The sequence below is a fragment of the Silene latifolia genome, chromosome Y (assembly GCF_048544455.1).
Source record: "Silene latifolia isolate original U9 population chromosome Y, ASM4854445v1, whole genome shotgun sequence".
Taxonomy (NCBI): Eukaryota; Viridiplantae; Streptophyta; class Magnoliopsida; order Caryophyllales; family Caryophyllaceae; genus Silene; species Silene latifolia.
This window is the reverse complement of record NC_133538.1, coordinates 457,823,670-457,895,758: the sequence shown is the minus strand read 5'-3', so window position 1 is coordinate 457,895,758 and position 72,089 is coordinate 457,823,670. Positions and strand designations below refer to the sequence as shown.

Sequence of the window (72,089 nt, the reverse complement as noted above, 5' to 3'; positions counted from 1 at the left end):
GATACGAAGTCACAAAGACAAACGAGTGACAACCTTACCTCCGAGGAAGTCGATAAATTACGTAGCCTTATAATGATGACTTCTGATGGTAGCGATAAATCATCATATATGAATAATAATAATAATAATAATAATAATAATAATAATAATAATAATAATAATAATAATAATAATAATAATAATAATAATAATAATAATAATAATAATAATAATAATAATAATAATAATAATAATAATAATAATAATAATAATAATAATAATAATAATAATAATAATAATGATAATAATAATAATAATAATAATAATAATAATAATAATACAATTGAATGGATCCCTGATAGTGGAACATCGCCTCGCATCACATGACTGGAAAACGGGAACCGTTAAAGAATATATGAAACGAGTCACCTTCCATAGCCGGGTTGCCTAACGGACGAAGACAAGTAATGGCCAATGAACATGGAGTACTAAAATTGGCAGACGATGTTGTACCAAAAGATGTTTTATACGAACGTTTCCACATTAACTTGCGATTTAATTTTCATTCAACAATTACAACAACAACAACATCAAAGCCTTAATCCCAAAATGATTTGGGGTCGACTGACATTAATCATCCTTCAGAACCGTCCTTGGGTGAACGCACATCTCAAAATGCGAAAGGAAAAATGAAAAACAAAAGAGAGAGTGAAAATGTAATACAAAGTCAAGGTAAACTTACAGGTTTTAAAATCGAATTCCGTATTTTCGATTTTAAAACCTGTAAGTGACATTTTATTCTAATTATTGTAGTGACATTTTCATTCAACAATTAATCAAGAAAATAACATTATAGTGACATTTTATTCTAATTATTGTGTAATACAAGACCAATCTACGAGGACAACGATTGGGCGGGGTGAGCAAAGAGATATAATTTATTTTTTCATACCGAATTATAATCACATAGCGGGAAGAATGAAAGTGACATAGGAATCACGACTTTGGCACAAGAGACTCAGCCACCCTTCAAATAGTGTGTTATCTAAGTTTTCTGGTTTAGTTGGAAACAATTTATTTTGGTATTCAAAGCATGTTTGGGATTCCCGCTGTCATGCCAAACAAACACGATCAAATTTTTCTCTCAATAATAAAAGAAGTAATATTTTTCTTCAACTGATTCATTGCAATATATGGGGTCCTTATCGAACCCACAGTTTGTTGGGTGCACACTATTTCCCGACAATACTTGATGACTGTAGTAGGGCTGTTTGGACTTATTTAATGAAAGATCGAGGGGAAGTTAACTGAAAAATTTATTTAAAATGATCAACACCCACTACGCAAAATCTGACCATTAATAACGAGCATATCACAACGTTTTAATGCATTTAATAACGACACTTAAATTACCGTTTTCAAAATATTGGCGGAAACCTAGATCGCACTAATAAGAATAACGATTTCCGTCGAAAACCATTATTATAATGTGTCAACGTTTGTTTAACAAACCGTTATAAAAAACGTTTAATGGTTTCCAAAAACTCGTTATAGAATCACCCTTATCAACGGTTGTCAGACAACCGTTACCAGTTTAAGAAAACGACGTTTCTAAAACCATTACTTAATTAACACCAGCAACGGTTTTTGATACCCGTTGTTATGTTATAGCTACGGGTTTCTTCTAACCGTTATCATTTTCTATTATGAAAGAACGGTTCCTCTGTACCCGTTGTTATTTATCATTTACAGGTTAAAAATAACCGTTATATACTTTTTTCAATGTTTAATATTCAACCAATGCATCTATGATAAATAATGAACCGTTGCATACATTGTTTTGTTTGACCATTATTACTATCCGTCCATTATTATATTTACACATGCATACATATTTCCTTATAAATATCACTTATATAATGTGATCAATTAACCATATTCACCAATTCAAAGTTCAATTAATCATAACCTATAATTTAATTAAAAATATTACACTTCGATCACGATGTCGTCGTCGTCTTCTACACCCGCCGAATCACAATCAAATACCCGCTATGTCCATCCTATTACCTTTATTATACACAAACTTCCAATAAAATAAGATAACAATGGTAAGGCTTTTTCGAGAAGTTTTACTTGGATGAGAGATATGCTTCGTCAAGGTGGTTATACGAACGTTAAAAAGGTCCACCCTGCTTGGACTAAAGTTTCTGATTTTCTTGGTTACGCAATGATCGAGTTTGAAGGTTTTGGGAACAAGCTGGAATCTTTTCGTCAAGCGAGAAAACTCCAGGCAAGATACGAGGATCATGATGCTGGGAAGAAAAATTATTATACGGATGATGTGTTACAAGCACAATATTTATGGATTGCAACCGATTGTGACATTAATTTATTAAGAACATATCGACACTATATTGACACTGTGCCTCATTCATGGGAGGTGGAACAAGTGCCTCCTAATAATCCACATATTGAATTCCCAATATTTATCTAAACCGCAGAGGAATTACAAGATGATTATGTTGATTAGTTATTATTATTATTCTAATTAATGTTGTTAAAACGCGCGTCTTTTAATTTCTGTTACATAGGTTTTAAATATTTGTTAATAAGTCAACTTTTACATTAAATTAATTAGGTAATTAATGTTTAAGAATTAATTACCAACGGTTTTGAAAAAAATTATAAATGTGACTATAAATGTTAAAGCATCCTTTACTAACATCCATTAATCAAATCACAATATTTCATCCCCATTACACAAATTTGAAACAACATGGCAATGAACCTTAATTTTATCAACAACGAAGAATGGCTTACACAAACAATTGCAGATGATGGAAAGGTTCTCGCCGAGCTTTCCGCCGATCAACACACATTAATCAAAGCATCCCTTGAACATCAACGGAATTATTGGATTAAGAGGCGTGAAGCAGTCCGGCCTGTCAACCAAGCCTCATCATCATCTTCATACCCTCGTCGGCCTATTACTTGCAGCTTGGCTGCAGCGAGAGATATGTTGAGTTGTACTCTTTCAACCTTATCTCCAGATGCAAGTCGTGCCCTTGCATATATTCAATATGTTATTGCAAAATATGAAGCCAGTGACCCGGAAGTTAGCGGTATACCAGAGTGGCTTAATTGGTGGCAGGTTGAGAAGCGCTTTTTGCTCTTAATCGGGGTTGTTCCAGCTTATTATACATCTTTTGATTTCTGATAAATGTTGTAATGTATTTGGCTTAAAGTTAAATGAAATGATCATTTTGAAAGTGTTAAGTTATGCTTGTTTGATTTGCTTCCATTTTTTGAACTCCATAGATCAGTCAGTTATCAAGATCAAGATTACTGCTACATAATACTTATCAATAACGGTTCACCTACAACCGTTGTCAATTGGTTCATCAATAATGGTTCACCTACAACCGTTGTAAATTTGTTCATTAGCAACGGCTCACCTACAACTGTTGTCAATCCTGACGTTCTAACTTCAACGTGGACCGTTTATTAATTGTTTGACCGTACGACTCAATATATTAAAAAAATAAATACATGTAAGATATGACCATACGACTCAATATATTAAAAAAAAAAATTAATTGTTTGATCATACGGGATTTTTTAAGCCGTGGCTAATATTTCTCATTATTCTTGATTTGACCAATGCACGGACTGTTCAAGTTATTTTTTATTGAATCAACGTTGCATTATTGGTGGGTTTGAATCAACGTTGCATTATTGGTGGGTGATTCTATAATTCTAATTTTGTTCCAAAATTATGGTCGTTAACCAAGGTACAAATATTGCGAGTCCATGGGTGCAGAGGGATCGTAAGTTGTCAGAAGAAGCAGAAAATTAAAAAGTAATGGAATTGCGTCATCAACCGAGCTATATTGAAAGCGAGAAGAAAATGGATGCGTTACGAGAAAGGTTAAAGGAACAATGTACTTTCCATTTCATTAAGTTTCTCCCTAAACATATAATTCTTGAAGATACAGATGAGAATTCATCGGCTTTCGAAGTTGGTTCTTCTGAGGATTTGATGGTGGGGTATATATTAACCAGATGCGATTGGTATGTGTTTTAACAGGAATTCTCACAGAGACAATATCCTGCCAGGGGAAGATTTGCAGGGTAATCTAACTCAAAATAAGTAGCGTGACTAGTACGACAAAATGAACAAAGAATAAATAAGAAAGTAAGACACAAGAATTTATACATGGAAAAACCCTGGGAATAAGGGAAAAACCCACGGGTACCAAGCCATGAGGGATTTTCACTATGATTTTAGGTATCCTGACAGGGAATTTGTGTGTCAGGCGAAAAATAGAATGTAACTGCTCAATAATAATGCTAAGTAGTGTTTTGATTACAAGTATTAGAGTAAAAGCACGAGTGAATGAGTGAGTAAGCAAGTGAGTCTCTTCTTTTCTTCTCCTATGCTATTTATAGTAGCCTTGCAATGATCTTCTGAGATTGGATTAGGTTTTCTGGTAAGTAGGCCTCGTGCTCTATTTACCCGGGAGTGGTTTTGTTGACTTGAGAAGTGGCTGCCTCTTTTCTTGCTGGTTTGACCGTGTCAATAATTGGTATGGAGATTGTTGAATAAGTCTTCCATACAAATAGGAACTACTTCGAAGATCTTTTGAGGTTGGCTGACGCCATCAGGTTGTGCTTTATCATATAGCTTGGTGAGATGTCCCTTCAGGTATGGCTTAACGGATGCCTGACCTGTCTTTCCCTCATGGTTGGTGCCTGCTGAGGTAAGGCATCTACCGTAAGCCTACCAGATGGGTCACGAATAGTGACAGTGGAACATGGCAGAGTAATTTTAAATGACAATTTTACCTTGAAGGACGTACTTTACGTTCCGTCGTTAACTTGTGATTTGATTTCTATACAACAATTAATTATGAAAAACAATTGCGTTGTGACTTTTTATAATGATCATTGTGTGATACAGGACCAATCTACGTGGATGAAGATTGGGAGGGGTGAGCACAGTGACGGGGTCTATTATTTCAAAGGAGAGAAAGGACATACGGCACCTCGAGCAAATGTGAGCACAGATTCTCAGTTGTGGCACAAACGTCTTGGACATCCCTCTACCAGTACTTTGCCTCTCTTCTCAGATTTGGTTGGTTTTAATTTGTCTTGGAATTTGAATAATATTTGTGACCCGTGTTGTCGGGCCAAACAAACTCGGTCAATTTTTAAGCCTAATAATAAGAGAAGTGTTGAATTGTTTGCCTTAATACATTGTGATATTTGGGGACCCTATCACACAAAAAGCTTATCGGGGGCACATTATTTTCTTACTATTGTCGATGACCGGAGTAGATATGTTTGGGTACGATTGATGCGTGATAGGCAAGAAGTAAGCCAACTTATGATCAATTTTTGTAAAATGGCCAAGACACAATTTGGGAAGGGGGTTAAGGTAGTACAAAGCGACAATGGAACGGAATTTTTGTCCAATACTTTGAAAGATTTTTACAATGAGCATGGCATGATTTTTCAAACTAGTCAAGTCGATACCCCACAACAAAACGGTAGAGTAGAACGAAAGCACATATACATCTTGGAAAGAGCGAGAGCTCTTCGTTTTCAAGGAGAATTACCTATCGAATTTTGGGGAGAATGTGTCCTAACCGCTGCGTACTTGATAAATAGGACGCCTACCCGATTACTTGACGGCTTGACACCTTATGAAATCTTGTATGGAACACGACCTATTTTTGATAATGTTCGAGTTTTTGGTTGTGTGTGCTATGCTCATAATAAAGATCGACCCAAAGACAAATTTAATGAAAGGGGTAAAAGGTGTATTTTTGTTGGATATCCTAGTAACAAAAAAGGATGGAAGGTCTACGATTTAAAAAGAAAGTGCATATTTGAGTCAAGAGACGTTATCTTTTATGAAAACGTTTTCCATTTCGTTAATAATCACTCCATGCCTCAACAAGATATTAACCAAAATAATACACCTGCTACACCTTTATTTGTTGATGACTTGCATGACCCACGTGAACGAGCGGGTGCATTGGACAGTAAGGAATCACAAATTGAAAGCAATGAGAATAGTAGAAATGAGAGTAAGACGGGGAAAACTGAGCCGAGTGCATTCATTGATGAATAAATAGTAGACATACCCATCCCAGAGAGCGATCAGAAGAACGATGAGGAGCCTCTTCATGGGCAGCCTGTTAGTAATGATGAACCTGCCGTAGGAACAGGAGCTCGGCAAAGGTTCGACCTTTATTGGAAGAAGGACTACATTTGCAAGTCGACTCGGATCATCAACCCCACTGATAATGCTCACTCCTCACAATCGTCTTCCAAAGTAAAAGGTACTTGTGGACAACGCCCGCGGGAATTGTGTCCGCGGGATCCACACTAGGCATAATCGACTCGAGGTTCCTTCGAATCGAATTAAGACAAATTAGAGTCGCCACCAAGTTTTATGGGAACTTGGAACCGTTCAAGTCAACTTTACACTTTTCATCGAAAAGCATAAAGCCAAACGACTACGAGTGATTAAAGATAAAGACTTGTACCCTATATCACTCGATTTGAATGACTCTCGTAATCCAATGGTATTTAGACGGATCCACAAACCATAAATTTTGAGTAAGGGGTGAGGGTACGTGTTAGGAAGCCCATAAGGACACCTAACCCCGCCCGTCAATAACGGCCTCTACTAAGTCAAGTATCGGATTTCAAATAAGGTCGTAGCTACTGCGATATATGATATGCAAACATCGTTTTAAAACCCTAACATGTGAAGTTTCTATGTCGATTTAGATGCAACTAAACTAACTTTGTCAAAGTTGTAATTTAGCATGTGGGTTGATTGATCTAACAACATACAAAGCAAACAAGGCTTAAGGGGAATGGGGGAGCCGTTGGGATCTACCCTATTACAACCCAGGCATTTCATGCCGACACAACGAGAATTTAGAGATACAACTCGATCTAAATACAATTGCTACATATGACACCATACACGACACATGGCCATTCGGCCTAGGGAAACGTGCACAAGGGGGGTGGCCCACGGCTTACATGCCTCACGGCCTTAGGTCACTCCCCGTAATACGTGCTTTCACTTAATCTTATCGAATTAGACATAGGGCCATACACCAAAGCATGCATTAGCATAAATCGGGCCATGTCGCTTTAAACAACATGCGATTTACTACGCTCTTACATGAATTGGAGCACAACCATCTAACCAAACAAGACTAAGGTTTTTTTAGAAATCATTTGACTCGATGACGGAAAACTAATTACAAACAAATTACAAAACACGATTCGGTAAACAAAAATAATTACAAGATACGAAATAACGAGATAAAGATAAAAAAGAGCGAGAAAAGGACTACAGAAACACGGCCTAACACGACCTACATATCCTAGCCTACCCTAATCCTTAGGTTAGATTCATTAGGTTATATAGATTTGCAAAGCGATGCGGGATGTACATTGGAAAATGATGATAAAAGAGGTCAGAAAGCTTCGCCTAAAACCGAGTGCTCTACACGGCCTAAAGGGTCTAGTTAGGTCAAGTTCTCTAATTAAATTAACTCGTCGAGTGTTAATAAGAAGGTGCTAATCACGCACTCTTATACTAGCGAGAAATCGGGTGAAAAGAGAGATGCATTCAATTAGATTAGAGAATTGTTAACCGATTTTAATGCTTGTGTCGAAGCCACCTAACGTGTCTAATTAGGTTATTAAATTGATCTAATGTCGTCTAAATGAGTAATATGTTAACAATCAGAGGTCGAACTAACATGCAACGGGTCCTAGGGTATGTCGAATTGGTCGAAACAAACGAGGGATCAAAAGCGAGTAACGAAGTTAGAAATCGTTTTATTAATACCCTACCTTGAACACGAGGATATGTAAATGAGACGGGGTGTACGACCGACCAATGTGGCGGATTTCTTTCCCATCTCAAGTCAACGCGGGTGTTCGTGGTGGTACTTTAACTCATACTCGGACTAAACTAGTTTCATAGTTAACGATAACAAACGATAAACAAAATAAAACGAAACAATAAAAAACAAACATAAAAAAACGAAATAAAAGGGAGAAGAGGAGGATTTGATGCACCCTCAACCTACATGTATCGTTGACACCGTCTTGGGTCGTAATCGATCGTAGATTTTATCTCGAGAGGCCGTCGTCGACGAAGGAACAAAGCAATAACACGTTTTTTGCAAATCTGGACAGCAACTTTCAAACTGCAATTTCTCACTCGTTTCACGTTGAAAATTAGATTTAAAAGATGTTTTGAAAACTAGAAAGAGAGGAAAACAAAGATCTTAAAACAATCCCTGCTCGTTTTGAATTATTGGGCACGAAAATTGAGCACAAACAGAACTGGACAGACAGGAAAAGCCGCGAAAACAGAGTGTATGACACTCTGTTTTTCGAGGGGATTCGTGTACTCTCAAGGGCAATTTGGCTCGTAAATCTTTCTCTAAGATGTAGATGGATGTTGTGTGGTTAATTAGGAACAAGAAACTCGAATTTTGATGGAGGTTTGAGGGTTGAACGAAGGGTTCCAAAGAGGACACACAAACTGATTCTCAGTTTTGTATGTCGGTTTTGTCGAGGGTTTTTGAGAGGAAATTAGAGTTTGTTTCTGGAGTTTAAAGCTTGTGAATGACGGTAGTATGTATGAAGAACTTAGAGGAATGAATTTATGGTGAAGGGGGGGTATTTATAAGGAGTTTCGAAGGGTAGAAGTAGGGCAACAAGCAGTCGGGCCTGTTTCGCATAGCTGCTGTCCATCTGCTATTCGTGAGGTTTTTAGGGTTTGTGTGGGGGGTTTGGGTGATGGGTTGTTGTGGGTAATGAGGGGCAGGAATTGGGTTGGTTGTGGCGGGTTTGGGTCAAGCTTTGAAGCACACAAAACGGGTTGGAGGAAGGGTCGAGCTAACGCGGGTAAGGGGAAAGAGTTGGGCTGTTGTGGTCGTGATTGGGGCGAGATTTGGGACGTGGGTATGGGGGTTCGAACTGGGGTTGGATGGGTAGAAGCCTTGGTTGGTTAGTGTACTCGAGATTCGTGCCAACTCGTAAAGAAAACGGGCTCAAAAACCAAGCTATAATCGAGCTCCAAAACGTGTGATTAAAACGAGTTTTCGATTTTCAAATTCGATTTTTCAAATCGATTAACACATTAAAATAAATGATTTTTCAAATCAAATACACTCATAAAATGATTTTTCAAATCAATTATTTATTTTATTTTCAATAAAATAAACTTGAGAAAATAAATTCAAAATAAAGTAAAATGAATTTACCTTAAAAAAGCTTTAATTTAAATATCATTTAAATTAATAAAATACTCCGTCGACAACGCTCATTCTACATCGTAAAACGAACCCAAATAATGACAATGACAACTAATAAATAGATGTGTTCTATCATCATCGGGTGTTTGTCGGGTTCTCTATAAATTCCAATATCGACGGATACGGGTATCTACAGAGCCCCCACTTTGACTGAGGCTTGGACAAGGCGAAAGTCAAAGTATACCCCAGGTCCCTTTCGACCTGAGGATTCTGCGGGTCGTTTATAGTCCATTAGACTTGCGTATATAAGCTTGCCAGCCATAAGAAGAGATCATACCTGAAACTTCACTGGGGATTGACTATTGCTTCTGTTGTGTCAAATTATTGTTGTTGGTCGTCGACCCATAAGGTTGCATATATGATGGATTGAGGCTTATCCTTAGGCGCCTACGTATCTGTTTCTGACGGAATCAAACCCGCGTCGTAGTTCGGCAACTGCTGACACATGCCCAAAGTTTATCATCTGCGGGCGTATGTCCAAAATTCATCATCTGCTGACATTTGCCCAAAGCTTATCATCTGCTGGCAGGTGCCTAAATGGGACGGGACTTTTCAAGGAGGTTGCCACCGCTTTCATCATTTGCTTTCAGCTACGGAATTCTTCCATTTCATACTATTGTATTGAATTGAATTCTTGGTGGATGTCATCCTTTACATCTTTATAATGGTCTATGAAGCCTACGGCTTTAGAGCCCCCAGTTTGCAATGGCTCCAAAGTCGAAGACTTTAGAGCCCCCAGTTGAAGCATATCCTGCTATATTTGAAACACAAAAACGTACTAGCAATAATCATCACATAAGCACATTTGGATCATCGATCTTAAAATTGGATTATTTGAAAGATTGGGTCATCGACCCGAAAATTGAATTTGAAAATTTTGAATAATTGGGCCATCGACCCGAAGTTTGAAGTTGAAGTGTTGGAATGCTGGGTCGTCGACCTAAAATTAAATTTTGAATGACTAAGTCGAGTCATCGACCCGAAATTTGAACAAGTTGAAAATTTTGAATAATTGGGCCATCGACCCAAATTTTGAATTTGAAATGAATCCCTTGGATGTTGGGCCATCGACCGGAAATTTGAATTTGAAACGAATCATTTTGATTTTGAACTTTGAGATTTGAACCTTGACTTGAAATGTACCACTACTTGGATCATCTATCCATAATTCGCAAAAAGTTTTTGAAATTTCGGAATTCTGAAATATTTGTCATTTTGAAATCGAACCTTGACGGATGAGCAGGAAATACGACTCAGACACTCTGTATGACCCGTAAATAACGTGGGCGTAGCCCGCTACCGTAAAACAAAAAAGAAAATAAAATCGTAAGTGTGCACGAGTTTTAATTCAATTATTGACTCGCTGGGGGTAGAAATGTAAATTGGCCATTCTGGCGCCAAAAGATGGCAAATAGGAATCACAAGGCCATCGGACTTGAGACGGAGATACCGTATGGCATGGGCGTGCTCCCAAGGGCACATGGGAATCAAGATCACTTGGCATTGACAAGGTGGATTAAACTCACGGAGCAACGACGTTAGCTTCGCCTAGACACTAAACACGGACTGATTTTATGAGAACAGTTTGACATCACACATCACTCTTGTTGGGAACATTCTGCCACTCTTCTCCTCGCCTCCTTTCTTTTCAGCGAGTATTCATCATTTCTTGCCACCGCCTTCTTTCTTTTCAGCGGGCTTTTACTATTTTCCTTCCACGCCTTCTTTCTTTTCAGCGGGGTTTTCATATTTTCTGTTCCCAAGAGAAACCTACATCTATATGACTCGGCATCTTTGCCTAAACCGTTCGATAAAGCTCATTCTGAGACTTGATACTATTCATCTGAACCTATATCCTTATCCTAGCTTACATCGAGTACTAAGACCAACTCAAACAAAGGTGGCTTCATTTGGACTTGGTTAAGACCCGTAAGAAACCGACAAGATGACAACTTGGATGATGGGTGGATTGAATCCCTTATTCTGAAGGACTGCCTACGTATTCGCGTGGAGCGAAATCAAATCCGACGTAGTTCGATCAAGGTGCATAAACTTGGCATTTTAATTGTGTGTACACACTCGAAGGTTTCACCTAAGGTATCATGTCGTATCTCATTCTAGCCTGTAAGGTACTGTTAAATCCCGTGTCTAGGGTTGGTACAAAAGGGTGTGGTTCTTTGGGATGTGGAGCTTGGTAAAAATAGGTTCGCAAGGTAAACCATCATTCTGAAGGTTCATTTTGTGGTGCTAAGGCCAAGGGCTATGGCTTATAACGTGGTTGGAAATGGTGTCTCGGGTTTGTTGAAACCCGAGTGCAAATGGGTTGGAAAACAATGCGGGTTCAAATCTCCATATCTGGACCCTAAAGGCTGGGTGTAACAACACAAGCGGAATGATTCTCAAAATTCCCGACTATCCCCTTGTAACTGTCTCAGGAAGGACTTAGAGGGTAAAGAGGTCACTACTTACGCTTTTGAGCTTCGCCCATTGAACCTCAACTATGGGTACTTGACTTGAATTCAGGCTTCCATAACTTCGACATTCAACCAAAAAGCATTCCGCAATGACTTCAACATCTTTTTTCTTTTTTCTTTTTCTTTCATCTTTTTTCATTTTTCATTTTTCATTTTTTTTCATTTTTCCAATTTTTCTCTTTTTCTCATTTTTTAAATTCTTTTTCATCTTTTTTTTTCCTCTCTTTGAAAATGATCTTCTATTCATTCTCTTAGTCATAAATGGATACACCTTGAAAACTGGGCTTCGCCAACTAATTTGGGTCAGAACTAACAATTCCTTGTTAGAACGGGTTGGTTTCTTCTCTCTTCGAGAGGGGATGATTCCGTGGGAAAAAGGCTTGCCTTCCGTCATCGATAGGGGAAACAAGGAGCTAGTCCGGATTAATCATAAAATCATCTAAAAGCTTGTCATAAGCACTGGTTCAGATGGAGGTTTTCTACCACCAGATATGGAATAGGTAAAGGAATCAAACACGGGATCCTAATGTACCTTAAATTTTGAAATGGGACATATCTCTACCCCAGGGATGCCTTTGAGTGTGTTGTGCATTTTATCGTGTTTCGGAATGATTGAGGATTGGAAACAAGATATATTTGGAAACAAAACTGCAACTTTTTATTGGGAAGGCAAATGCTTAACAGACTCGAAGGAACGATTCCTAGGACACACCCTAGGTCATCGTGGAACAAACGACTCAACTTCAAGAAAAGAAAGTCCTAGACTCGACTCGACTAAGAAAAGAAAACAGATCCCGACTCATAACTTTTCAAATCTAGTTTTGAGCTTTCCCTTGTTCAGTTGTCAACTTAGATGCTCGGCTCTTGTCCTTGATTCCTGTGATGGTTTGCCTCCATCCCGAGGCAGTCCTCTGAGGATCTACGCTAGTGATGGAGGTTGGTGAATCGAATTGTCTTTTATTAACGTCGTTAATGAGAGGAGTACATTCTAGGGCAAGACTCCCGAATCGAATTAAGACAAATTAGAGTCGCCACCAAGTTTTATGGGAACTTGGAACCGTTCAAGTCAACTTTACACCTTTCATCGAAAAGCATAAAGCCAAACGACTACGAGTGATTAAAGATAAAGACTTGTACCCTATATCACTCAATTTGAATGACTCTCGTAATCCAATGGTATTTAGACGGATCCAGAAACCATAGATTTTGGGTAAGGGGTGAGGGTACGTGTTAGGAAGACCATAAGGACACCTAACCCCGCCCGTCAATAACGGCCTCTACTAAGTCAAGTATCGGATTTCAAACAAGGTCGTAGCTACTGCGATATATGATATGCAAACATCGTTTTAAAACCATAACATGTGAAGTTTCTATGTCGATTTAGATGCAACTAAACTAACTTTGTCAAAGTTGTAATTTAGCATGTGGGTTGATTCTGTTAGAATATATTGACCAAATCAATTATCAATATATTATGTATATTTGATGCTTTGTATCTTAGCTAATTATAGTTACATATCCTTGTAATTAGGCACATATCTCTGACACTAGTTTGTATTTATAGGTTTCTCATTCTTATGAATAAACCAAGCATTATCTTCCCATCTTCTAATATGGTATCAGCTTCCTAGGGCAACGATCCACAAAATCGCTTCCGCATAAACCCTAGTTTTCTTCGTGCTTCTTCACGAAAATCTTCTTCTCCTTCCCTGACCTCTCGTCAAAATCAACCATGCCGGATACGAAATCACAATTCCATCTGGCTCTCGCTGTTTCAAACATCAAGAATCATGTTACCGTCACACTCGGGATGGATAATGATAAATATCCCTTGTGGGTATCTCTCTTCACAAATCATGCGAAATCAAATCGCGTCCTTCATCATATCGTGTCACCAAAAACAGGCGGCCCTAAATCACCTGTCACGGCTGAGGACAAAGAATTGTGGGAGACACTTGATGCTACTGTTCTCCAATGGATTTACGCCACGGTCTCCACCGATCTGCTTGAAACAATCGTTGAGGAGGAGACCACTGCCAAGGAGTGCTGGGATCGCATTCGCGACATTTTCCAGGACAATCAACACTCACGGGCTGTTACTCTCGAGCAAGAGTTTTCCCATACGGCAATGGTGGATTTCCCGAATGCTTCAGCCTATTGCCAAAGGTTGAAGAGCCTTTCCGACCAACTCAAGAATGTTGGTGCTCCAGTTTCCAATAATCGCCTTGTCCTTCAGATGCTGTCGGGTCTTACTGATGCTTATCAAAATGTTGGCTCCATTATCCGTCAACGAAACCCGCTTCCAAAATTCTATCAAGCACGCTCTATGCTCACACTAGAGGAGGCTGGTCTCGCTAAAATTGCTGCCACAGGTTCGAATTCTTCGGCTTTGTATGTTAAAAATAATGACGCAAATGACTCATCTTCCATACTCGGTCGTCCTCCTCAAACTTCTCATAAAGGGGGCAAGAATCAGGGTAACAAAAAGAAAGGTGGTGGAGGCTATAAGGGATACAAAGGACAGGGGCAATCGAATCAGCAAGGTTCGAATTCCGGGGGTGCATCTGCGACGGTCCAAGCTGCTCCCATGGCTGCTGGTCCGTGGTCAAATCAGGGATTTGGAGGTTGGCCTTGGAGTCCATGGGGATATCCCCCGTGTCCATACCCGACTTCGCCTTGGACACGGTCTCCTCGACCTCAATACACAGTGCGTCCTCCTGCTCAGGCGCAAGCCTACTCGGCTGAAAATCCGCCTTCTCAAACGGATATCGAAGCCGCCATGTATACTCTTGGGCTTCACCCACCGGACCCAAACTGGTTTATGGATACATGAGCTACATCTCACATGACGGCTAATGCATGTACTCTCTCCTCTTATTTTAATTCGAGCATTAAAAACGGTATCATTGTTGGTAATGGCAAAACGATTCCAATTAGTGGTTATGGGCAGTCCAAAATCAATCACCCAAAACATCCCTTCATTCTTAAAAATGTTATCCATGCTCCTGACATTGTCAAAAACTTAGTATCTGTTCGAAAGTTTACTACTGATAACTCGGTTTCCGTCGAATTTGATCCCTTTGGTTTTTGTGTGAAGGACTATCGGACGGGGATGCGTCTCATGAGGTGTAACAGTAAGGGCGAACTATATCCCATCACAACCACACATTCGGTTTCCTCTCCAGCAGCTTTCACCGTACTTGCTCCGTCATTATGGCACAATAGACTCGGTCATCCCGGCCTTCCTGTTTTTAATTCTCTTCGACATCAAATATACATAATATATTGATAATTGATTTGGTCAATATATTCTAACATTATCGGGTGGGTTCGAACCGGGAAGGAGATGTTCTAGGACATATGGTGATAAGGTATCATCAAGAAAATTATATGTAGTATTGTCAGATTTTGTGTTTTCGGAAAAAGGAAAACGGGATTCATCAAATATGACGTGACGACAGATGATAATTTTCTTGGTTTTGATATCGTAACACTTGAACCCACGGTGGTGATCGGGGTAGCCTAAGAACACACAAGGGGTAGACCGGGCCTGAAGTTTATTAATTCTAGTCGACGGAAACAAAGGGTAGCAAAGACAACCGAAAACTCGTAAGGTAGTAAAAGACGGGTTACGGAAGTAAAGCCTAGAAATAGGTGTTTGGTAGTTCATATTTTTGTTGGGAAGGATGTTAAGAAAATACGTGGTCATATTCAAAGCATGATGCCAAAAAGATGCGGGAAGCGACGCGTGAAGTAATAAAGTGCGCATAATATTATTAATGGATCGAATTTTCCGTTCTGCCTTACCATTTTGGGGAGATGTGTACGGACAAGAGAGTCGGAATGTTGACCCGTGTTGTGTGCACATTTCCCAAATTGGAGCATTGTCGAATTCTCTACCATTATCACATTGAAACGACTTTATTTCACGGTCAAATTGAGTCTTTATATATTTGCGAAAATTTATGAAATGTCAGGGACTTGAGATTTCTTGGCTAGAGGAAAAGTCCATAAAAAATTCGTAAAGTCATCTAATAAAACAAGATAATATAAATGACCCGACGAGCTCGGGACCGGTGAGGTCCAAAGGTCGCAGTGAAGAATATCGAAAGGCAAACAAGTATGAGATGTAGACGACATAAAAGGTTGCTTAATAATTTTCCCAATAGAACATGAGGAACAAACATGAGTCTTATTAATGGAATTACAAGAAATTAAATTTTGATTAGCTAAGATACAAAGCATCAAATATACATAATATATTGATAATTGATTTGGTCAATATATTCTAACAGATTCATCTAACAACATACAAAGCAAACAAGGCTTAAGGGGAATGGGGGAGCCGTTGGGATCTACCCTATTACAACCCAGGCATTTCATGCCGACACAACGAGAATTTAGAGATACAACTCGATCTAAATACAATTGCTACATATGACACCATACACGACACATGGCCATTCGGCCTAGGGAAACGTGCACAAGGGGGTACCCCACGGCTTACATGCCTCACGGCCTTAGGTCACTCCCCGTAATGCGTGCTTTCACTAAATCTTATCGAATTAGACATAGGGCCATACACCAAAGCATGCATTAGCATAAATCGGGCCATGTCGCTTTAAACAACATGCGATTTACTACGCTCTTACATAAATTGGAGCACAACCATCTAACCAAACAAGACTAAGGTTTTTTTATAAATAATTTGACTCGATGACGGAAAACTAATTACAAACAAATTACAAAACACGATTCGGTAAACAAAAATAATTACAAGATACGAAATAACGAGATAAAGATAAAAAAGAGCGAGAAAAGGACTACAGAAACACGGCCTAACACGACCTACATATCCTAGCCTACCCTAATCCTTAGGTTAGATTCATTAGGTTAGATAGATTTGCAAAGCGATGCGGGATGTACATTGGAAAACGATGATAAAAGAGGTCAGAAAGCTTCGCCTAAAACCGAGTGCTCTACACGGCCTAAAGGGTCTAATTAGGTCAAGTTCGCTAATTAAATTAACTCGTCGAGTTTTAATAAGAAGGTGCTAATCACACACTCTTATACTAACGAGAAATCGGGTGAAAAGAGAGATGCATTCAATTAGATTAGAGAATTGTTAACCGATTTTAATGCTTGTGTCGAAGCCACCTAACGTGTCTATTTAGGTTATTAAATTGATCTAATGTCGTCTAAATGAGTCATATGTTAACAATCATAGGTCGAACTAACATGCAACGGGTCCTAGGGTATGTCGAATTGGTCGAAACAAACGAGGGATCAAAAGCGAGTAACGAAGTTAGAAATCGTTTTATTAATGCCCTACCTTGAACACGAGGATATGTAAATGAGACGGGGTGTACGACCGACCGATGTGGCGGATTTCTTTCCCTTCTTAAGTCAACGCGGGTGTTCGTGGTGGTACTTTAACTCATACTCGGACTAAACTAGTTTCATAGTTAACGATAACAAACGATAAACAAAATAAAACGAAACAATAAAAAACAAACATAAAAAAAACGAAATAAAAGGGAGAAGAGGAGGATTTGATGCACCATCAACCTACATGTATCTTTGACACCGTCTTGGGTCGTAATCGATCGTATATTTTATCTCGACAGGCCGTCGTCGACGAAGGAACAAAGCAATAACACGTTTTTTGCAAATCTGGACAGCAACTTTCAAACTGCAATTTCTCACTCGTTTCATGGTGAAAATTAGATTTAAAAGATGTTTTGAAAACTAGAAAGAGAGGAGAACAAAGATCTTAAAACAATCCTTGCTCGTTTTGAATTATTGGGCACGAAAAACGAGCACAAACAGAACTGGACATACAGGAAAAGCGCAAAAAAAGAGTGTATGACACTGCTTTTTCGAGGGGATTCGTGTACTCTCAAGGGCAATTTGGCTCGTAAATCTTTGTCTAAGATGTAGATGGATGTTGTGTGGTTAATTAGGAACAAGAAACTCGAATTTTGATGGAGGTTTGAGGGTTGAACGAAGGGTTCCAAAGAGGACACACAAACTGATTCTCAGTTTTGTATGTCGGTTTTGTCGAGGGTTTTTGAGAGGCAATTAGGGTTTGTTTCTGGAGTTTAAAGCTTGTGAATGACGGTAGTATGTATGGAGAACTTAGAAGAATGAATGTATGGTGAAGGGGGAGGGGGGGGGGTATTTATAAGGAGTTTCGAAGGGTAGAAGTAGGGCAACAAGCAGTCGGGCCTGTTTCGCATAGCTGCTGTCCATCAACTATTCGTGAGGTTTTTAGGGTTTGTGTGGGGGGTTTGGGTGATGGGTTGTTGTGGGTAATGAGGGGCGGGAATTGGGTTGGTTGTGGTGGGTTTGGGTCAAGCTTTGAAGCACACAAAACGGGTTGGAGGAAGGGTCGAGCTAACGCGGGTAAGGGGAAAGAGTTGGGCTGTTGTGGTCGTGATTGGGGCGAGATTTGGGATGTGGGTATGGGGGTTCGAACTGGGGTTGGATGGGTAGAAGCCTCGGTTGGTTAGTGTACTCGAGATTCGTGCCAACTCGTAAAGAAAACGGGCTCAAAAACCGAGCTATAATCGAGCTCCAAAACGTGTGATTAAAACGAGTTTTCGATTTTCAAATTCGATTTTTCAAATCGATTAACACATTAAAATAAATGATTTTTCAAATCAAATACACTCATAAAATAATTTTTCAAATCAATTATTTATTTTATTTTCAATAAAATAAACTTGAGAAAATAAATTCAAAATAAAGTAAAATGAATTTACCTTAAAAAAGCTTTAATTTAAATATCATTTAAATTAATAAAATACTCCGTCGACAACGCTCATTCTACATCGTAAAACGAACCCAAATAATTACAATGACAACTAATAAATACATGTGTCCTATCATCATCGGGTGTTTGCCGGGTTCTCTATAAATTCCAATATCGACGGATACGGGTATCTACAGTACTCGTTATCCCTTGATTAATTATGTCACAACAAATTGTTTTTCGGATAATCACAGGACTTTTTTAGCGAAAGTTAACGAAATTCGTGAGCCACGAAATTATCACGAAGCATCAAAGGTAAAAGAGTGGCAGGAGGCGATGGAAAAAGAATTTGATGCACTTGAGATGAATGGAACTTGGAAGGTTGTTGATCTTCCAAAGGATAAAAAACCCATAGGTTGCAGGTGGGTATACAAAGTCAAGTACAAAGCCGATGGCACTATCGAAAGATACAAAGCAAGGTTAGTTGCATAAGGGTACACTCAAGTAGAGGGCGTAGATTATCACGAGACTTTTGCGCCCGTTGCCAAGATGACGAGTGTTCGTTGCTTGCTTGCTGTGGCGGTTTCAAAGGGTTGGTCCATTACTCAATTGGACGTTAATAATGCATTTCTCCATGGAGATTTAGATGAGGAAGTGTACATGCGAATGCCGCCTGGTTTCGAAAGAGGAGGTTCAACCAAAGTTTGCAAATTAATGAAGTCATTGTATGGACTTAAGCAAGCTTATCGGAATTGGTTTGCGAAATTGACAGACTCATTAACGAGGTATGGGTTCACTCAATCAATGGCTGATTACTCGCTATTCACTTATAATAAAGACGACATTTTCATTGGAATTTTGGTTTATGTCGATGACATGATAATTGTAAGTGATAGCAAATAAGCAAGTGACCGTCTCAAAAGCTTTCTTGATCGTAGTTTTGGCATAAAGGATCTCGGGAAGCTAAAATATTTTTTGGGAATTGAGGTAGCAACCGGGTCCAAGGGACTCTTTCTTAGCCAAAGAAAATATGCCTTAGAAATTATTAAAGAGGCAGGGTTGGAAGGAGCAAAACCAGTTGATATACCTATCCAACCCAATCATCAATTAGCTTTGGCAAGCGGAGAATTGTTACACGACCCTATGAAGTATAGGCGGTTGGTGGGACGACTCATTTATTTGACTATTACGAGACCCGACCTAGTGTATACAGTCCATATTTTGTCCCAATTTGTACATGCTCCAAGAAAAGAGCATTGGGATGCCGCATTACGAGCTATACGATACATTAAAGGAAGTCCGGAAAAGGGGATTGTGATAGAGCGTAATAATGATTTATTGTTGCGTGGATACTCGGACTCGAATCATGCGAGGTGTCCATTGACAAGGAGGTCAATTACCGGTTATTTTGTGACCTTAAGACACTCACTCATATCATGGAAGGCTAAGAAACAAGCTACCGTTGCTAAATCAAGTGCACAGGCGGAATATCGAGCTTTGGGTGCCGTGACAAGTGAAGTAATATGGTTGAAGTCCTTTCTTAAATCACTTGGCATAGATCACAGCACACCCATTGAAGTGTTTTGTGATAATACGGCCGCTTTACACATTGCCAAAAATCCCGTTTTTCATGATCGCACTAAGCACATCGAGGTAGATTGTCATTTCATACGTCATCATATTGTGAACAAAACAATCTCAACCTCTTATTTGCGAAGTAAAGACCAAATAGCAGACATTTTCACGAAGGCGTTGGGAGGAGAAGCGTTTCGTTATCTTCGATCCAAGTTGGGCATTAGCTTGCCAAGTGCTCCAACTTGAGGGGGAGTATTGAACAATATTGTAGGATCTTATCCATGATAATGCAATATTGTTATTATTGTTATGTAAATATTAGGTGCATAATATCTTAGCTATATTAGTTAACCAAATTATTGGTTACCATATTTATTGGCATGATATTAGGAAGTAAATATTATGTAAGTTATATATATGCCGTGGAGTTGTACTGCTTCATCATTCATTCAATATACACGTTCAATCTTTGCATTCTCCTATGTTTTTCCTCTCTTTCAGTTACTAACCATATTTGCTTTCAAGTTGATGCAGAAAAGGGAAAACATGAGCAAAATAGTCATTAGTAAAAGGAATCGACTTTTCTCTATCTTCATGTCTTATTTTGGAATTTACTTTGAGGTCACCATACAATAGTTTGTAGGAATTCCCTACGAGTCCTTGTTGCCGTAGTAGGTTCTCTATTTTTCTTGGTTTAAACCACACCCAATTTATTGTTTCCCATATACATCGATGGATGAAAATACATGAAACGGTAAGAACAATGTAGCCCATCATCATCATCATCATCATCATCATCATCATCTTAATTTCTCACTAAAAAAGCTTATGTGAGGTTATAATATTGCAGAATAAATAAATTGTGCAATTATATAAAAGAAATGTAGGTTGCATCTCTATAAATCACAATTTATCTCGTGAATATTTAACCATGTTTGACGATATACATTAGTGGTAAGGATCGATTATGAAAGTTGTGGACAAGGCCCTCGGGAACTGCGTCCGCGGGATCCACACTAGGCATAATCGACTCGAGGTTCTTTCGAATCGGATTAAGACAAATTAGAGTCGCCACCAAGTTTTTTGGGAACTTGGAACCGTTCAAGTCAACTTTACACCTTTCATCGAAAAGCATAAAGCCAATTGACTACGAGTGATTAAAGATAAAGACTTGTACCCTATATCACTCGATTTGAATGACTCTCGTAATCCAATGGTATTTAGACGGATCCACAAACCATAGATCTTGAGTAAGGGGTGAGGGTACGTGTTAGGAAGCCCATGAGAACACCTAACCCCACCCGTCGATAACGGCCTCCACTAAGTCAAGTATCGGATTTCAAACAAGGTCATAGCTACTACGATATATGATATGCAAACATCGTTTTAAAACCCTAACATGTGACAACAATTTCTATGTCGTTTTAGATGCAACTAAACTAACTTTGTCAAAGTTGTAATTTAGCATGTGGGTTGATTGATCTAACAACATACAAAACAAAGCAAACAAGGCTTAGGGGGAATGGGGGAGCCGTTGGGATCTACCTATTACAATCCAGGCATTTCATGCCGACGCAACGAGAAATTAAAGATACAACTCGATCTAAATACAATTGCTATATACAAAACCACACATGACGCATCACACGGCCATTCGGCCTAGAAAAACGTGCACAAAGGGGTGGCCCACGGCTTACATGACTCACGGCCTTGGGTCACTTCTCGTAATGTGTGCTTTCGCTTAATCTTATCGAATTAGACATTGAGTCACGCACCAAAGCATGCATTAGCATTAATCGGGCCATGTTGCTTTAAACAACGTGCGATTTACTACGCTCTTACATACATTGAGGCACAACCATCTAAGCAAACAAGACTAAGTTTTTTGAAAGAGGTTTTGACTCGATAAAAGAAAACTAACTTGAAAATTACAACTCGATGAACAAACGATAAATTACAAGCGGTAAAGCAAATAAAGAACAAACGATGTAAAAACAAACGAAACAAGAAAGACCAAAGGACACGGCCAAGCCTCACGGCCTAAAGCCACGTCGAACCCTAGGTCCTAGGTCAGGTTCATTAGGTTAGATAGATGATTGCGAAACGGGATAGGAAACAAGTTAGAAAATGAGTTAGAAACAACGTTGATCGATTGGACGGGTGTCGCGCAAAGGTGTATTCTACACGGCCTAAGGGGTCAAATTAGGTCCAGTTCGCTAATTAAATTAACTCATCGAGTGTTAATAAGAAGGTGCTAATCACACACTCTTATACTAGCGAGAAATTAGGTTAAAGAGAGAGATGCATTCAATTTAAGTTACAGAATTGTTAGTTGATTTTCAAAGCTACGTCGATGTACCCTAATGTGTCTAATTAGGTTATTAAATTGATCTAATGTCATCTAAACGAGTTATATGTTAATAATCAGAGGTCATATTAACATGTAAATGGTCCAGGGGTAGGTCGAATCACACGAGAAAAGAGAGGGGTCAAAAGCGAAGAGCGAAGTCAGAATTTGTTTTATTAATGCCCTACCTTGAACACGAGGATATGTAAATGAGACGGGGGTGTACGACCGACTGATGTAGCGGTTTCTTTCCCATCTCAAGTCAACGCGGGTGTTCATGGTGGTACTTTAACTCATACTCGAACTAAACTAGTTTCATAGTTAATTAGAACAATCGATAAACAAAAAAACGATAAACAAACAAAAACAAACTATAAAAAACAAACATAAAAAACGAAATAAAAGGGAGAAAGAAGAGGATTTGATGCACCCTCAACCTACATGTATTGTTGACACCGTCTTGGGTCGTAATCGATGGTAGATTTTATCTCGAGAGGCCGTCGTCGACGAAGAAACAAAGCAAACAACACGTTTTTATCGAATCTGGACAGCAACTTTCAAACAGCGATTTCTCTCTCGTTTCACGATGAAAATTCGATTTAAAAGATGTTTTGAAAACTAGAAAGAGAGGAGAACATATATCTTAAAACAATCCCTGCTTGTTTTGAGTTATTGGGCACGAAAAACGAGCACAAACAGAACTGGACAGACAGGAAAAGCCGCGAAAACAGAGTGTATAACACTCTGTTTTTCGAGGGAATTCGTATACTCTCAAGGGCAATTTGGCTCGTAAATGTTTGTCTAATGTGTAGAGGGATGTTGTATGGTTAATTTGGAACAAGAAACTCGAATTTTGATGGAGGTTTGAAGGGAGAACGAAGGGTTTCAAAGAGGACACACAAACTGATTCTCAGTTTGTATGTCAGTTTTGTGGAGGGTTTTTGAGAGGCAATTAGGGTTTGTTTCTGGGGTTTAAAGCTTGTGAGTGACGGAAGAATATGTGGAGAACTTAGAGGCATGAATTTATGATGAAGGGTGGGTATTTATAGGGAGTTAAAGTAGGGTAAAAGGGAGGAGAGGCAGACGGGCTCCCCTGAGCATAGCTGCTGTCCAGCAGCTTTTGTGGGGTTTTCTAGGGTTTGTATGGGGGGTTTTCTTGGTGGTTAAGCTAAGGTAATATGGGTAGGATACTAGGGTATGGGTTAGGGTTAATGGGCACGGGTTTTGGTGGTATTTGGAGCGGGTTTTGGGCTCGGGATTTGGCACGCAAAACAGGGGCTGCTCGTGCTTTTGTGCGGGCTGTTGGGGAGATGTTTAGGACGGGATTTGGGCCATGGTTATGGGGTTCGAACTGGGGTTGGATGGGTAGAGTCTTAGGTTGGTTAGTGTACTCGATATTCGTGCCAACTCGTAAAGAAAACGGGCTCAAAAACCGAGCTATAATCGAGCTTCAAAACACATGTTTAAAACGAGTTTTCTTCGCTTTTAAAATCGATTTTTCAAATCGATTAACATATTAAAATAAATGATTTTTCAAATCAAATATACTCATAAAATGATTTTTCAAATCAAATATTTATTTTATTTTCAATAAAATAAACTCAAGAAAATAAATTCAAAATAAAATAAAATAATTTGAAATCACCTTAAAAAAGACTTTAATTTAAATATCATTTAAATTAAAATACTCCGTCGACAACGCTCATTCTACATCGTAAAACGAACCCAAATAATGACAATGACAACTAAATAAATACATGTGTCCTATCATCATCGGGTGTTTGTCGGGTTCTCTATAAATTCCAATATCGACGGATACGGGTATCTACAAAAGTATCAACTTAATTTCTTTTAATGGTAATAAATACTGAATTCTTATTTGATTCCATATGCAGAAGGGTGTGCTTAAAATTATTAAGACTCGGTTCTTGTCTGCTAATACAAAGTTGACTCGTACTTAACTGAGTAGAATAAATCTTAATTGAACTAAATTAAACTTAGCAGAACTATTATAGATTAACTTCAAGTTGTTTGATTATTTACCAGATTTTTCTGCTATGTCTTTTATTTTGTTATTTTTTTTTTTAGTGTTGGCCAGGAGTATCCCCTACCGACAGCTGGGGCAATCTTTTTCGGAGTACTGAAGGCAATTTAATGGGTTGACCCTCCCAAGTTTGGCTTTTTCATTCGCAAGAGTCAGGAATCGAACCCCTGACCACTTCTTTAAGAGATGAGAGCCCTTATCACTCACACCAGCCAACTTTGGTGGTCCTTTATTATTGGTAAAATTGCCCCTAATACTCCCTCTTTGATGTGCGTATATTTTTTTTATCACAACTTTGTCATATTCTCATATTAACCCCAATTGTACCGATTGTCCTAGTTTTGTAGCTTATTTACCAACAAAAGCAAGGAAAACAACAATTATTGGATAACTGATAAACCAAACAATCATTTTTAAGGCATGAAAATAAAGCCGATCAAGAATAACGTAATTGATGATGAGGATGTTATAAAGTAAATTTAAAAACATAAATCAACTTGAGATAAATATGGAAAAATTATATTGCAAGAACGGATTAACCATGAGGTCAGGGGTTCGATCCCTGTCTATGGGAATGGAGCAAACTCTTTGGCCAGCCGTTTACCCCTTCGTGAAAGCACGCGCGGTGAGGGTATTATACACTGTTGTCGACGGTGGACACCCCGGTTTACACAAAAAAAAAAAAACTTGATGAATGTTTGTTTAGCGAATTGGACGAGAATCAACTTACTATCCTCCAACGTAAATGAGTTGTATAGTAACAAAAATGTTCTTGATCAATGTCCGTGTAGCAAATTGGACTATAAATCAACTTCGTTTTCGCCGAAATGAGTTTTTATAACAAATTTAGATCAAAATGCTTTAAAGAATGAAATTTTTTGTCTCATAATTTTTCAAGGGTGGTACTTAAATTGAGCGTCACCAAGGGTACTAAAGTAAAATTATATAAGTATTTTCATTTCCCATCCTAAAATTTAAATTTCAAACTAATTACTAAACAAGAGTAATTTAGGTACTTTAACATTTCATAATTAATTATAGTTAATAATAAAAAAAATCACTTGAATTTTCCTTGCCACATTTTGAGGAAAAATTTACGGAACAGAAGTTACAACACGCCATATGTAAAACTTACAAGAAGCATGAATGTTGTTCAATCTAAGTATCTAACTAGTATGAAGATGATACAAACATGTATAGCAGTATAGAATAAGAACTTGGTGGATGTAGTGAGTAACGGAGTATTAGACTGAAAGGTAGACACGACTATTGTAGAACTAATTTGCTATGCTTCGCATTTCAGACTTAATTTCAGTGTCTTCTCTTCACTGAGAGATCGTATGCAGTTCTTTTTTGCCGGCTTAGAGATGAAGAACCCGGTATATGAAAAACGAAGTAGATGAAACACAAGTAAAATAATGATAAAATCTAATAACCGATGAAGATAAAATTGTTTTGATGTAAAATATACTTCCTCTGTTTTTTTATATATGACTTTCTCACATTTCGAGACACTCCCTTCTCTCTTTAATATCTCTTAAAATATAAGACTAAATATTATGATATGTATACTCATATAAAAGAATTTTTCATAAGGAATTTAATGGTACCATTTTTATATTTTTTGAACAAATATATTTTTGTAAATATTAAAGTCAAAGACTTACCTCATAAATGTAAAACGTCATATATAAAAAAATAGAGGGAGTAATAGATAAGATTTAGTTTAGTTATGAGTTTATTTTTAATTGTTCATATTCATATACTCCGTATAAAATTACATATCTACCCTTAAAATTTGGCGCAAAAGTGAAAATCAATATTTTTTTTTTTTTATTTTTTTTTTTTCTAAATTATGGTGGCGTCGAGATTGGGTACCACCCGGTGGGGCTATATCACTATCCGTTTTAATTTACCTTTTTAAAATCTTGGGAGATTTTGTCTCATAAGTGTTTTTTATTTATTTATTTTGCATTAGAATATTAATAAAAATATAATTGGTACAACAATACTTTTTTTTTTGGGTCTAAACCATCCGGTAATCCGAACCACATTGGGCCAATCCGGATTTCGGGGCGTGTCCATGGATTACGGTATTTAAACCCCTCCCAATCGCAATTGTGGGGGATCGATCCGCAGACCTCCCTACCAAGCGCATCCCCATGCTACCACTGCGCCAACCAACGATTGGTTGGTACAACAATACTTGATATACAATGTTTTTGAGTTCAATTTTAGGTTTGACTTGGTATTGAATATTTAACCAAGCAAGGGATTGTTATATAAACACCAGTTTATATTTTCGGATGAAGCGTTTCGCTTTGACTTTTAATTTTGTCATCAGAGGCACAACCATGATTTCACCTTAGCTAGGGCGAAGGGATAATGATATAAAGAAACCTCGAAAGAAGTTTGGAATATAAAGAATATTATACGTAATATATTAGGTTTAAACCCGTGAAATTTACGAGCCTATTTTTAGAATTTTAAATGAATATATTATTAATAGGATATCGAAGATATAACAATCTACAGAGTAGTTAATTTTGAATTACTAACCATAAATGAGTTATCATATAGTGTGTCCATTAGTATGATTAAGACTTACAAAGTTACAACAAAATCAGTACATACTCCGTATTTGATTACCCATGCGGCCATGCATAGTAAAATAGTTTCCTCTTCGTTCTTGGCTCTTCCTTTCCGTTCTTTTCCCTCTGAACAAAGGTAACTGCTTGTGAGAAGCTTGCTTGCCTTTGCTTTCATCTGGTAGCTCGATTATATGGGGCACTACACAAAAATTAATTCAATAGTACAATGATCTTCAAAAGATAGCCAGTATCTTTATTCCTGCATATCTTCTATACACTCATCATGTTGTTACTCGCATTCGCACAAACATTAACTAACTCACATATGAGTTGATCTGAGTTGTAAATTAAACATCTCTTATTATGATGTATATATGAATTCATTCATCTTACAAAAACAATATTGAAAATATTATTTCACTCCGCATCGCCACCAGAATGAGTAAGACTGCCTGCAAAATACTTCATAGTATAGGGATTTTAATCTCTAAGACTAAGTCATTTTTAACAGTTACCTCTGTCTTTTTCCAATCTGTATTTTCTGACATCTTGACTCTTCTTACAAATCCATGCTCCCACCAATGGCTACTCTTCCAATCTCTCGCCTTTGGGTCACCATTCTGGTGCTTGCGATACTACCCCACTTATCTTAAAGATCTTTCCCTTTTCTAAGATAGTAATTAAATATATAATCCAAATGTTCAGTTAAAAACTTAAATTTGATTATATTCATTAAAAAATATACCCATATCAAACAACCGTTTTTGCGTGAGATTGTTTGACACGGTTAGATGATCGAATTTATAAAACGACGTATACTATACTAATAGTTTTCTTATCAAAAGGAATCGTCTTACCATGTAAAATTTTCTTTATTATAATTTATACCGTAAAATATATAAGAAAATATAGTATATAATATCACTCTCCGATTTCACTTCAAAGACCAAGGTTGTTTTGCGGTCTATCAATGAGAAGCTTACATTTCAGCCAAAAAAAAAATAAAAAAAAGACCAAGGTTGTATATCTCCCTCTTTGATTTCATCGTCAACATTTCACTACTCTCTCCCTTTATCAATTTTACAACTGCAAATATTCACCAATAAAACCAAATATTTAATCATCACAAATATAACAAAAGTAACATTTAATCACCACGCACATGACGATGTCGGCAGTGAGCATATCTACTTTCAAGTGACGTACGACAATGGGAGTGCAATTGAATGCCATAGCTGAATTATTAAACTTCTTTTCAGTTGTTGAGAATTGTGAACGATGGAGAATAATTAGGGTTGCATATGAATATAAAATTTATGTTGATTCTTGTAGGCGTCTCTTGAGAACTAATTGGCCGATATTGTAGGGAGGACATTTTGCATAACATTTTTGTGTCAAATTATTGTAGGGATATGTGAAATGTGAAACGGAAAAGATATTTTGGAAATATTTTTCGTATATTGTTAAGCAGCACTCTAATTTTTGGTAGGTAAAATCAATTTTTTTTTTTAAAAAAAAAGAGAAATTATCCTAACAAAAACCTGTCGTAATAATCATAGAGTGAATGAATATAAAATTGGAATATTCCATGCAGATTCCACTTCATATTATGTGATATGATTCTGTTCCTTCTTTACTCTCGCTAATTTCGCATCATTATAGTGGGTGTTTTATTACGCTTTATTTTAATTTTATTTTTTTTAAATTTGTAGTGTTTTGATTATATTTTAAGGTCTTCTAATTAACCGCCACGTAAGACTATGCTTGCTAAATGAGATGCCACATCAGCTTTTTGGCTATTACATTAGAGATATATATGATGATATGATGATATATGATGAAATTGGAATATTCCATGCAAATTCCACTCCATATTATGTGATATGATTCTGTTCCATATTTACTCCCGTTAATTTCGCACCATTATAGTGAGTGCTTTATTACGCTTTTTTTTTTTTTTTTTAAAAAATTTGCAGTGTTTTGATTATATTTTAAGGCCTTCTAATTAACCGCTACGTAAGACTATGCTTGCTAATTGCGATGCCACATCAGCTTTTTGGCTATTACATTAGAGATATATATGATTCTTGTGGTATTTGGAAACCTCGAAAAAAGCCTGAGCGATCCTAAAAACACCACGATTTTTTTTCTCAATAACACGCGATGACATGACCCAACTCTAACAAGAACAAGGGAGAGAAGGACGATGACAATGGTAATTAGATCAATACCATTCCCATTTCTTTACCCTTGTATTGACACCCATCCGATACCCAAGTTTAATGCTTATCCAAACGAGTTTCAATGGGAAAATTATGATATTGGGGCCGATACGTTGAGAAATGGACTCGATGCCAAGAATAAAATGGGGTTCACCGAGGGAAAAGTAAAGCCACTTGTCACCGAGGAGAATGACGATTACAATTATTATCAGGCCGTAGCATGGACGCAGTGCAACGCATGTTAAAATCTTGGCTTCGGAATGTAATCGTCCCAAAATTACATCCTAGTATTATCTTTACTGGTACATTGTGCGAAATTTGAGCTGAACTCACTCAACTATTCTTAGTTGGAATCGCTCCAAGGGTTGACCAATTAAAGAGGTATTTGAATGAGTGTAAACAAGGAAAGCAATCCGTTATTGAGTATTACACTCAGTTGAAAAGCACTCGGAATGAATTAGTAAGTTATAGCCGCATCTTGAAGTGTACTTGTGGCGTTGTAGCAGCGTTCCTTAAAGAACGCGAAGAAGAAAAAGTCCATCAATTATTGATGGTTCTTGATGCCGGGTTATAAGGGAATTTGTGCCAAATTTGTTAATTGAAGACACCATTCCAACTTTGAGTCGCGCTTATTCCCTGGTGTTAAGAGGGAATGACGCAAAGCCGTCACAAGAATACAAGAAGAAAAGGTCGAAGGTGCAATGGCTATTCGCAATTTCAATGCGCATGGAAGAGGTTGAAGAAACACATGGCCAGACGAGCAAGAAGAGGCATAGCTTACTGCTCAGTGCACTTACTGTGTGAAAAAAATTGTATCACACCTAGGATAATTGTTACGTGAAGCACGGTTACCCATTCAATAGGAGACGTAGTAGTATAACAGTGGAGAAAGTCATGAAGGTCGCGTTAGAGCATCAACTCAAGGAGGTAGAATAAGAGGCAAATGCTCCGGGTACCAGACTAATGTTGTAGGCGCCAAGAATGATACGAAGTCACAAAGACAAACGAGTGACAACCTTACCTCCGAGGAAGTCGATAAATTACGTAGCCTTATAATGACGACTTCTGATGGTAGCGATAAATCATAATAATAATAATAATAATAATAATAATAATAATAATAATAATAATAATAATAATAATAATAATAATAATAATAATAATAATAATAATAATAATAATAATAATAATAATTGATACGTGCATTTTATATAGTCTTTTTAGCCTATTTTATGCACGTATTTCTATGCCTTTATCGTGGTTTATTGCTATGAAATGCCCCGAATATGCTACTTTGGGTTATTATGTCTTATTTGCAGGTATGGATCCGAAAGTAGTGAAATCAAGCTATTTACCGTCCGTTTAGCATGCATTTGGAGGAAGAGATAATTCGGAGCTTGGAAAGTGCTATTTTGAGATGCGCATTGGAGTAAGGAAGTTAGGCGAGCCAAGAGAGTGCTTCAATTTGCTAGTTCCTGCTTGTAAGAGCCATATCTCGAGTTCTACAATAGATATTCAGGTGATTCCAATTGGAGATGAAAGTTTGTCCTCTTAGCTTTCCAACGCCACCGGAATCACCCTGTTTGACCAAGTAACGAAGAAATGGCAGCCGTTTGAAGTTCAGTGCGCGAAGCAGGAATTACATGGCCGAGAAGTGCTCGATCGAGAACTGTTTCTATTCGATCGAGAGCCCGTTTTCTCGATCGAGAGCCACTTCTTCTCGATCGAGTGGTTTTAGGATGAATAAGTACTCGATCGACTATTTTTCCTTTCGATCGACCAGTTCCTTTTATGCCTTTGCTCGATCGAGTGATTTAATTGCTCGATCGAGTGGATTTTTTGACGGGCTGGGCTTTTTGCTTTAATTCCATCATTAGGTTTAATTATACTCCTATTTTCTTATAAATAGGAGTTAGGTCATCGATTATGTTATGCTTTTTATCCGGAGACACTCGACTCTCTCTTTTCTCTTGGAACGATACACTTTGTTACTTTGCTTTTTATTCCGGATCATTATTTCAGTAACATTTCTTCCCTTTTCTCTCTTAATTTAATGTTTAATTCTCTTTTAATTCTTGTTCTTGTTTATTTTATCATGAGTAGCTAATTCCCCCTAGTATGTTAGGATTAGGGAAGCCGTGGTAGCGATGTTTTAACTGACTTGAATAGGTTAGACTTGCGATAGGAATTGTATTAGGCAATTTAATTGTTATCCGGTCGAATGAATGCATGCAGGAGACCATAAATTTAGTTAACCCCGACCTAGATCGAAAGATTGGAAGGGAAGGCTTGCTTAATTACAATAGGGTATTGCAGTGAGGGCGAAAGTTAAGCTGTTTACGCTCTAGGGCGGTTTAAGGACCGAAAGGTGACGACCATAGCTCTTCTTATCAATAGTTTAATCGCCTTAGTATTCCCAATAATATAAGATTTGATAGCTGCCACGGTAGACCGACTCCTAGCATACTCCCTTCTCTTATTGCTAATTCCCTTATTCCTTTTTCTCTTGCCTTTAGCCTTAGTAGTTAATTAAAATCAATTCAACCCCCATTAGTGACATTTAGACAGATAAATAGACAAATAGATAGTACACCGCCTCCCTGTGGAGATCGACCCTACTTGCCGCTGACACATTAGCGTAATCTAGGTATTTTATTTTTGGTACGAAACGACAAAGATTATCAAATTTTGGCGCGTTGTTTCGGGGAGGCAATCTAGTTATTTATTTGTTTAAATTTTATCTGTTTTTAGCCTCGGGGGATTTTTCCCTTGAGGCCGTTTTAATCTTTTGTTTAGTCTTTGTTTTGATAGGCCTTACGGGTACTACCTAGACAGTTCTAGGTGAAAGACAATCAAAGGGAAGGCTTGAGTACCTTTGACCCATCACCGATGTCCCATTATATGGGAATGTAGGTGATCTCGCTACGGGAGATGTGGTTCTGCACGAGCACAATGCAGCCGTAGTGTAGTTGTGCCGCCACATCCGCCCTATCAATGGCCACCGCAACAAGATTCCCCCGATATACAAGGAGAAGACATTGCGGAGTGAAATCCTTGATGGAGGCACTTGCATTCCAAGTGCAAGAATATGTCTCGCGATTTGATGAGCTCGAGTCCAGGTTGCTCAATTAGCGGTGAGATGGAGAGAGAAGAGATCGCAGAGTCGACATATTTAATGAGAATGCTTGTATCACAAATGCAAGAGAGTGATAGATATATGGACGCTCGAATCCCCGAACTGGAGTCACAAATAGCTCGGTTAGCAGTACCGAGATGCAAGAAGAAGAGGTTTACCTTCTTCGAGAGCGGTTTTTCTCCGAGGAAACCATGTTGCCCAATCATGAGGATGACTTCTATGACTCGGACGACGAGTTCCTTTCATATTTCACTGCCCCACGTGAAGATTTCAGCTCTATGCAGGAAGAATCACTCGATCGAGTGACTTATAATGGTCGATCGAGTGAATTTACAGAAGACGATCCTCGATCGAGTAATATCCCTTCTCGATCGAGTGACATACAGGAGGATAGTTCTCGATCGAGTGATGTTGTTACTCGATCGAGTGAGACGCGGGAGGAAGTTGGTCGATCGAGTGATTATTCGCTCGATCGATCGAAATGGCCATTGGGAGCTTTGGTTCGTCATTTTGGTTTGATTTGGATGACGAGTCTGACGATGATGAAGGTTACGGTAAACCTCCCTATTCACAGTAGAGTCGGATACACTTGAAGTCTGCGATTTACGGGATGGATTCGAGGAGGTTGATGAAGAAGCGATTGAGACGGTAATTGCTCCTAGCACGGAAAAGGTAATAAACTCTTTTACCTATGATTCCGTGGTCAAGAGCAACCAATCTGAGGTAGTAAACGATAATTTTATTATTGTTTGTCCTAATAGTATTTTGCCTCGTTTGACTCGCATTTGTTTCTTTCGAGCTATACCCCCTCATATGTGGACGCACAAATTAACGATTTTTCACCGTCCTTATCATTATAAAATTGTTAATCTGAATTGGAGCCCTATATTATCGTCAATTGCTCCCGCGCTCCTATATTTTGTGGATAAATTTAGGAGCGCCCATAGGAAATTTGTTAGACTTAAATGTTTACATATCTTTATTTCCTACTTTGCTATTCCACTATGGTGCTACTTATCTTTGTTGTAGCACATGCGCACTATTTGACAAAGTTTTGCGCACTTTGAGCTGTTTTGATTGTGATTAATTAGAGGAGCTTGAAGAAAAGAAGGTCGAGCTGGGACCTGACTGAAGATAGCGCTATCCGGGAGGCAACCCGGCGATTTTATTTTGTTTTTATCTCAATTTCAGTTGTAATAAATGGTTTTTATACCATAGACTATCTCAGTATGCTTGTCTTGTTAGTTTGCGGGCTGTTTTTCATTGCATTTTGCAGGAATACGCTGAGGATCACTCGATCGAGTACTCTTTGTACTCGATCGAGCACTTGTGCTGCCAAATCCTCTCGATCGAGCAAATATCTACTCGATCGAGTGCCTGCAGAAAGAAAACCATCCGATCGACCACCATCCCAGTCGATCGAGCAGTTTTAGACGCCCACTCTACTCGATTAGCTGCTATTCCTCTTGGTCGAGTGTTATTAACTTGGATTAGCTTCCTGAGACGGTTTTCCGGGCCCTTAGCAACCTCCCATTTCATGGTCGGTTTGGGGAGGTCCCCTTATTCGCATATCTTGTAAGTTTTCCGCATTTTACTCTCTTTCTCCTTTAGTTTGCATTTCCTTTCCATGTTTTGGTACAATGGGGGCATTGTACAGTTTGGTTTGGGGAGGTTATGCATCCATATCTGTGTCTGCATGTTGTTTATTGCATTTCAGTAATCACGTTTAATTTTATGCTTGCATTGTTGTTTATTTTCATAAAAATTCGAAAATTCAATAAAAATCAGAAAATTGTTAAAAATTCAAAAAAATTTCACGTTTATTTTTGCATATAGGTCGAGTCGGAACGGTAGATTTCAATGATGATATTGCACTGCGTTTGTCTTTTTGCTTAAGCCTTGCATTAAACTGTTATCTTTTAGCTTTGTCTTTTGCATGTCTACGAGTTAATGTTTAATTTAGCTGAACGAATAGACTTGACCTGAAATTTTGGCAACCTACTTATATATTCTAAGGATTAGAGCCTTATAAACTGGTGTCATTTATGACCAGTTTCATGTAGGATTGTGAGTAGTATACTCCTTGCATAACATGTATCATCAATTTGCACATATATGAAATTCAATTGCTTTTTGCCGTCATACATTCGGGTTAGTGGTTGGTGTCACATGCAGGGAGGTGCTTACAAATTCCCTTTCTTTCATTTTACCCATAAACTCCACATTAGCCAAATTTGCCTGTTGACCCTTAGCTACATCCAAATTTAGCCTGCCTTGTCAAGCTAGTTTAGATTGTTTTCATGTATATTGTCTATTGTATCGAGTTTGGCTTGCATCTATTGATTCGGAGTTGGTAATTTATGAAGAAAAGGAGGAAGATGAAAAAATAAGACGTGATGATGAAAAAAAAAGAAATGAAAAAATGAAAAAAAAACAGGAAAAGACGTGAAAAAGAAGAAACCGAAAAAATAAAAAGAAAGAAAAAGGAAAAAAAAATGCAGTTGGTTGACAGTTTCTGCTCCTATGCTTTATTTACATTTATTGAGGAGTGAGTTCAGTTTGGTTTGGTGAGTTTTATGCCAAATGAAGGGCATGTGTTTATTTCATAATTGAGTTGGAAATGGATGTTGATATATGGTTCTGTTTAGGTACTAGCTTGATCACCTATACCTCCACATTCCCATAATTGTTTTGCCTTTTCTTACCCATTGCCTCACTTAGCCATATTTTTTGTAAGCCCTCGGCTGTGACAGGACCTTGTTTGGTTGGAATGTATGTACGGTAGCTAGAATTGTCTATCATATTAGTTGCATGCATGCTATGTAGGTCGTAGTCTAGGTGAGCGACTATTTTTCTTCCTCTCTTACATATATATGCTTGCCCTTTGCTTCATGAGAGAAAGAGTGACCCGTGAGAGTCCATTATTAAAGGTCTTGCAAGGTCGACTTGTTCACTTTATTTATAAACATCCTATAACTCGTTTGCATTTGACTATCTGCTATAAGTGTTAGTTTGCTTGCATTAAATTGGCTTAAGTGGGCATTTGTAGCTAGCTCTGAGTTATCTTTTTCCGTTCCTTTAGTTGCATTTTAGTTTACTCGGGGACGAGTAAAGGTTTGGTTTGGGAGATTTGATACGTGCATTTTATATAGTCTTTTTAGCCTATTTTATGCACGTATTTCTATGCCTTTATCGTGGTTTATTGCTATGAAATGCCCCGAATATGCTACTTTGGGTTATTATGTCTTATTTGCAGGTATGGATCCGAAAGTAGTGAAATCAAGCTATTTACCGTCCATTTAGCATGCATTTGGAGGAAGAGATAATTCGGAGCTTGGAAAGTGCTATTTTGAGATGCGCATTGGAGTAAGGAAGTTAGGCGAGCCAAGAGAGTGCTTCAATTTGCTAGTTCCTGCTTGTAAGAGCCATATCTCGAGTTCTACAATAGATATTCAGGTGATTCCAATTGGAGATGAAAGTTTGTCCTCTTAGCTTTCCAACGCCACCGGAATCACCCTGTTTGACCAAGTAACGAAGAAATGGCAGCCGTTTGAAGTTCAGTGCGCGAAGCAGGAATTACGCGCGGAGAAGTGCTCGATCGAGAACTATTTCTATTCGATCGAGAGCCCATTTTTCGATCGAGCCACTTCTTCTCGATCGAGTGGTTTTAGGATGAATAAGTACTCGATCGACTATTTTTCCTTTCGATCGACCAGTTCCTTTTATGCCTTTGCTCGATCGAGTGATTTAATTGCTCGATCGAGTGGATTTTGCTGACGGGCTGGGCTTTTTGCTTTAATTCCATCATTAGGTTTAATTATACTCCTATTTTCTTATAAATAGGAGTTAGGTCGTCAGTTATGTTATGCTTTTTATCCGGAGACACTCTGACTCTCTCTTTTCTCTTGGAACGATACAATCATTACTTTGCTTTTTTTAGGATCATTATTTCAAGAACATTTCTTCCCTTTTCTCTCTTAATTTAATGTTTAATTCTCTTTTAATTCTTGTTCTTGTTTATTTTATCATGAGTAGCTAATTCCCCCTAGTATGTTAGGATTAGGGAAGCCGTGGTAGCGATGTTTTAACTGACTTGAATAGGTTAGACTTGCGATAGGAATTGTATTAGGCAATTTAATTGTTATCCGGTCGAATGAATGCATGCAGGAGACCATAAATTTAGTTAACCCCGACCTAGATCGAAAGATTGGAAGGGAAGGCTTGCTTAATTACAATAGGGTATTGCAGTGAGGGCGAAAGTTAAGCTGTTTACGCTCTAGGGCGGTTTAAGGACCGAAAGGTGACGACCATAGCTCTTCTTATCAATAGTTTAATCGCCTTAGTATTCCCAATAATATAAGATTTGATAGCTGCCACGGTAGACCGACTCCTAGCATACTCCCTTCTCTTATTGCTAATTCCCTTATTCCTTTTTCTCTTGCCTTTAGCCTTAGTAGTTAGTTAAAATCAATTCAACCCCCATTAGTGACATTTAGACAGATAAATAGACAAATAGATAGTACACCGCCTCCCTGTGGAGATCGACCCTACTTGCCGACGATCATAGCGATAATCTAGGTATTTTATTTTTGGTACGAAACGACAGTATCAATAATAATAATAATAATAATAATAATAATAATAATAATAATAATAATAATAATAATAATAATAATAATAATAATAATAATAATAATAATAATAATAATAATAATAATAATAATAATACAATTGAATGGATCCCTGATAGTGGAACATCGCCTCGCATCACATGACTGGAAAACGGGAACCGTTAAAGAATATATGAAACGAGTCACCTTCCATAGCCGGGTTGCCTAACGGACGAAGACAAGTAATGGCCAATGAACATGGAGTACTAAAATTGGCAGACGATGTTGTACCAAAAGATGTTTTATACGAACGTTTCCACATTAACTTGCGATTTAATTTTCATTCAACAATTACAACAACAACATCAAAGCCTTAATCCCAAAATGATTTGGGGTCAACTGACATTAATCATCCTTTAGAACCGTCCCTGGGTGAACGCACATCTCAAAATGCGAAGGGAAAAATGAAAAACAAAAGAGAGAGTGAAAATGTAATACAAAGTTAAGGTAAACTTACAGGTTTTAAAATCGAATTCCGTATTTTCGATTTTAAAACCTGTAAGTGACATTTTATTCTAATTATTGTAGTGACATTTTCATTCAACAATTAATCAAGAAAATAACATTATAGTGACATTTTATTCTAATTATTGTGTAATACAAGACCAATCTACGAGGACAACGATTGGGCGGGGTGAGCAAAGAGATAGAATTTATTTTCTCATACCGAATTATAATCACATAGCGGGAAGAATGAAAGTGACATAGGAATCACGACTTTGGCACAAGAGACTCAGCCACCCTTCAAATAGTGTGTTATCTAAGTTTTCTGGTTTAGTTGGAAACAATTTATTTTGGTATTCAAAGTATGTTTGGGATTCCCGCTGTCATGCCAAACAAACACGATCAAATTTTTCTCTCAATAATAAAAGAAGTAATATTTTTCTTCAACTGATTCATTGCAATATATGGGGTCCTTATCGAACCCACAGTTTGTCGGGTGCACACTATTTCCCGACAATATTTGATGACTGTAGTAGGGCTGTTTGGACTTATTTAATGAAAGATCGAGGGGAAGTTAACTGAAAAATTTATTTAAAATGATCAACACCCACTACGCAAAATCTGACCATCAATAACGAGCATATCACAACGTTTTAATGCATTTAATAACGACACTTAAATTACCGTTTTCAAAATATTGGCGTAAACCTAGATCGCACTAATAAGAATAACGGTTTCTGTCGAAAACCATTATTATAATGTGTCAACGTTTGTTTAACAAACCGTTATGAAAAACGTTTAATGGTTTCCAAAAACTCGTTATAGAATCACCCTTATCAACGGTTGTCAGACAACCGTTACCAGTTTAAGAAAACGACGTTTCTAAAACCATTACTTAATTAATACCAGCAACAGTTTTTGGTTCCCGTTGTTATGTTATAGCTACGGGTTTCTTGTAACCGTTATCATTTTCTATTATGAAAGAACGGTTCCTCTGTACCCGTTGTTATTTATCATTTACAGGTTAAAAATAACCGTTATATAATTTTTTCAATGTTTAATATTCAACCAATGCATCTATGATAAATAATGAACCATTGCATACATTGTTTTGTTTGACCATTATTACTATCCGTCCATTATTATATTTACACATGCATACATATTTCCCTATAAATATCACTTATATAATGTGATCAATTAACCATATTCACCAATTCAAAGTTCAATTAATCATAACCTATAATTTAATTAAAAATATTACACTTCGATCACCATGTCGTCGTCGTCTTCTACACCCGCCGAATCACAATCAAATACCCGCTATGTCCATCCTATTACCTGTATTATACACAAACTTCCAATAAAATAAGATGACAATGGTAAGGCTTTTTCGAGAAGTTTTACTTGGATGAGAGATATGCTTCGTCAAGGTGGTTATACGAACGTTAAAAAGGTCCACCCAGCTTGGACTAAAGTTCCTGATTTTCTTTGGTTACGCAATGATCGAGTTTGATGGTTTTGGGAAGAAGCTGAAATCTTTTCGTCAAGCGAGAAAACTCCAAGCAAGATACGAGGATCATGATGCTGGGAAGAAAAATTATTATACGGATGATGTGTTACAAGCACAATATTTATGGATCGCAACCGATTGTGACATTAATTTATTAAGAACATATCGACACTATATTGACACTGTGCCTCATTCATGGGAGGCGGAACAAGTGCCTCCTAATAATCCACATATTGAATTCCCAATATTTATCTAAACCGCAGAGGAATTACAAGATGATTATGTTGATTAGTTATTATTATTATTCTAATTAATGTTGTTAAAACGCACGTCTTTTAATTTCTGTTATATAGGTTTAAAATATTTGTTAATAAGTCAACTTTTACATTAAATTAATTAGGTAATTAATGTTTAAGAATTAATTACCAACGGTTTTGAAAAAAATTATAAATGTGACTATAAATGTTAAAGCATCCTTTACTAACATCCATTAATCAAATCACAATATTTCATCCCCATTACACAAATTTTAAACAACATGGCAATGAACCTTAATTTTATCAACAACGAAGAATGGCTTACACAAACGATTGCAGATGATGGAAAGGTTCTCGCCGAGCTTTCCGCCGATCAACACACATTAATCAAAGCATCCCTTGAACATCAACGGAATTATTGGATTAAGAGGCGTGAAGCAGTCCGGCCTGTCAACCAAGCCTCATCATCATCTTCATACCCTCGTCGGCCTATTACTCGCAGCTTGGCTGCAGCGAGAGATATGTTGAGTTGTACTCTTTCAACCTTATCTCCAGATGCAAGTCGTGTCCTTGCTTGCATATATTCAATATGTTATTGCAAAATATGAAGCCAGTGACCCGGAAGTTAGCGATATACCAGAGTGGCGTAATTGGTGGCAGGTTGAGAAGCGCTTTTTGCTCTTAATCGGGGTTGTTCCAGCTTATTATACATCTTTTGATTTCTGATAAATGCTGTAATGTATTTGGCTTAAAATTAAATGAAATGATCATTTTGAAAGTGTTAAGTTATGCTTGTTTGATTTGCTTCCATTTTTTGAACTCCATAGATCAGTCAGTTATCAAGATCAAGATTACTGCTACATAATACTCATCAATAACGGTTCACCTACAACCGTTGTCAATTGGTTCATCAACAATGGTTCACCTACAACCGTTGTAAATTTGTTCATTAGCAACGGCTCACCTACAACTGTTGTTAATCCTGACGTTCTAACTTCAACGTGGACCGTTTATTAATTGTTTGACCATACGACTCAATATATTAAAAAAATAAATACATGTAAGATATGACCATACGACTCAATATATTAAAAAAAAATTAATTGTTTGACCATACGGGATTTTTTAAGCCGTGGCTAATATTTCTCATTATTCTTGATTTGACCAATGCACGGACTGTTCAAGTTATTTTTTATTGAATCAACGTTGCATTATTGGTGGGTTTGAATCAACGTTGCATTATTGGTGGGTGATTCTATAATTCTAATTTTGTTCCAAAATTATGGTCGTTAACCAAGGTACAAATATTGCGAGTCCATGGGTGCAGAGGGATCGTAAGTTGTCAGAAGAAGCAGAAAATAAAAAAGTAATGGAATTGCGTCATCAACCGAGCTATATTGAAAGCGAGAAGAAAATGGATGCGTTACGAGAAAGGTTAAAGGAAAATGTACTTTCCATTTCATTAAGTTCCCCCCTAAACATATAATTCTTGAAGGTACAGATGAGAATTCATCGGCTTTCGAAGTTGGTTCTTCTGAGGATTTGATGGTGGGGTATATATTAACCAGATGCGATTGGTATGTGTTTTAGCATGAATTCTCACAGAGACAATATTCTGCCAGGGGAAGATTTGCAGGGTAATCTAACTCAAAATAAGTAGCGTGACTAGTACGACAAAATGAACAAAGAATAAATAAGAAAGTAAGACACAAGAATTTATACATGGAAAAACCCTGGGAATAAGGGAAAAAACCACGGGTACCAAGCCAGGAGTGATTTTCACTATGATTTTAGGTATCCTGACAGGGAATATGTGTGTCAGGTGAATAATAGAATGTAACTGCTCAATAATAATGCTAAGTAGTGTTTTGATTACAAGTATTAGAGTACAAGCACGAGTGAATGAGTGAGTAAGCAAGTGAGTCTCTTCTTTTCTTCTCCTATGCTATTTATAGTAGCCTTGCAATGATCTTCTGAGATTGGATTAGGTTTTCTGGTAAGTAGGCCTCGTGCTCTATTTACCCGGGAGTGGTTTTGTTGACTTGAGAAGTGGCTGCCTCTTTTCCTGCTGGTTTGACCGCGTCAATAATTGTTATGGAGATTGTTGAATAAGTCTTCCATATAAATAGGAACTACTTCAAAGAACTTTTGAGGTTGGGTGACGCCTTCAGGTTGTGCTTTATCATGTAGCTTGGTGAGATGTCCCTTCAGGTCTGGCTTAACGGATGCCTGACCTGTCTTTCCCTCCTAGTTGGTGCCTGCTGAGGTGCTCAACTGCTTTGTGTAGAATGTCTTTTGTTCAGGCTTAGCTTTGGACATTGCCTGATTCTTCCTGATCAGGCAAGGTAATTCTAGACCCAACAATTTCCCCTTATCTTCTTATCCTTAGTGGATCTGGCCAGGGATAAGGAGATAAAAATTTAGGCCAGGCAAAAATTCTATAGGAATATTTTACCGGAAAAGAGTTTGAGTTCCTTTCAATTTCTATAACGGCTAGTCTTCGTAAATGAGGTAGGTTCATCAAACCCTAGGAGAGTTATGATTGGATTTATCCACTTGTGTTATCTGTTATTTTTGCGGCTATAAAACCCTTGCACCATTTTGTTTTGCTTTAACATTCCCATTCTCTAAAATCTCCTTCTCTTCTATAATTCTCTCATGAAATAAATTTCTCTTTGAAAAACTTAACTTCATATTTCAATCATCATAAAAAATGGCTGGAGGAAGACTGCTTCCCAGCTGCTGCTGGGGCTGAGCAGGCTCCGGCTGTGGTTGATGTTCCTGAAATTATCCTAGAGAATGAAGTTGTGGAGATTTTTGCTCTTCCAGAAATTTTGTCTATGTTATATAAGGGCGTTGCTTTTGCCCCTGTAAAATCTCTGTCTGCTTCCTTTCCTGAGGCTAATCAGTTGAAACCCTCTTCTGAGCACTTTTTGAAAGGCAAGGGTCTTTTTCCCTCTGGTGCTGAGGTCTGGATTCCTGAGAATTGTCCAGTCAGAGATAATTGGTGCAGCCCTGGCTGGTTTTGTATCTTTGAGTGGGCGTTTAAAAGAGGCTGCAAGCTTCCACTTTTTCGGTTCATGACTGAAATTATCAGGGCCGTCAAGGTTCCCCCTTTCTAGCTCATCCCAATGGTTTGGAAAATTGTTCATTCTGTTGAACATCTATGTGCCAAGCATAACTTGGTAATTACTTTTGAAGATTTTAAAAATGTTTACCATTTGAAGAGCAATACCATTGGGCGTTTCAATCTTCGAGTTAGGGCAAAGATGACTCATCTGATTGCAAATTTTGATTCAGACGCTGACAAGGGTTGGGCACAGACTTATATGTTTATCAGAGCAGATTCTATTACCCCTGATCTGGATTATCTTAATTATCCGGCTGTTGAAGGAGGTAAGTTCTTTCCCTGCATTCAATTTTGGTTATAATAGCACGTAGATTAAATATTGAAGATAAACTTGTATTGTATTTGTAGTAGCTGATTGGGCTAACAATCCTGATGCTGAAGGGTCGGCTGACCGGATTACTGCTTTCATGGCCCTTCCTGACGAGGAGAGGGTGTGGCCTGCCTGCCTTAGTCAGGAGTCTATGCCTCGTTTTAAGAAGGCTAAGTTGAGCACCTAAAAGGCTGTTACAGGTGCTAAGGCTTCAGGGGCTTCTTCAACAGGCAGTGAGATTTTTGTCTTTTATTTGTCAATTTTATTGCCTGAGCACTCGTTAGTATTACTGATATAGGGTCTCGTCGGGTAGCTACCAAGGCTTCTGCTAGGATTGCTAGTTTTGGCCGGTCTTTAGTGAAGGTAGGTGTTTCTCAAATCACAGGGGTAAAATCACGCAGCAGTGAGGCTACAGGGAGTGATAATACATTACGAGTTGGGGAACCTACCCAACAGGCTTAATTGGTGTCTCCTCTTAAAGTTGTGGTTGATGAGCCTAGTCGTGCTGATAAGAGGAAGAGGTCGGATGAAGCTTCAGAGGGAGTTGGTGAGGTTAGGAAGGTTTGGGCTAGGCTTGATGGGGTTCAATTTTCTAAGGAACAGATCCAGGCTCACTCTTTCTTGGTTGACGATCCCTATTACAAATATCAGACAGAGGATACGTCTGCTCGGGCATTGGCTGCTTTGTATCGTTCTAGGGATTGTGCTGCTAACCTGGTTGCTATGCTACATGAGGTATGATTCTCTTCTCCTTACTTTTATTTTGATTGTGTGTTTTCTGCGTTGGCTTATTTGTAATTTTTCTTGTAGAATGTAAATGATACGCTGAGGGTTGCCTGTCAGTCGGAGTCTTCAAATGCTGTCAAAGACACTTTGGACTGGGAGGTGCAATGCCTGAAGAAGGATGCTGAGTCTTTGAAGACTGACTTAGATGTGTCGAAGAAGGAGAACGAAGCAAGCAAAGCAAGGTTGGTTGTGGAGACATCAAAATTGGGGTTTGCTCAGAATGTTGTAAAGTCTATCCAGGCCAAGCTTGTTGATAAGACGATAATTACTCATATTTAAACCCCTTATCTTTATATTTTACATTCGTATATCTTTTTATATGAGCTAATTGTAATAAGTTTGTTAGTTACGGGATTTAATTACTGATATATTATTTTAAAGCTAATATAGCTAACGAAAGTGTGTTTTGTATATGCTAGATTACAACAAGAGGATATGGGCCGAGCTATGCACTTGGATCAAACAAACAAAGGAAATACTTTATGGAATTTGCACGTGGACAAAGACAAATAAAAGACCACAAAATAAGAAGATAAGCTACGGGAAGACAATGCGCAGAGCAACCAACTACAATGGAAACTCAATCTCGTACTCGAGTTCTCAAATTTGATCTTTTCCCGTATTTCACGCACAAAATCTATCTTATTTCTTGCAAAATCAATCCCGAATACTCCAAGAAATCATCCTTGATCGAGTATAAATACCCGATTCCTTTGTCAGAATGAGGAGAGAGAGGAAGAAGGGAATACCCAAATATTTTAGAGATATTGAGCGAAATTGTGTGACGATTTGAGACCTAATTGGGTTGTGAGAGCAGTAGGAGACCGTACTCGGGCGGAGTCTTAGCACACGGCCGAGTAAGGGCGAGTTTGTGGCGGATCCTGAGGTGTGACAATCTGATGTTCCGACTACAAGTTCAGGGCAGAATTAAGTTCTCTCAACCTCTCTTGTATTCAATTTATGGTTCATTTTCGTTGATTAATTCTAGTATTGGAAACTGTTGGTTGTTTATTGGTAATCTTTCAGTTATTTGTATCCGAATTTTTACTCGTTTTAATCGTAAGTTACAATCTTCAGTTTATAATTTGTTATCTTATTATGATTGGAATTGTATACTTCTGCTAATTGTGTGATTATGGCTTATTTTGAGTCACATAATTCCAGTAGCAACTAGTTTAGGTAAATCTCAGCAAATTGGGGTTTAGTTTAAGCTAGGAAAAAAATTTGGTCAGTTAATCGTTCGGGTATTGACGACACTTAAACGGGTTAATTGGGTTAATGATATTTTCTTGGTTGAATAATGCTATTATACACCAGGTTGTCGGTGCTTTGGACTTCTGGAGTAGCTAGGAATTTAAGCCCTTACTATTTTGTGGTTATTATGCTTAATCAGGTTATGATTAGAATAATGAGTAAATACTAAGATGATCAAAGAGCTTGGTTTGGGAATATAGTGACATGGTATTTTATGGTAGTTTGAACTGAGCAGAGTATGATATAAAAGAGTGTACAGGAACTTGGGCAGTGAGTACAAGAATAAATTGTGGGTGAGTGACGTTGTTTTTAGGAAGCTTGGTAGTCTAGCTAACTACTTGTCTTCTGTTTTACGTTTGCTTAACCCTTATCATCTCTCACTAATTGCTTATCGTCTGAAACACCCTTCTCTGGGGGAAGAAATATTTCAAGGTTTTAAGTTATATTTGCTGTCATTTTGATAATGTTGTTGGTACATTGAGGAGTTGAAACCTATACCAATGGTTGGTTGCTCGGTTAATATTGGATGAACTTATACATATTGATAGCGCGATGAGCTGAAAATAGAAAACATGGCTGATTTTGAGGATAATATTGACTGAGGTTGAATGAAGGAGCAAACAGTGGGCTGAAAATCTGCAATTGTCACATTCTGAACTGTAATGTTTAGTACTAATTTATTGTTAAGTAACACTTTGAATGGCACGAAGGGAAATTTGAGGTGGAAGACGTATAATTTGCTGGAGTGTTGTGGACTTAGGTTTGAAAAAATATTTAATGTTCAAGCTGGTAGGTGCTGAGATATTAATATTGGATGAGCTGATTACAATATTAGTTGTGGAAAAATGATTGAGCTGGCTGTTGCGGAGTTTAATTACTTTTGAGAAGAATAGAACTATGTCGAGCCATGACATTAAACCAAGGCGCTTCTTGGGAGGCAACCCAAGCTTAAATTTTTATTGCTTTCATGTGTGTTTATTAATATGCTTTATAAGTTACTTATTCGAGTCGGCTTAAGTGCCTCCCCGAGTTTCGCAACCTTTGTAGGGGGATGTTAATAGTGTCGGTTGCACAAAAAAAATAGCTTAGGTAAAGAATAAAAATAGCTGCTAGTATTTTGGTTATTTAGCTTCCTCCATATTTCACAGATCTCGGTTGAGGGTTCTATTTTGCAGGTGCTGATCTACATAGCTTTTCAGGGTTGCTGTGAGTTTCAGTAGGAGATCGATAGAGCTTAGCCCGGGGCTGAAAATACTATCAAAAACAATCTAATCTACTGGAGGCTCACTACAAAAAGAATCTATGCTAGCGACAGATTTTTTGCGATGGAATCAAAATCCATCGCTAATTGTAACTTTGCGACGGTTTTTGCGACGGAAAATCTTATATGCGACGGATTTTGCTACTACCATCTGTTGGCGGGGTAAAATTTTCATGGCGCCAGATGTTTGCGATGGAATTTGCGACGGATTAGTTTAATTAATTTTCAAAGGACCATTAACTGCTCTAATAAGTAGCTTAATTTTTTAATTTCTCTGAGGTTGCGACGGAATTTAAGTTGATCTAACTATTAATAATAATATTAAAATATAAATTACATTTTCCATCGCAAAATAACACAGTCGGTCGGACAAATAAAATATAACCTGCCCACTCCCTAATTCATTCACCCCAAATTCATTATCCCAAAAAAAACCCCCAAATCAATCGACGAATTTCAGTTTCTCCTTCACCGTCATCTACCGCTGCGCCCTCCGCCGTCGGTCATCCTCCGTTGCCGTCTACCACGGTACTTCTTCTTTTCTGTTTTCCTTCTCGGTTTCTCCCTTTCTATTCCCTTTTTTCAGTAATTTATTCTGTCCTATTGCTCAATTTGTGGTTACAACTTGGAAATCTGAGCTAAAGTTTGTGTCTTTCAAATTCTTCTTGTTTATTGTATTCTTCTTGTTTGTTATCTTTCAAATTTGGCACGTTTTGGAGTTGTGTTTTGTGTAATTTGTCCATTTCTCATAGAAAGATTTGAACTTTCTATGTTTCGTGGCATATTTGTTTGATTTTAGGAGTTGGATTTGTGTAATTTATTCATTTCTCATACAAAGATTTGAATTTTCCATGTTTTTTGGCATATTGGTTTGGTTTTAGGGATTGGGTTCTGTGTAGTACATTATTACATACTAATCAACAACACAAAACCACTCCAAAGAATAGTGAGGTAGTAATTGGTTAATGAGCGAGAGTAGTTGTTTCGGAATAACCAATTTTAAAAATTACATAGAACGCACGTTTTTGTTTCAGACGAGTCATTTCCTCTAAAACAATATGACGGGTTTTGTGATCATTTTATGGTCAAATGTAACAAAAATGGTCCAGCTTATTAGTAACTTTTTTTTCCAAAAGTAGTCATATTTGGTTGTAACATGGGTTCAAAAGCTCGTGTAATTGTTTGAGACGAAAATAGTCCGTCTTAAGGGAGATCAACTCGTAGTAGAAATAGTTAAGCAGCTTACTTGAGCTCTGGCTCTTTGAAGTTCCTGCTCTAGCTGAGCAAGTTAATCCTACTTGATTCTAGTTGCTGAACGTAAGCCTGTAGATTTTGACATTTGTTTACATTAATTAAAAAATGTATATAGTCTAAAACTAGTGATAATATATAGTACTAGTTGAATAAGATAGCTTAACTAACAGTAATAACGACTAATTGTAATAAGACATTTAGACTTTAATATAATACTCTGGAACTTACAAAAATTGACTAACCTTTTTTCTAAGCCTGCTTTTCCTTGCTGCTTCTCTATTTTGTGCAAGTCTTCTAAGTGTCTAGTTACAAGCATAATTAGTCTTGAATGATCAGTAACTAGTTGCGGTCTTCGACTAACTCATGTATTACCCAAAACAAACAATTTAGCATTTCCAAATTTCAACAGCTACTTCTGAATAAGTTGTAGACAAAGAAGATAAAGTCGACGTATGACCCGAGACATGACACAGCCAAGCCATTGCATCTTGTCAGATGTGTCCTTTGAGAATTGCTTCTCTTCATACTAAGAAACATGCAATTGCTTATACTTTAGTACTTTATAACTATTGAATTATAAACTTTTGAAATTCATTGTTCTCAATTATAAATTATATCAAACTTTTTCGTTATTAAGTCTTTTGTAAAACGGTCTTTGAAGTATGTTTGGAGCACCATTATAGTTGATGGTTAAAGGGTCACTTGTTATGTCAAATGGTTATTAACTAAACAGATTAACTCAAACATAAAAGTATACAAATTTTAATTGTCAAATTTATAGTAAAGTAAGTATACATTCAAGCTTCAGAGTGGGTCATATTTACTTATGCTGTCATTTGTAGAAATTTTACTTTCTAACCTTCAGAGTAAAAAAAACTCCAAGCTATGTCTATCATTCAAACCCCAATTATTCTCATTTATTCTCGTCATTTGCAGAATGAGGCAAGGAGAGAAGTGCATCAATTAACTTTGCTTATTTTCACTTATTAATCAAATAGTTCTCTACAATCAACTTTTCTTTCCTTTTCTCTCTTTTTTTTTTCCCAGAGGATTCATCACCATCATCATTTATCGTTCAAAAACACCATTAAAGATTCTTCTCCCAAACTTCATTAAACTATGTTGTGGTGGTAGGAGATGATACATTGGTATCGATGAGAAGTATGGTTGTGGTTGGGTTTAGGCGAGTTGTTTAAGGGTGGCGATTGTTGACTCATTAAACTGATTGAGTTGGTTTTTGTTGTTGAAATTGGGGGTCAGAGGCTAGAGGCAACAAGAACGCGGCCTGGTTATGCCGCCGTTGGTCGGAGGTACTGATCGAGGTGACTGAGCATTGGGTTTGGGTATTGACCTGGGTTTACTAATTAATCTTACCATTTTTATCACATTTTCACAGTTTTATTTGGTTTTGTGTTTGTGTCTTGGCCTGGGTTTGGGAATAGGGAAAATGAGGGTTTTTTACAACTGTTTTTTTTTTCTAATATCCATGATCTTATTTTCAATTTATTTTTTGTAATCAATTGTAAAGGTTGCACTTTTCTTCTTTCCACCCTTTGTTGCTGCTACATTACTCATTTTCCCCTCTTTTAGATTGTAATGAAAGATAATTAGAAGATAATGGAGGAAATTTTAATTAAGAGTGTAAATAATGATGGAAAAAATTTTAAGGAGAGAGCAGAAAGAGAGAAGATTTCAGGAACACAAATAGGGGAGGACGAAGATGAAGTAAAAAACAAAAGAAGCAAAAGTGGGACCTTTAAATGCACTTAACCTCGCTATCTCGGAGTTAAAAAAATAATGGTGTTCTATTAGAAAATGAAGGCTGTAATCGCAATTCTATTATACTAATTATTTATTAGGGTTATTTAATGAGAATATTCTGAACTATTGCACCCCTTCTCAAAATACTCTATACTTTGAATTAACTACGAATACTCCCGACTAATACACCCCCTCCCACATAATAGAATAGGTGGAAGGGCTACCTGTTGGATTGGTTACCCTTGTTTAAAACTTAGTTTTTCATTCTTTATTCACCTTTAATTCTTCTTTTTTACCTTAATTTTTTACCTTTTCTTCTTCCTTCCTTATATATGTTGATTTTCATCGTCACAATTCTCTTTCTACACAAATAACATGAGTGAAGGAGTCCTAATTTTAATTTCGCCGTCAATTAATTCCACAATTTAAAAGATAAATCAATTTCGTCCATGATTGATTACTGGTGTTATTTATTTATTTTCTTAAGCTTGATTTTTCACAAGTTACTGTTCTCATTTGCAATTTTATTCCACCTCATCATCCTCAAGTTGTGTTCTTGATGGTTATTTAACGGGGGTATTCAGCAGGTGAAGGAAGCTTTATACTTTGGGGTGGTTATTTCAGGGGGATGAATTTTATCGCTTTCTCATCTTCAAACTAATTAAGGAATATAATGAACAAACATTTGTATCACTAGTCAATAAATAGAGAGTAGTTGTAGATAATTGAGTGGTAATTAAATTATACTCCATAAAATTCTGGCAAAGGTATATATATTGTCCATTGTCAAGTCGCCTTTCATGCCTTGACGGTGCTAATCTTGATTGTTAATTAGCTTTTACTTTAATCATAACATAAGGATCTTTGGATGGACATTTTGTGATTCAAGTCTTGCTTTGTATCTCGTAATTGATCAGGGGTGAATCAATATAAGCCAATATTCCTGGGAATACTTGATCCCAACAGTCCATTAAGTCAATTGAAGCGTGCTTGCAATACCCAGAAATGTATCCGGGCAGGCGGGAAACATAATCTTGATGACGTGGGAAATAGGAGAGTAGAGAATTTATAAATTAAAAAATTTGCGAAAATTTGCGAGGTATCCATTAAAAAAGGTAAAGGGAAGAAGATGAATTTCTTAATAAAGAAAACATTTAATCTCGCCTAACATATTACCGGTTGCATCAGGTAAAAAAAAAGCAATTCTGTTAGAAGTGAAGGGGTGTATTAGTTGGTAGTATTTATAGTTAATTCAAAGTATGAAGTATTTTGAGAAGGGGTACAATAGTTCGTAGTATTATCATTAAATAACCCTATTTATTAAAGTATGTTATTTATTTGTTGCTTTGACATTTGTTGATTATATTATTGCTTAGATTTGTAATGAAGAGGCAAGGGCGAGAATGGATGTATGAGAGGCTCGATGTTAATAAAAGACTTAGAATTGAGTATGCTAATGGTGTTAGAGAATTTATTAGTCATGCTAAAGAACAAGATTCTTTTCAAAGGAATAACGGGAAAATGAGGTGTCCATGCGCCATGTGCAACAACACAAAGTTTTAAAATGAGGCTCAAGTTAAATCACACTTGCTTAAGAAAGGGTTCTGTGTTAACTATTATAATTGGGTGTGTCACGGGGAGGATTTTCCAATTGATGAACCCGATATACCTACGAACCCTTATCAAGATATGGTAAATGATGCATTACGTGATAGAGTGGACACTATAAGGGAGGAGGCCCTTAATGCTATAGAAGTAGACGAGACTCCAAATCCTGAAGTACAAGCTTTCTTTGAAATGTTAAAAGAAAGGAAGAGTGTGTGTGTGAGGGGAGCGATGTGTCTATATTACAAGCTGCTTCTAGATTGTTAAGTTTGAAATGTGAATTCAACTTGCCTCATAAATGTGTTGATGGTTTCATTAGTTTCGTCAGTGATATCCTTCCAAAGAATAATGCTATGGCCACAAACTTCTATGAAACCAAAAAGTTGCTAAAAGCCCTTGAGCTTCCCCATGAGAAAATTGATGTTTGTTCTTATGGGTGTATGCTTTTTTGGGAGGAAGACAAGCATCTTGTTAAATGTAAAAAATGTGGGCAAGATAGATACAAACCCAAGACAAATTCAAAGGGTAAACAAGTTGCTAATAAAGTTTTAACTTATTTCCCAATCACACATAGACTACAAAGGATTTATGCGACAAAGCATATAGCCGAGGAAATGAGATGGCACGCAGAGAATCCCCGTGCAAGCGGTACACGGCTCACCCGGTGACGCCGAGTCTTGGAAGCATTTTGATGCACTACACCCGGATTTTGCAAGCGAACCTAGAAATGTACGATTAGGGCTATGCACAGATGGATTTGCACCCTTTGGCCAATTTGGCAAGGCGTACTCTTGTTGGCCAGTCATGCTTACCCCATATAACCTACCCCCTTGGTTGTGTATGAAAAAACAGTTTATATTTCTGTCTTTGATTGTTCTGGACCAAAAATCCTAAGAAAAATTTAGATGTATTTTTGCAACCACTCATTCGTGAGTTGAAAGAATTATGGGAAGTAGGAGTATTCACTTATGATGTATCTAAGAAAGAGAACTTTCAACTCAGAGCTTCACTTATGTGGACGATTAATGACTTTCCGACCTACGGCATGTTATCAGGATGGGGAACAGCGGGTGAAAAAGCATGTCCTTATTGTGGGAATGGAAATAAGTCTTTCTGGCTTAAGAATGGAAGAAAGTGGTGTTGGTTTGATTGCCATCGTCAGTTCTTGTCACCTGACCACTCGTTTAGGAAGGACAACAAACATTTTTCAAAGAATACAGAAATTGAACTTGACAGCCCACCACGTAGGTTAAATGGTGATGAGATATGGGAGTGTGTAGAACATTTACCTACAATAGTTAATGGGACGGATTCTGAGTTGAAAATGTTGAAGAGTAGAAGGAAATTTGGTGGAAAAGAAGCATATTCTCGGGAGCTTCCATATTGGAAAACTTTACTAATTCGACATAACTTGGATGTAATGCACATTGAGAAGAATTTTTTTGAGCAATTGATTCACACAGTGATGGATAACAAAACCAAAACGGCTTATAATGAATCATCAAAAGCTGACCTGAAAATATATTGTAAAAGACGAAGTGAGCCTAAGTTCATTCTGGACAAGCCAAAAAGGAAGGTTTTGTCCGAATGGATTTCTAAGTTGAAGTTTCCAGATGGTTATGCTTCTGATTTAAGGAGATGTGTAAATGAGAGTGATTTTACACTACACGGTTTGAAAAGTCATGACTGTCATGTGTTCATGGAACGTTTACTACCGGTTGCTCTAAAGAACTTACTGCCAAAAAATGAGTGGAATGCAATTACTGAAATTAGTCAATTCTTTAGAGATCTTTGCGTCTCAACCATTAAAGTTGACGATGTAATTCGTCTGGAGAAAAACATTCCAGAGATTCTTTGCAAACTGGAGATGATTTTTCCGCCTTCATTTTTTAACTCAATGGAGCATCTACCTGTTCACTTACCATATGAAGTGAAAGTTGGTGGCCCTGTTCAGTATAGGTGGATGTATCCGTTTGAGAGGTAATTGCTTTTAACTCATTTTCTTAAGGCTTTTAATTTTATGTTTAGTATAAAATAATAACTAGAGTGCACGTATGCTCGTCTATGAATAGGTTCTTAAATCACTTGAAACGGAAAATTGGGAACAAAGCATACGTTGAAGGTTCAATCTGCAACGCTTACTTGTTAGAAGAGATATCAAATTTTTGTTCTTTTTACTTTGAAGACCACATAGATACAAAAGCAAAAAATCTTGATATTGGCAACAAAACGCATTTGGTTGTCTCAACTTTGCCGGAACTTTTCCAAGATCACATGGGAAGAACAACAGGAAAATGTAGGGTGAGATCATTGGAGGACAAAGAATATGATTGTGCACATAAGTATGTCTTGTCTAATTGTGAGGTTCTTCAGGATTGCGTCCAAAATTTTATCCGTACAGAAAATCTTCAAATATCTGTTGTCGATGTTTGGAATAAATATGACAAAGAGTTTTCAAGGTGGTTCAGACAACAAGTAAGTGTATTGGATGATGATTTACTAAGAGCTTTAGCGATGGGACCGTCTAGGCAAGTGAGAACTTGGAATCGTTACTCCATTAATGGGTATAATTTTCGCACATTCAACCACAAAACTGATGTAGAAAAATCTACCATTAACAATGGAGTGTGTGTTAGTTCAATAGAAGGCGCAAATTATTATGGTATTTTGGATGAAGTAATAGAGTTGTCTTATGCTGGAGCTAATGGTTTGTACAAGACAATCTTATTTAAATGCGATTGGATGGATAATTCTTGCCGTGGTATGAACGTACACAAGGATTATAAACTGGTGGAAGTTCATCGTAATAGGAAATATCCAGTATATGATCCTTTTGTGTTGGCATATCAAGTCGAACAAGTTTACTATGCCCCATACCCAAACACAAAAAAAGATAGAGATCAATGGTCTGTTGTGTTCAAAACTAAAGCTAGATCAAAAATTGAAGCTCCCATTGATGAAGTTGTTTTCCAAGAAGAAATAATCAATCATGTTTCAGAATTGTCATCAGTAATCTTCGAAGAAAATGAAACTGACTATAACGATTACTCAGATGTTGGGGAGATTTCAATAATGAATGAAGTAGTTGAGGGTAATCTTGATGTTGAAGAAGGTGAATATAGTGATGACCATGAGGTTTTGGAACAACAAATAGATGATGGTGCTTCTGAAGAGGATGAAGAACTATTTCCAGAATATGATAATAATGATTTAGAGCATAATGATGAGGAAGAAGACGATCTCTAGCTTAGCGATGATAATGATCTGTGTTGCTTGGATGTGTTTGTGTGATTTGATCTAGTATTTTGAATTTCGGCCCTTTGTTGCAAAATGTAGACATTTGAAGTGAATATTGCATATTTTCTTGGTTGTGTTAATTCTGAGTGTGATCTTACGCTGTTTGGTGATCAACTTAGATGATTAATAATTGATGTCTATTTATTTACATCGTTTTGCCTTATTATGTTGTATTGTATCTAACAATGTTCAAATTTGAAGACATTAAAAATGGTAGGTCCAGGTACAAGGTTAATAAATGGCGGGGGCAGCCATCAGATCGCATAGGAGGAAGAACTTACTCGATGGATAAATGAAAGCTTAGATCTACCAGTGTTGGACCCTTTTGGCCTCTGGTACATCTTTTTATATACTAGTATTTAACAACTTTATTTTTTTTTATTTTGCTAAAATGTGAGAGGTTTATGAACACAACCTCTCCATTTCATCGTTAATTCTGCCTTTATTTGCTTCACAACTCTAGTTGAGGCTCCTAGCCTATCTCCCTGGCACATAATTTAGCATTTTTTCTAGCTTGGAATCTAGTTAAAATATGCCACCAGTCCACCCTCGGATATTTATTTCCTAACCATTCATATCCCTGGCGCTGGGCAAAGCAAAGTATTCTCTTTTGCTATTTAGCCATTTATAACTCTATTATGTTTCTTATTTCTTAATTCATTAACTTTATTATAGGTTTCATGCCGATCAAGTGAAGAAAGCCGCAAGAGAGGCAGTTGTGGGCAAGTTTGATAAATTTACCCCTTCTTATTATGCAGCAACACCCGAGCAGAAAGAAGCTTGGTGGAATAGATTCAAGGTCGTATTTTATTTTCTAGCTTTTAAATTTTTACTAACGTTGTACTTTATTTTACGCAGGAGTAAGGCCCCTCCCTATACTAGCCCACATAACAATTCCAAGCACGACTAAACCGAATAATAATGCATTCTGATATGTAGCATTTTGGCATAAGTAGCGGTTGGAGTTGTCTCGTACACCAATGATTTTCAGCTTCATTCTTGTATTTAGTGCTGACTCATACTTTCAATTTATTATTACAACTAATGTCACTTAATGTTCTTGTAGACTCAATTCAAGTATCAAAAGTATCGCGAACCTGAAGTTAAGGCTGGATTTGCAGATTTTTGTAACGAGAGGATAAGGGATTTAGTCAGCCGAGCAGCGAGAGCTAAAAATACTTGGATGGAAGCTTCAGTGAAGGCAGAGATGATGGCTTATAGAGCCACAGAGGTATATATAGTATATATAGAATAAATTTATATTTTAATTAACTTAAAATATATAGGTAACGGCATAATAAAATGCAGCCATTTAAGATCCGGTCAGATAAATCCAAGATAAATCGCGCATCAAAAGGCAAGAATGGAAAAGCCCCAGGTACTCATACCATGGGAAGGTTAAACTCTATCCAGTATATGGACAAACTGGTATGTATATAACTTAATTGCTTGTACCTTTCTTTCAGCAACGCTCTATAGCAACCCTCTATTGTATTGAAAAATATAGAAAAGGAACACATATCCTGCTAAGAGCTTCTATTAATACCCTTGTAATTCCCACTTCCCATATGTGCAAATTTCTTACTGGGATGAACGTTAATTTCATTAACTACTACCCTTCACGGTCATGGCGTGGTCATGTAAAAACAGCTAATATAGGGGTAACTGTGTAAGGCTTCCTAAAACTGATCTCTCCTTAACCCGATCTTGAGGGATTGGCGTAATGTTGCTATAAAATCAGATCCATTAGTGATCATATTTTGAGAATCAAAATTTTGGTAAATGTATACATCATTTGTTGATTTTATATAATTTTACACACTTGTACTCTATATAATTACACTAGCAGTTAGCTGTATTTCTGAAAGCATACATCCCACTTCCCATATCATCTTTTTCTTAACGTTTTAGAACTAAATACTTCTGCTTCATGCCGCATCTTGAACTGAACTCCTCCTGCCTTACTGCATCTTTAAAGTAGACGTTGAAGGATTATCCGTTGTCATTGTATTGTTTTAATATTTTAAAATGCGGGGAAGTGACAAATAAGCCCCGTACGTTTGACACTATGTGCATTTCACCCCCATAACTTTTAACAAGTGCAAATCAACCCCATTACTTTAACTATTGGTGCAATTTACCCCTATTTAATTTGTTTGGCTGATATTTAATATATTACTCCTTTTTTTGTCTCCAATTTAATTTTGCCATTTTTTAAAAATTTGTATGGACTAATCTACCCTTCCCACTACCCTTAAGACCCAATCTAGCAGGCTTCCTAAACTTCCTAACCTTTCATGAGCGAAGTATTGGCCATTAGAGATGCTTTACAAATTGCTTCAACCATTACCGGAAATCATTCATCGGCTCTGTCATCTGTCTAGTCGCCATCAATGCACTCCATAATTTTGTAACATCACCTATTATTCGCGTAATTCTAATGTTATTGTTGATGCTTTAGCTATACGTTTTACCAAGGATTGAGCCTTGAACAAAGAAACGTCATCTGATGGTTGGAGTCCCGATTTTATATTCTAATAGTAAGATCTTCCAAAAAGCTTAAGAAATTTTAATCCAAAGTTAGAAAATCCACATTTTTACCAAATTGAAAACTTTATTTATTCATCTTAAAGTTCAGTTATGCTAGACCCATGTTATCAGGCTGGACTGTCATGACTTGGGTCTGTCCCATGATGCATTTATTTACTCTATTTTATAAATGTTGATAACATATGGTCTATTTATTTGTTTTGAAGTGTAATGAAAAGGGAGGCCTTTCACTACCACGTCCTGAAGAGCTTATGAAGAAGTCTAAAACAAAAAGAGCAGGGGGTTACGTGTGTGACGAAGTATCCGAACTCCTTGTAAGTTTATTGAACTTTACATTATCACACCTACTTACTGTAAAAGACAGCTTTTGTTTTCCGTAAGTTTTTGTTAATTGTGTAAAACTTCTTCCAGGACACAATCAAGAAAAAAAAAGGATGCCTTGCTAGAGACTTGTACCGAGGAAGAAATTGATGATGATGAAATATATATTGAGTCGGCAAAAGGCTTTAACAAAAAGGGACAAGTTTGGGGCATGGGGAAGGCGACGAGCTGCTACTATGACAAGCCCCTACCTTCATCAGCTCGTAAAAAATCTCGTGGATCATCAACTTCCTACACTCCAGGATTCGTAAGTAAGCTTTCTGCTCAACATCAAGCTCTAACAAATGAGTTGAATAGCATGAAACAATGGAAGTTGCAATTGGAGCAAACTCTAGCTTCGCAAGGTATTCACATAACAACTGAATCATGTAATCCCAACTCCGAACCTCACTCTGGTAGGCGTGATGATGATAATGAGGGTAATGGAGGAAATAGGGGTGACTTTGCAACACAAATATTGGGTTGTTAGTTGCTTGTGTTGTTTTTAGATAATTAGTAGACTTGGAGTATGTATGTATAAGACTTATTTAGTATCTCATAATGTTTGTTGGAATTGTCGAGAAGACTTTTGGTTCGTAAAACAATGTAGGCTGAAGTTTATGTATAAAAAGCCCCTTTTGGTTATGCAAGTCGTTCTGTGTGCTTGGCGAGTTATAGGAAATTTGGAGCATTGCAAGTTGCTTGACAAAAACTGATACAGGTATAGGTACAGGTACAGGTACAGGGTACCATAAACCGAATTTTGGGACTGTAACAATACAGTTTGCGACGGAATAATTAAAGTTTGCAATGGAATGAGTAAACTTTTGCGATGGAATAATTAGGTTTTGCGAGGAAACTAATAAATTTTGCGACGGACTAATTAGGATGTGCGATGGAATTAATAAATTTTGCGATGGAATTGATAAATTTTGCGATGGAATTAATAAATTTTGCGATGGAATTAATAAATTTTGCGATGGAATGAATTAAGTTTGCAACGGAATCTTTAAGATTTGCGATGGAATGAATTAAATTTAGCGACGGAATTTTAAGCATTTGCGCAGAATACAAAAGTTAATTGCACACTTAATCAAAATTAATTAATGCAAAATCCATTGCAAAATCCGTCGCTAATCTCTTTGCTACGCAATTTCCATCGCAAAGCAACAAGATTTGCTACTAAATTGTGCAATGACTTGATTCAGTCGCATTTTCCGTCGCAAACACCCATTTAGCGACGGATTCTATTGAATTTGCGACGGAATTCTGTTGTCGCTATGACCACTTCTTTTTGTAGTGGCTGGTCGTAATTGGTTGAGCTTAACAAACGTTAACAAAAAGCTGGAGCGTCTTGCTGCAAGTCGCCTATAAATTAAATCTGCTAAGTACCTTTATCCCTCTTATTTTTATTATATGTTTAATCTCATCGAGGACGATGTCGAGGTTAAGTGTGAGGGAGTGGCAAGCTAATAATCTTAAAAATCAGGTCAAGTTGAAATTTTTGCAGCGAATAAGTTCTGTTTATGAGAATTCTGGTCGGAATAATGCAGCTGATGGTGAATTTATGTCAGACCTGGTGAATATTGTGTTGTGTACTGAAATTGCAGTTTGACGGGTTTTAAAAGTTTTGGATATGTCCATTTTTAGGGGAGATGCTGTCAAAATTTTGTCAAAAATTGGTACTTTGTAAAAGACCTTGTTTTTATTGGACTAACTAGACTAGCGAGTCGACGACAAGCTCTAATCTAACAACTTTTCAAAAAAAAAACTAACTTAAAATAATTTCACTAATAATATTAGAAGTAATATAAAATTTTTTTTTGAAGTCGTGTATACATGAGTTCTTCCTCCATTTTGAACTTGGATTGATTAATTAAGTGACATACATATTTTAAGTCTCCTTTAAATTAGAATTATAAAGCACTTACTTTGGCTATCTTTATTACACTTTTCGTTGACTCTGGAGTGTGGGAGCGTAAGCCGGCCTTATTAACCAATTTACTTTCATAGGTGACTCTCACTTTAAGTTCTTGACCTCAATTCTATCCGGTGCCCGAGTAATTAGACCCTTAGGGGAACCCAATCAATGTATTGGGAGAATGCCTAATGACTTGTCCGGATGGGCGGGATCCATTGGTTGAAAGCTCGCTACAAGGGACACTGGATATATCCACGGGTACGGAAGGTGGAGATGTTGGAAACAAAAAAAAAAGGAAAAAAACAAAAAAAAAAACCAAGTTGAGAAAGAAAAAAAAACAGAAAAAAAAAGTCAAAGCAGAAGGAAAAGAATAGAAAAAAATGAAAATACAATGAATGAAAGGAAAAAAAAACGTGGACAATGTGATGTGGTTATGGAATGTTGGTGGTAAGTTAATTGAGGTATGACGGATACACTTGAATGCTTGGGAGAACGATCCTCGTACTTAATGTACAGAAAGTAAATCCCCTTTCCCTAGGACCATAAATTGCTGAACCCCTCCTCTACGAGTCAATACACTTGCACATGCGCACGAAGATAGTTGGACCGAGTGTATTGCTAATGCATTTATTTATCATTATAATTTAGAAGCGGTTTAAAATATTTATGTTGGCTAATTAGTTGGTTGTATAGTTTGGAGTGGAGGAAAAATTTGGTATATGTTGCTTTCTAATCTAACTACAAATATTTTCCGTTGACCTCACTAACTCAAATAAAATGATTTCCAAAAATGTTTTAGTTTGTCGTCGATAAACCTTGTCTTGGTTATGTCTAAAATCTTTGAGGTTTATAATTTATCTTTGGCTAATGTTTTGTCATTGTCGAGGGAGACAATGAGCTAAGTGTGGGGGAATTTGATAAGACGATAATTACTCATATTTAAACCCCTTATCTTTATATTTTACATTCGTATATCTGTTTATATGAGCTAATTGTAATAAGTTTGTTAGTTACGGAATTTAATTACTGATATATTATTTTAAAGCTAATATAGCTAACGAAAGTGTGTTTTGTATATGCTAGATTACAACAAGAGAATATGAGTCGAGCTATGCAATTGGATCAAACAAACAAACGAAATACTTTATGGAATTTGCACGTGGACAAAGACAAATAAATTACCACAAAATAAGAAGAGAAGCTACGGGAAGACAATGCGCAGAGCAACCAACTACAATGGAAACTCAATCTCGTAATCGGGTTCTCAAATTTGATCTTTTCCCGTATTTCACGCACAAAATCTATCTTATTTCTTGCAAAATCAATCCTGAATACTCCAAGAAATCTTCCTTGATCGAGTATAAATACCCGATTCCTTTGACAGAATGAGGAGAGAGAGGAAGAAGGGAATACCCAAATATTTTAGAGATATTGAGCGAAATTGTGTGACGATTTGAGACCTAATTGGGTCGTGAGAGCAGTAGGAGACCGTACTCGGGCGGAGTCTTAGCACACGGCCGAGTAAGGGCGAGTTTGTGGCGGATCCTGAGGTGCGACATTATGATGTTCCGACTACAAGTTCAGGGCAGAAATTAAGTTCTCTCTACCTCTCTTGTATTCAATTTATGGTTCATTTTCGTTGATTAATTCTAGTATTGGAAACTGTTGGTTGTTTATTGGTAATCTTTCAGTTATTTGTATCCGAATTTTTACTCGTTTTAATCGTAAGTTACAATCTTCAGTTTATAATTTGTTATCTTATTATGATTGGAATTGTATACTTCTGCTAATTGTCTGATTATGGCTTAGTTTGAGTCACATAATTCCAGTATGAACTAGTTTAGGTAAATCTCTGCAAATTGGGGTTTAGTTTAAGCTAGGAGTAAAATTTGGTCAGTTAATCGTTCGGGTATTGACGACACTTAAACAGGTTAATTGGGTTAATGATATTTTCTTGGTTGAATAATGCTGCTAATTCGGTCTTTAGTAGGGTGTGACAAACTTACATCGGTCGGTTAGTTAAGAATCGGTCTAGGCTTAGTTCAGGTCGGTTGTAATCTAAGAGAGGTTAGGGAGTTATTGTTATCTTTAATTCCGCAGTTAATCTATAAATAAACTGAAAATTTGACGTAAACAATAATCGGTTCACAAACTAAAATTACCAGTAGAATATGAGCTTAATGGGGGTATTTAACTTCGCGTCTAGCTTTAGTATTTAGTTATGTTAGTTCGTTTAAAATCACAAATGAACCCCCCCCCCCCTTAATCGTACATAATGTAAGTAGCCGTAAATACGTAACTTATGGTATATATGTAAGTTAGTAAATAATAATACTAGATAGTTAATTAGTTTTTCTAGTCTCTCCGTGGGATCGACCCTACTTATCCTTTACTATGTTTATATTTTTGAGGTTAAGATAGGTTTATAAATTATTAATTTGTATACGCTAAACGACACGTACCACTTGTCACCGTCCAGGAAGAATTGAAAGTTGAGGAGTAGACTATGCAAGAACAGTTGAAGGTAAATGAAGAGTTGGCTGCTGAGAGGGACTTGGTGCAGGGTAGATACAAATATTCAGCCATGTACTTCTTTGGTATGGGTCGTGTAGATGCCATGAAGGAGCCTGTTGATACGTGCATTTTATATAGTCTTTTTAGACCTTTTTATGCACGTATTTCCATGCTTTTATCGTAGTTTATGCTACGAAATGCCCCGAATATGCTACTTTGGTTTGTTTTGTCTTATTTGTAGAAATGAACCATAAAGTAGTGAAATTAAGCCTTTTACCGTCCGTTTAGCATGAATTTGGAGGAAGAGTGAATTTGGAGCGGGAATGTAGCTATTTTGAGATGCGCAAAGAAGAAAGATAGCTAGGCGAGCAAAGGAAGAACTTCAAATTACTAGTGCCTACTTTGAAGAGCCATATCTCGAGTTCTACAATGATATTAAGGTGATTCTAATTGGAGATGAAAGCTTGTCCTCCTAGCTTTCCAACGCCACCAAAATAACGAAGAAATGGCAGCCGTTTGAATTTCAGTGCGCGAAGCAGGAATTTTGTGTTGGAAAGTACTCGATCGAGTAGATTTATGTTCGATCGAGTCCTTTTTCTACTCGATCGAGTAGATTCAATTTAAGGTTTACTCGATCGAGTAGATTTTCTACTCGATCGAGTGGTTTAAGCTTAATTTTACTCGATCGAGTGATTTAAAGTTACTCGATCGGGACTAATTAACCCGTGTTGGGCTTAATTTCGGGATAGACTTTTGTTTTCCTATTTAAAGCTTTCATAATTAGGTTAAGGAACATATCTTATGATACATCTCTTAGTTTACATCTCAACACTTTGCTACGATCATTGGGGATTCGGATTTGGCTTGCTACGATTTCCGATCTACAACTTTGTAACCGTAATCTTTCCCTTTTAATTCATTCTTGTTTCTTTATTGCTTTTATTATTCCTCTATTTAATTAGATTAGCAATTGCTAGTGTAGTATCCCGAGCCATGTGTAGCTAATTCCTTTAATATGTTAGGACGAGGGAAACTGTGGTAGCAATATGTTAGGATCGACATTATTAGATTAGTTTTGCGACAAGAATTGTATTAAGCAATATAATTGTGATTAGGTTGAATGAATGCATGCAGAAGACCGATTAATTAGTTACCCCCAACCTAGATCGAAAGATTGGAAGGGAAGGCTTGCTTAATTACAATAGGTGATACCTAATTAGGGCGAAAGCTAAATTAGGGAGACCCTAGGGCGATTAGAGACCGAAAGGGTATAATCGTAGGTTTAAGGACCGAAAGGTGACGACGTCGCTCTTCTTATCAATAATTTAATCGACTCAGTTGATCCGATAGTGTAGTTGCCACGGTAGACCGATTCCTAGCATATTTTCTCTCTTATTACTCTGCTCTTATTTTCTCGTACTCTTTCTCTCTTTGCTTTAGATTAGTTTTAGTTTAATTACAATCAATCAACCCCCGTTACTCATAGACTAAAATTAGACAGATAAATCTCATTTTGCCTCCCTGTGGAGATCGACCCTACTTACCGCTAGTTTCCGTTAGTTGTACTTAGGTTTATTTTTGGTATAGAAACGACCGTATCAAATTTTGGCGCCATTACCGGGGAGGCAGCGTAGTTTTATTTGTTTTTATTTAGTTTATTTCTTGTCTCAAGGAGCTTCGATTCCTTGAGACCGTTATTATGTCTTTCGTTCTTCTCTTTCCGCAGGAAGAGAACGAAATTTTTGGTACTTATTTAACCAGGTTTTTGGAGTGGCTCGACCCAGACGAGATGCATTTTCTGAACTCCAATTGTGCTGGACTATCTTCCGGGGTATGAATGACCCTACACGAGCATACCTAGAATCTATTGGTAAGTGGGATTTCGAAGGAATCCCCGTAAATGAGGTATTATAATTCTTTGATTGGTTTGCTGCTGAATCTCTTAAACCCAACTTTTCTCTTCATGTTGACTCAAATGAGGGGGTGGGTGAGACCTTAGAAACCAATCTAGGGAGTGCTGACAGAGACATAGAGGAGACCACTAGCGTGGTTGACAATCCTTTTTATGAGGATAGTTTAGAACCCCTTTATGATTCTTGCACTGATAGTGAGGGTGATTTGAAGGCTCTCTTTGAGAATCTCCATCTTGACGAGTCTAGCGATAAGGAGAGTGAGGAGGTAGATTTAGACAGTCTTGAGGTCAAATGGGATACTTATGATGATATATATGATGAGCCTATTATAGAGGACCCGATTGACCCAATTGACTTTACAACCCTTTGCATCTGGGATGATTATCCACCTTCACCTTTAGCTGACCAGACTCCTTCACCTCACAGTTCTTACCCGTCTGAGCATTTAAATTCTACTCGCGTTATTTTTAAGTTGAATCTTTGTTGAGCTCCTTCATTTACCACTGCGGTTAATTTGAGCTTTTATATTCCGCCCCCTTTGGAGGGCCGAATTATTTTGTGAATGATTTTAGGAGAAATTTGTCATAGGAAATTTGTTAGGCTTAAATGTTATTATATTTCAAATTCCTATGCTATTACTATATTATGGTGCTACTTACAGTTTTGTGTAGCACATGCGCAGTAAGTTTGACAAAGTTTCTTTGCGAGCTTTGAGTGCTTTGATTGGGTTCAATTAGAGTAGTTGGTCAAAAAGCAGTCGAGTGGGACCGTCTGCAAACTAGCACTACCGGGAGGCAACCGGAGATTTATTTTTAGTTGTTTTTCAAACATTACATTTTATTTCAGTTGTGTGTAATAATTGGTCTTCGTACCATAGACTATATCAGTATGCTTGCTTTGTTAGTTTTGCGGGCTGTTTTATTGCGTCTTTTGCAGGAATATACTAAGGATCACTCGATCGAGTACTTTTTGTACTCGATCGAGAGCTTTTGCTGCTGAAATCACTCGATCGAGTACTTATTTCACTCGATCGAGTACCTGCAAAAAAAAAAAAGTACTCGATCGACCACTATTCCTCTCGATCGAGCTGTTTTGGACGCCCATTGCTTGGATTAGCTTATTGTGACGATATTTCGGAGCTATTAGTGACCTCCCACATTGCTGGCTGGTTTGGGGAGGTCCCTTATTCACGCAATCTTGTGAGCTTTCCGTATTTACTCTCATTCTCTTTTAGTTTGCATTTCCTTTCCATGTTTTGGTACAATGAGGGCATTGTACGGTTTGGTTTGGGGAGGTTATGCATCCATATCTGTGTCTGCATCTTGTTTTTATTGCATTTCTATTATTACGTTTAATTTCAGTATGCATTGTTGTTTATTGCATTTCTATTATTACGTTTAATTTCAGTATGCATTGTTGTTTATTTTCATAAAATTCAAAAATCTCATAAACATTGAAAAATTTCAAAATTTTGAAAAATATCCACGTTTATTTTTGCATATATGTTGAGTCGGAACGGTAGATTTCCGTGATGAAATTGCACTTTAACTTGTCTTTTTACTTGAGCCTTGCACTTTATTGACAGTTATTAGCTGAGTCTTGCGCATATCTACGAGTTTTTGTTCAAATATAGCTGATTGTTTAGACTTGACCTGATAAATTGGCAAACTACTTGACAATTTATGAGTTTTAGAGCCTTATAGCTGGTGACATTCATGACCGGTTCATGTAGGAATTGAGAGTAGTACTCCTTGCATAGCATGTTCATTATTTTTGCACTTTTATGACATTCGATTTCTTGTAAAATGCATACATTCGGGTTTGTGGTTGGTGTCACATGCAGGGAGGTGCTTGCAAATTTCCCCTTTTCCTTATATTTTTCATCCATTTAGCTCCACTTAAGCCAAAACTTGCCTTTTTAACCCATTAGCTACATCCCAAACTAAGCCTGCCTAGTCAAGCTAGTTGGTATGTCTTTTGTGGTATAATTTTCCGTCTGCAGTTTGGCCCGTATCTTTTGTATGGAGTTGGTGTAAATAGAGAAAGGAGGAAAGAAAAAAAAAAGGAATTGAAAATGAAAAAACATGGAAAAAAAAGAAAAGGAAAAAATGAAAATAAAAGAATATCACGTGTACAGTGATAGGAAAAGAAAGAATTAAAAAATAAGTTGATTTGTTTGTTGAGATTCATATAGACGGTATTAAAAAAGGGAAGTTTGTGACCGTCTGACTCCTCCATTCTTATTCTATATTTTTGAGGAGATTGTGTTTGAGTTTAGTGAGTTGTGTGCCAAATGAAGGGCACTTGTATTCTATTTTTCAGTCAGTTGGGATTTGGATGGTTTATTATGGTCCTGTTAGGAACTAGCTTGACGCTTTTACCTCCACATTACCATAACTTGTTTTGCCTTTTCTCACCTGAACCTCACTATTCCCATATTATTTGTAAGCCCTCGGCTGTGACGGACATTGTTGGTTGGAGTGTGTGCATTAGTACTTGAATTGTCTTTCATCTTTGTTGCATGCATGCTATGTAGGTCGCAGTTAGGTGAGTGACTGTCTTTCCTTCTCTCTTTTACATATAACATTCACCCTTTGCTTCATGAGAGAAGAATGACCACGAGAGAGTCCGATTTTGTTGGTCTTGCAAGGTCGATAGGTCAGCTTTATTTATGGACATCTTATAATTCGTTTGCGTATTGACCATTGTAGCTGTAACTGTTTATTTTAGTTTGCATTAAACTGGTTTAAGTGGACAAGTAATAGCTAGCTCTGAGTTATCTTTTCCGTTCCATTAGTTTGCACTTAGTTTACTCGAGGACGAGTAAATGTTTGGTTTGGGGAGATTTGATACGTGCATTTTATATAGTCTTTTTAGGCCTTTTTATGCACGTATTTCCATGCTTTTATCGTAGTTTATGCTACGAAATGCCCCGAATATGCTACTTTGGTTTGTTTTGTCTTATTTGCAGGAATGAACCAGAAAATAGTGAAATCAAGCCTTTTACCGTCCGTTTAGCATGCATTTGGAGGAAGAGTGAATTTGGAGCGGGAATGTAGCTATTTTGAGATGCTCAAAGAAGAAAGATAGCTAGGCGAGCAAAGGAAGAACTTCAAATTACTAGTGCCTACTTTGAAGAGCCATATCTCAAGTTCTACAACGGATATTCAGGTGATTCCAATTGGAGATGAAAGCTTGTCCTCTTAGCTTTCCAACGCCACCGGAATCGCCTTATTTTCCCAAGTAACGAAGAAATGGCAGCCGTTTGAAGTTCAGTGCGCGAAACAAGAATTATGTGTTGGAAAGTACTCGATCGAGTAGATTTATGTTCGATCGAGTCCTTTTTCTACTCGATCGAGTAGATTCAATTTAAGGTTTACTCGATCGAGTAGATTTTCTACTCGATCGAGTGGTTTAAGCTTAATTTTACTCGATCGAGTGATTTAAAGTAACTCGATCGAGTGGTTTTGATGTTACGCAGGATTAATTAACCCGTGTTGGGCTTAATTTTGGGATAGACTTTTGTTTTCCTATTTAAAGCTTTCATAATTAGGTTAAGGAACATATCTTATGATACATCTCTTAGTTTACATCTCAACACTTTGCTACGATCATTGGGGATTCGGATTTGGCTTGCTACGATTTCCGATCTACAACTTTGTAACCGTAATCTTTCCCTTTTAATTCATTCTTGTTTCTTTATTGCTTTTATTATTCCTCTATTTAGTTATCATGTCTTATGTTATTAGATTAGCATTTGCTAGTGTAGTATCCCGAGCCATGTGTAGCTAATTCCTTTAATATGTTAGGACTAGGGAAACCGTGGTAGCAATATGTTAGGATCGACATGATTAGATTAGTTTTGCGACAAGAATTGTATTAAGCAATATAATTGTGATTAGGTTGAATGAATTCATGCAGGATACCGATTAATTAGTTACCCCCGACCTAGATCGAAGGATTGGAAGGGAAGGCTTGCTTAATTATAATAGGTGATACCTAACTAGGGCGAAAGCTAAATTAGGGAGACCCTAGGGCGATTAGAGACCGAAAGGGTATAATAGTAGGTTTAAGGACCGAAAGGTGACGACCTCGCTCTTCTTATCAATAATTTAATCGACTCAGTTGACCCGATAGTGTAGTTGCCACGGTAGACCGATTCCTAGCATATTTTCTCTCTTATTACTCTGCTCTTATTTTCTCGTACTCTTTCTCTCTTTGCTTTAGATTAGTTTTAGTTTAATTACAATCAATCAACCCCCGTTACTCATAGACTAAAATTAGACAGATAAATCTCATTTTGCCTCCCTGTGGAGATCGACCCTACTTACCGCTAGCTTCCGTTAGTTGTACTTAGGTTTATTTTTGGTACAGAAACGACCGTATCACCTGTTGAAGTCAGGCCATACTGGAACCCTGATAAAGAGATGGCTGACCTCAATGCCACCTATCCTAACCTCTGCAAGTTGTATGCTGATGATGAAGTTGATTATCCCCCGTCCAAGGAAAAAAGTGGTGAGCCTGATGATGACGAGGATGATGAAGAGGATGAGGAGCCAGTTGATGAGGGGATCAGTACTGCTACTGCTTCCAAGGCAGGTTAATAGCTTAGTTTTTATAGTGACTGTTTTTTAGGAGTAACTGTTTTTTGGCCCATCTAGGGGGGAAGTTCCCTGGACAAACTATTTTTAGTTTTGCTGGTATTCTATCCTACCCAGGAGGGATGTTCCCTGGGAAAACTTTGGATCTGTTGTTTTTTTGCCTGAAGGTGTTTTTTTGTTCCTTTGTGTGTTCGTTTGATTGATGGGTACCTTTAAAAAATGCAATTTGAACTGATTGGTTAGGGTAATGCCTGTCAGGAGGGCTTATGGCTCTCAATCCTTTTTTAGGAAATCATGGCTTTCTGCCTGTCAAGGGGGCTTATGGCCCTCAACCTATCAGGAGGGCTTTTAAGACAAGTGATCTGGTCTTTTCCACCATCATTCTTGTCCTTTTGCACTGAGCTCAGTTTTTGTATGTAATTTTTTGAATGTGGTAAAATGCCAAGTTTTGTGAAGCATTTCTGAGATGCTGTTCAGGTTGGGTGGAGTGGCCCTCAATCCTGAATATTTGTTTAAGCCTGTGATTATAATGATCTAGATTAATTATAGAAAAAGGCGTAAAACAAGTTTTCAGGATTTTAACATAATATCATGGTAGAATTTGTACTTGTATAAGAATATGACAGGCAGATATTCAAGTAAAATGACAGTTAGCTGGAAAGTTCATATGATTTTATTCAGAGGTTTTCCATCTAAGACTTCAGCCAGATAAGAGACAAAGTTAATGGTCTTACCTGATTTGGATCATATGATATTTAGTTTATATATGGAAAAGTTTTAAGTGGGAGATGTTCCAGGATCTGGGAATCATTTCTCCGTCTAGGGTTTGTAGCCTGTAGGCTCCCTGCCCTACTATTGAATCAATCAGGTAAGGTCCTTCCCATACAGAAGCTAGTTTGCCAGCATTCTTGTCTTTTGTATTTGGGAAGACTTTTCGTAGGACTAGGTCTCCTTCCTTGAATACCCTGATGTTTACGTTTTTATTGTAGCTCCTGGCTACTGTTTGCTGGTAGGAAGCTATTTTGATCTTGGCTGCGTCTCTTAATTCTTCAGCCAGGGTCAGGCTATCTTGTAGTAGTGGTCTTTTTTCTTCTATAGTGTTCAGGCTACTTCTGGTGGTTGGTACATGGATTTCTGCTGGGATCACTGCTTCACAGTCATAGACCAGGGACTAAGGGGTCTGGCCTGTGGATGTCTTGGGTGTAGTCCTGTCAGCCTAGAGGACTAAAGGAAGTTCTTCAGCCCATCTGCCTTTTCTTCTCTTTAGCTTTTTCTTCAGGCAGCTGATTACCACTTTGTTGCTAGATTCAGCCTGGCCATTGGCTTTTGGGTAGCCTGGTGTAGAAGTTACCAGGCTGATATTTCATTGTGCACAAAAGCCATTGTCCTTTTTCCCATTAACTGAGTACCATTGTCACAAACTATTTCTGAGGGGATGCCATATCTACATATGATATTGCGTTTGATGAATGATATGACATCCTTCTCCTTGACTTGCCTGTATGAGTCAGCCTCTATCCATTTTGAAAAGTAGTCGGTCATAGCTAACATGAAAACTTTTTGTCCAGGAGCTTGGGGTAGTTTGCCTACAATGTCCATTCCCCACGTCATAAATGGCCAGGGAGCTGAGATTAAGTGTAGTAGCTCTGATGGTTGATGAATGAATGGAGAATGGAGTTGGCAGGCTTCACACTTGGAGCTGTAAGCTATGCAGTCAGCTCTAAGGGTTGGCCAGAAGTAGCCTATCCTTAGGACCTTGCTTGCCAGGCTTCTGCCTCCTTTGTGATTTCCACAGTATCCATCATGGATGTCCTCAATAACCTGTTTGGCTTCATGAGGTTCCAGGCATCGCAGATAAGGTCCAGCATGAGACTTTTTGAACAACATGTTATTTATAATTGTATAGGTGGAAGCTTTAATTCTAAGGGCCCTTCCTTCATGCCTGTCTTTAGGTAGTATCCCCTGTAAGAAGCAATCATAGTATGGTTTGGTCCAAGAGTTTTTGTCCTCATTGATGGGACAAGTTTGGTCAGGCTTTTCAATGGTTGGTTCTAACAGATGAACAATGTGTATCTTATCAAATACAACAGGGCTGGAATTTGATCCCAGGCTGGCTAGGGCATCGGCCTGAGTGTTTTAGTCTCTCGGTATTTGATCAATGTCAAATGAACTAAACTTTTTGCAAAGGTTTTTGACGTAGTCTAAATAAAGAACCATTTTGGAGTCCTTTGCAGCATATCTTCCTTTGACTTGATTGGAAATTAAAAGTGAGTCAGTTTTTACCTTGACATTTTGCACGCCAAGATATATACATACCTTGAGTCCAGCTATCGGGGCTTCATATTCAGCTTCATTATTTGTTGCTTTGAATTCACAACTAATAGCCTGAGCTATTATATCTCCTTGTGGTGATTTTAGTAGTAATCCTAGGCCAGTTCCTCTCATATTTGTTGCTTCATCTACGAGTAGGGTCCATTCCTAGCCTAGTTTGTGGGTGTCTAGGTGATTGACCTCTTTTATGAGATCATGTTCTAAGATAGGACTAAATTCAGCCACAAAGTCTGCTAAAGCCTCGGACTTAGTTGCTGGCCTGGGTTCAAAGGTTATGTCATAATTACTTAGCTGTACTGACCATTTTGCCATTCTACCTAAAAGTTCAGGTTTTCTCAAGATAGATTTGATATGCAGGTTAGATCTGACAATTATTGGGTGACTCTCAAAGTAAGGTCTAAGTTTTATGCAAGACATAGTCAAGGCAAGTACGTATTTTTCAAGTAATCCATACCTTGTTTCTGCATCCAGGAAACTTTTACTTACATAGTAGACAGGGTGTTGTTGGCCTTCAACTTCTTTGGCCAGGATTCCACTCACTGCAGTTTCACTGACTGATAAGTAAACTGATACTGTCGTTTCGTACCAAAAATAAAATACCTAAGTACAACTAACAGAAGTCAGCGGTAAGTAGGGTCGATCTCCACAGGGAGGCGGTGTACTATCTATTTGTCGATTTATCTGTCTAATGTCACTGATGGGGTTGAATTGATTGTGTTGACTAAACTAAAAAGGCTAAAGAAGAGAAATGAATAAGAGAATTAACAGTAAGAAGAAGGAAGTATGCTAGGAGTCGGTTCACCGTGGCAGCTATCAGATCTTATACTATCGGGAATACTAAGGCGATTAGACTATTGATAAGAAGAGCTATGGTCGTCACCTCTCGGTCCTTAAACCGCCCTAGAGCGTAAACAGCTTAACTTTCGCCCTCACTGCAATACCCTATTGTAATTAAGCAAGCCTTCCCTTCCAATCTTTCGATCTAGGTCGGGGTTAACTAAATTTATGGTCTCCTGCATGCATTCATTCGACCGGATAACAATTAAATTGCCTAATACAATTCCTATGGCAAGACTAATCTATATAAGTCAGTTAAAACATTGCTACCACGGCTTCCCTAATCCTAACATACTAAGGGGATTTAGCTATACATGAAATTAATAAGAACAATCAATAAAGAGGGAGAGGGAATAATAAACATTAAATAAAAAGAGAGAAAAGAGGGAAGAAATTACTGAAATAATGATCCGGAATAAAATGCAAAGTAACAGTGTATCGTTCCAAGAGAAAAGAGAGAGTCAGAGTGTCTCCGGATAAAAGGAGATGCATAAACTGACGACCTCACTCCTATTTATAAGAAATTAGGAGTTTAATTAAACCTAATGACGGAAAATAACTAAAAAGCCCAGCCCGTCAGCAAAATCCACTCGATCGAGTAACTAAATCACTCGATCGAGCAAAGGCATAAAAGGAACTGGTCGATCGAAAGGGAAAATAGTCGATCGAGTACTTATTCATCCTAAACCACTCGATCGAGCAAATGGGCTCTCGATCGAATAGAAATAGTTCTCGATCGAGCACTTCTCAGCGCGTAATTCCTGCTTCGCGCACTGAACTTCAAACGGCTGCCATTTCTTCGTTACTTGGTCAAACAGGGTTATTCCGGTGGCGTTGGAAAGCTAAGAGGACAAACTTTCATCTTCAATTGGAATCACCTGAATATCTGTTGTAGAACTCGAGATATGGCTCTTACAAGCAGGAACTAGCAAATTGAAGCACTCTCTTGGCTCGCCTAACTTCCTTACTCCAATGCGCATCTCAAAATAGTACTTTCCAAGCTCCGACTCAACTCATCTCCTAAATGCATGCT

General features: G+C 37.5%; 2 protein-coding genes across 2 annotated transcripts; both read left to right on the top strand.

Annotated features, from left to right (window-relative positions):
- Positions 1-51,777: 51,777 nt before the first annotated feature.
- Positions 51,778-53,978, top strand: LOC141632851 (uncharacterized). The gene is made up of 2 exons (XM_074445360.1): positions 51,778-52,712; positions 52,805-53,978. Exons 1-2 carry the CDS (start codon positions 51,778-51,780, stop codon positions 53,976-53,978), a joined length of 2,109 nt encoding a protein of 702 aa, XP_074301461.1.
- A 324-nt stretch (positions 53,979-54,302) lies between these two features.
- On the top strand, positions 54,303-57,589 carry LOC141633428 (uncharacterized). Its single transcript, XM_074445901.1, has 5 exons — positions 54,303-54,364; positions 54,705-54,828; positions 55,096-55,260; positions 55,338-55,457; positions 56,786-57,589. Exons 3-5 carry the CDS (start codon positions 55,213-55,215, stop codon positions 56,957-56,959), a joined length of 342 nt encoding a protein of 113 aa, XP_074302002.1. The 5' UTR covers positions 54,303-54,364; positions 54,705-54,828; positions 55,096-55,212; the 3' UTR covers positions 56,960-57,589.
- Positions 57,590-72,089: the final 14,500 nt, after the last annotated feature.

Coding starts and splice junctions, on each gene's coding strand:
- LOC141632851 (XM_074445360.1), top strand. CDS start 51,778: ATGTTATCAGGATGGGGAACAGCGGGTGAAAAAGCATGTCCTTATTGT. Junction 52,713..52,804: donor TGGATGTATCCGTTTGAGAG/GTAATTGCTTTT, acceptor GTCTATGAATAG/GTTCTTAAATCACTTGAAAC.
- LOC141633428 (XM_074445901.1), top strand. CDS start 55,213: ATGGAAGCTTCAGTGAAGGCAGAGATGATGGCTTATAGAGCCACAGAG. Junction 55,261..55,337: donor TGGCTTATAGAGCCACAGAG/GTATATATAGTA, acceptor AATAAAATGCAG/CCATTTAAGATCCGGTCAGA. Junction 55,458..56,785: donor TCCAGTATATGGACAAACTG/GTATGTATATAA, acceptor TTTGTTTTGAAG/TGTAATGAAAAGGGAGGCCT.